The sequence below is a fragment of the Triticum aestivum genome, chromosome 3A, assembly GCF_018294505.1.
Source record: "Triticum aestivum cultivar Chinese Spring chromosome 3A, IWGSC CS RefSeq v2.1, whole genome shotgun sequence".
Classification (NCBI taxonomy): Eukaryota; Viridiplantae; Streptophyta; class Magnoliopsida; order Poales; family Poaceae; genus Triticum; species Triticum aestivum.
This window is the reverse complement of record NC_057800.1, coordinates 154,353,277-154,424,944: the sequence shown is the minus strand read 5'-3', so window position 1 is coordinate 154,424,944 and position 71,668 is coordinate 154,353,277. Positions and strand designations below refer to the sequence as shown.

At 45.9% G+C, this 71,668-nt stretch overlaps 4 protein-coding genes across 4 annotated transcripts; all 4 read right to left on the bottom strand.

Moving 5' to 3' along the window:
- Positions 1-19,003: 19,003 nt before the first annotated feature.
- LOC123060777 (cytochrome P450 71A1) lies at positions 19,004-21,055 on the bottom strand. The gene is made up of 2 exons (XM_044483610.1): positions 20,042-21,055; positions 19,004-19,938 (listed from the first exon to the last, which is right to left on the bottom strand). Exons 1-2 carry the CDS (start codon positions 21,011-21,013, stop codon positions 19,261-19,263), a joined length of 1,650 nt encoding a protein of 549 aa, XP_044339545.1. The 5' UTR covers positions 21,014-21,055; the 3' UTR covers positions 19,004-19,260.
- A 22,707-nt stretch (positions 21,056-43,762) lies between these two features.
- Positions 43,763-47,433, bottom strand: LOC123060776 (ras-related protein Rab7). The gene is made up of 6 exons (XM_044483609.1): positions 47,205-47,433; positions 47,056-47,082; positions 46,858-46,957; positions 44,521-44,667; positions 44,353-44,433; positions 43,763-44,262 (listed from the first exon to the last, which is right to left on the bottom strand). The coding sequence occupies exons 1-6, from the start codon at positions 47,255-47,257 to the stop codon at positions 44,113-44,115; spliced, it is 558 nt and encodes a 185-aa protein (XP_044339544.1). The 5' UTR covers positions 47,258-47,433; the 3' UTR covers positions 43,763-44,112.
- Positions 47,434-48,898: 1,465 nt separating this feature from the next.
- On the bottom strand, positions 48,899-53,773 carry LOC123060775 (proline-rich receptor-like protein kinase PERK1). The gene is made up of 8 exons (XM_044483608.1): positions 52,822-53,773; positions 51,660-52,160; positions 50,939-51,025; positions 50,763-50,833; positions 50,428-50,504; positions 50,097-50,244; positions 49,526-49,687; positions 48,899-49,388 (listed from the first exon to the last, which is right to left on the bottom strand). Exons 1-8 carry the CDS (start codon positions 53,336-53,338, stop codon positions 49,059-49,061), a joined length of 1,893 nt encoding a protein of 630 aa, XP_044339543.1. The 5' UTR covers positions 53,339-53,773; the 3' UTR covers positions 48,899-49,058.
- An 8,833-nt stretch (positions 53,774-62,606) lies between these two features.
- Positions 62,607-65,283, bottom strand: LOC123058162 (dolabradiene monooxygenase). Its single transcript, XM_044480978.1, has 2 exons — positions 64,324-65,283; positions 62,607-63,381 (listed from the first exon to the last, which is right to left on the bottom strand). The coding sequence occupies exons 1-2, from the start codon at positions 65,215-65,217 to the stop codon at positions 62,734-62,736; spliced, it is 1,542 nt and encodes a 513-aa protein (XP_044336913.1). The 5' UTR covers positions 65,218-65,283; the 3' UTR covers positions 62,607-62,733.
- Between the last annotated feature and the right edge of the window lie 6,385 nt (positions 65,284-71,668).

Below are 71,668 nucleotides of genomic sequence, written 5' to 3'. Positions count from 1 at the left end.
ATCGCCGCTGCCGTTTGAGCTCGTGGACGTCAAAAGGGCGCTCGCGCTGCGATTCCGGATCTCGAAGGGTGCAGTCAAGGTCTCGCTTCGCGCCCTTGGCGAGCTGCTGCTCATCTTCGACGACGCGACAGTGCCGGACAAGGTGGTGGGAGGCCAAGGCCCCCTAGTCCTGGGAAGGGTCATCTTCATGGTGGCGCCTTGGTCTCGCTTCCGTCGTGCCTCGCCGGCCAGGCTGCGCTTCAAGGCAAGGGTCTGTTTGGAGGGTGTCCCGGAGCACGCGTGGGACGTCAACAGCGTCGCCACCCTGTTTGACCCCTCCATGCTTATTGAAGGGGTGGATTCGGAGGTGTGTTCTGAGGAGGATACTGGATGCTTCCGCCTTTGGGTTTGGATGGATGAGGTAGAGAAGCTCAAGACTAGGGGAGTGTAACAGCTTGAAGAACCAAGAGAGTTTGGCTCGCCGGTGATGCATTACCCGGAGTTGAATCTAATGGAGGAGGTGCTGCCGTGCTGGGGTCAGATTGGTTTGCTCAGCCACCCAGTGCTCATTCACTTGGATCACATCATCGATTTCTCCAATCCGCCAGACTTGAGTCCTGAAAGAGGGGTCAGCAGTAGCAGTGGGATCAGTGGGATTCCATCTGAGGATGGCACGGTGGCGGAGTGGCCAGGGAGATGGGGATACCGATGGTATCTCAGCTATGAAGATGGTGATTTCCCGCCACCGGCGCCGCGGGCAGTTGCCCATTCGCGGCTGTGTTTCACGGACAACGGCGGAGCTGGAGGAGGAGGAGGAAACGGGGGCAGGAGATCTTATGCCACCGGGGAGAACCATCGACTTGCCATAACCGGTCTCTCGCAGGCCGGAGGGAGACAACAGCGTGGTGCCGCGAGAAGGGAGGGAGGTCAAGGGAGTGATGGTGGTAGAAGGCATGAAGGGGTGCCGGCGACGCAGGAGCCACCGCTCATTGAGACCGAACTGGTGACTACTTCCTCGCCAGAGCAGGATCCGTTCGTTGGCTCCGAGAAAGCACCGATCATCGGCGGGCTGCTGCTGTCAGTACAAGAGGGGACGGAGGGGACCGTGAGCCAAGAGAGGAAGGGTGGAAGCGCAGCAGGCATGCTGTCCTCCGACGGGGGTGCCCTCTTCCATGAAAGGGGGAGCGATCCCTCGACTGACTGCATGGCACAGCCGGCTGGAGAGGAGCAGAGGGAGAACATGCTGGCGAGGCAAGAAGAGGAAAGAAGGACGAGCACCAGCCGAGCTTCAGGGGACGTGCATGCCCTCGCTCATGCAAGACTAAATAGTGGTGCATGCGAGTGAAGGAAATATGCCCTAGAGGCAATAATAAAGTTATTATTTATTTCCTTATATCATGATAAATGTTTATTATTCATGCTAGAATTGTATTAACCGGAAACATAATACATGTGTGAATACATAGACAAACAGAGTGTCACTAGTATGCCTCTACTTGACTAGCTCGTTAATCAAAGATGGTTATGTTTCCTAACCATGAACAATGTGTTGTTATTTGATTAACGGGATCACATCATTAGGTGAATGATCTGATTGACATGACCCATTGCATTAGCTTAGCACCCGATCGTTTAGTATGTTGCTATTGCTTTCTTCATGACTTATACATGTTCCTATGACTATGAGATTATGCAACTCCCGTTTGCCGGAGGAACACTTTGTGTGCTACCAAACGTCACAACGTAAATGGGTGATTATAAAGGTGCTCTATAGGTGTCTCCAAAGGTACATGTTGGGTTGGCGTATTTCGAGATTAGAATTTGTCACTCCGATTGTCGGAGAGGTATCTCTGGGCCCTCTCGGTAATACACATCACATAAGCCTTGCAAGCATTGCAACTAATGAGTTAGTTGCGAGATGATGTATTACGGAACGAGTAAAGAGACTTGCCGGTAACGAGATTGAACTAGGTATGGGATACCGACGATCGAATCTCGGGCAAGTAACATACCGATGACAAAGGGAACAACGTATGTTGTTATGCGGTCTGAATGATAAAGATCTTCGTAGAATACGTAGGAGCCAATATGAGCATCTAGGTTCCGCTATTGGTTATTGACCGGAGACGTGTCTCGGTCATGTCTACATTGTTCTCGAACCCGTAGGGTCCGCACACTTAAGGTTTCGATGACAGTTATATTATGAGTTTATGAGTTTTGATGTACCAAAGTTAGTTCGGAGTCCCGGATGTGATCACGGACATGACGAGGAGTCTCGAAATGGTCGAGACATAAAGATTGATATATTGGACGGCTATATTCGGACACCAGAAGTGTTTCGGGTGATTTCGGAGAAAACCGGAGAGCCGGAGGGTTATCGGAACCCCCCCGGGAGAAGTAATGGGCCATATGGGCCTTAGTGGAAAGAGAGAGGGGCAGCCAAAGGTGGGCCGCGCGCCTCCTCCCCCCTGGTCCGAATTGGACTAGGAGGGGGCGGCGCCCCCCTTTCCCTCTCCCTCCCCACTTCCTTCCCCCTCCTAGTAGGAGTCCTACTCCTACTAGGAGGAGGACTCCTCCTTGGCGCGCCTATAGGGCCGGCCGGCCTCCTCCCCTTGCTCCTTTATATACGGGGGCAGGGGGCACCCCTAGACACACAAGTTGATCCACGTGATCATATTCTTAGCCGTGTGCGGTGCCCCCTTCCACCATAGTCCTCGATAATATTGTAGCAGTGCTTAGGCGAAGCCCTGCGACGGTAGTACATCAAGATCGTCACCACACCGTCGTGCTGACGGAACTCTTCCCTGACACTTTGCTGGATCGGAGTCCGGGGATCGTCATCGAGCTGAACGTGTGCTAGAACTCGGAGGTGCCGTAGTTTCGGTGCTTGATTGGTCGGGCCGTGGAGACGTACGACTAAATCAACCAAGTTAATGCTTCCGTTGTCGATCTACAAGGGTACGTAGATCACACTCTCCCCCTCTCGTTGCTGTGCATCACCATGATCTTGCGTGTGCGTAGGAAATTTTTTGAAATTACTACGTTCCCCAATAATGGCATCCGAGCCTAGGTTTTATATGTTGATGTTATATGCACGAGTAGAACACAAGTGAGTTGTGGGCGATATAAGTCATACTGCTTACCAGCATGTCATACTTTGGTTCGGCGGTATTGTTGGACGAAGCGGCCCGGACCGACATTACGCGTACGCTTACGCGAGACCGGTTCTCCCGACGTGCTTTGCACATAGGTGGCTTGCGGGTGACAGTGTCTCCAACTTTAGTTGAACTGAGTGTGGCTACGCTCGGTCCTTGCGAAGGTTAAAACAACACCAACTTGACAAACTATCATTGTGGTTTTGATGCGTAGGTAAGATTGGTTCTTGCTTAAGCCCGTAGCAGCCACGTAAAACTTGCAACAACAAAGTAGAGGACGTCTAACTTGTTTTTGCAGGGCATGTTGTGATGTGATATGGTCAAGACATGATGCTAAACTTTATTGTATGAGATGATCATGTTTTGTAACCGAGTTATCGGCAACTGGCAGGAGCCATATGGTTGTCGCTTCACTGTATGCAATGCAATCACGATGTAATGCTTTACTTTATCACTAAGCGGTAGCGATAGTCGTGGAAGCATAATATTGGTGAGACGACAACGATGCTACGATGGAGATCAAGGTGTCACGCCGGTGACGATGGTGATCACGACGGTGCTTCGAAGATGGAGATCACAAGCACAAGATGATGATGGCCATATCATATCACTTATATTGATTGCATGTGATGTTTATCTTTTATGCATCTTATCTTGCTGTGATTGACGGTAGCATTATAAGATGATCTCTCACTAATTATCAAGAAGTGTTCTCCCTGAGTATGCACCGTTGCGAAAGTTCTTCGTGCTGAGACACCACGTGATGATCGGGTGTGATAGGCTCTACATTCAAATACAACGGGTGCAAAACAGTTGCACACGCGGAATACTCAGGTTATACTTGACGAGCCAAGCATATACAGATATGGCCTCAGAACACGGAGACCGAAAGGTCGAGCGTGAATCATATAGTAGATATGATCAACATAGTGATGTTCACCAATGAAACTACTCCATCTCACGTGATGATCGGACATGGTTTAGTTGATTTGGATCACGTAATCACTTAGAGGATTAGAGGGATGTCTATCTAAGTGGGAGTTCTTTAAGTAAATTAATTGAACCTAAATTTATCATGAAACTTAGTACCTGATAGTATCTTGCTTGTTTATGCTTGATTGTAGATAGATGGCTCGTGCTGTTGTTCCGTTGAATTTTAATGCGTTCCTTGAGAAAGCAAAGTTGAAAGATGATGGTAGCAATTACACAGACTGGGTCCATAACTTGAGGATTATCCTCATTGCTGCACAGAAGAATTACGTCCTGGAAGCACCGCTGGGTGCCAGGCCTGCTGCTGGAGCAACACCAGATGTTATGAACGTCTGGCAGAGCAAAGCTGATGACTACTCGATAGTTCAGTGTGCCATGCTTTACGGCTTAGAATCGGGACTTCAACGACGTTTTGAACGTCATGGAGCATATGAGATGTTCCAGGAGTTGAAGTTAATATTTCAAGCAAATGCCCGGATTGAGAGATATGAAGTCTCCAATAAGTTCTATAGCTGCAAGATGGAGGAGAACAGTTCTGTCAGTGAGCATATACTCAAAATGTCTGGGTATAATAATCACTTGATTCAATTGGGAGTTAATCTTCCAGATGATTGCGTCATTGACAGAATTCTCCAATCACTGCCACCAAGCTACAAGAGCTTCGTGATGAACTATAATATGCAAGGGATGAATAAGACTATTCCCGAGCTCTTCGCAATGCTGAAAGCTGTGGAGGTAGAAATCAAGAAGGAGCATCAAGTGTTGATGGTCAACAAGACCACTAGTTTCAAGAAAAAGGGCAAAGGGAAGAAGAAGGGAAACTTCAAAAAGAACAACAAGCAAGTTGCTACTCAAGAGAAGAAACCCAAACCTGGACCTAAGCCTAAAACTGAGTGCTTCTACTGCAAGCAGACTGGTCACTGGAAGCGGAACTGCCCCAAGTATTTGGCGGATAAGAAGGATGGCAAGGTGAACAAAGGTATATGTGATATACATGTTATTGATGTGTACCTTACTAATTCTCGCAGTAGCACCTGGGTATTTGATACTGGTTCTGTTGCTAATATTTGCAACTCGAAACAGGGACTACTAAGGATGAGGTGACCATGCGCGTGGGAAACGGTTCCAAAGTCGATGTGATTGCAGTCGGCACACTACCTCTACATCTACCTTCGGGATTAATATTAGACCTAAATAATTGTTATTTGGTGCCAGCGTTAAGCATGAACATTATATCTGGATCTTGTTTGATGCGAGACGGTTATTCATTTAAATCTGAGAATAATGGTTGTTCTATTTATATGAGTAATATCTTTTATGGTCATGCACCCTTAAAGAGTGGTCTATTCTTGTTGAATCTCGATAGTAGTGACACACATATTCATAGTGTTGAAGCCAAAAGATACAGAGTTGATAATGATAGTGCAACTTATTTGTGGCACTGCCGTTTAGGTCATATCGGTGTAAAGTGCATGAAGAAACTCCATACTGATGGACTTTTGGAACCACTTGATTATGAATCACTTGGTACTTGCGAAACCGTGCCTCATGGGCAAGATGACTAAAACACTGTTCTCCGGTACTATGGAGAGAGCAATAGATTTGTTGGAAATCATACATACAGATGTATGTGGTCCGATGAATATTGAGGCTCGTGGCGGATATCGTTATTTTCTCACCTTCACAGATGACTTAAGCAGATATGGGTATATCTACTTAATGAAACACAAGTCTGAAACATTTGAAAAGTTCAAAGAATTTCAGAGTGAAGTAGAAAATCATCGTAACAAGAAAATAAAATTCCTACGATCTGATCGTGGAGGAGAATATTTGAGTTACGAGTTTGGTGTACATTTGAAAAATTGTGGAATAGTTTCACAACTCACGCCACCCGAAACACCACAGCGTAATGGTGTGTCCGAACATCGTAATCGTACTTTACTAGATATGTTGCGATCTATGATGTCTCTTACTGATTTACCGCTATCGTTTTGGGGATACGCTCTAGAGACGGCCGCATTCACGTTAAATAGGGCACCATCAAAATCCGTTGAGACGACGCCTTATGAACTGTGGTTTGGCAAGAAACCAAAGTTGTCGTTTCTGAAAGTTTGGGGCTGCGATGCTTATGTGAAAAAGTTTCAACCTGATAAGCTCGAACCCAAATCGGAGAAATGTGTCTTCATAGGATATCCAAAGGAGACTATTGGATACACCTTCTATCACAGATCCGAAGGCAAGACTTTTGTTGCTAAATTTGGAAACTTTCTGGAGAAGGAGTTTCTCTCGAAAGAAGTGAGTGGGAGGAAAGTAGAACTTGAGAGATAACTGTACCTGCTCCCTTATTGGAAAGTAGTGCATCACAGAAAATTGTTTCTGTGACACCTACACCAGTTAGTGAGGAAGCTAATGATGATGATCATGAAACTTCAGAACAAGATACTACTGAACCTCGTAGATCAACCAGAGTGAGATCCACGCCAGAGTGGTACGGTAATCCTGTTCTGGAAGTCATGCTACTAGATCATGATGAACCTACGAACTATGAAGAAGCGATGGTGAGCCCAGATTCCGCAAAATGGCTTGAAGCCATGAAATCTGAGATGGGATCCATGTATGAGAACAAAGTATGGACTTTGGTTGACTTGCCCGATGATCGGCAAGCAATTGAGAATAAATGGATCTTCAAGAAGAAGACTGACGCTGACGGTAATATTACTGTCTACAAAGCTCGACTTGTCGCAAAAGGTTTTCGGCAAGTTCAAGGGATTGACTACGATGAGACCTTCTCACCCATAGCGATGCTTAAGTCTGTCCGAATCATGTTAGCAATTGCCGCATATTATGATTATGAAATTTGGCAGATGGATGTCAAAACTGCATTCCTGAATGGATTTCTGGAAGAAGAGTTGTATATGATGCAACCAGAAGGTTTTATCGATCCAAAGGGAGCTAACAAAGTGTGCAAGCTCCAGCGATCCATTTATGGACTAGTGCAAGCCTCTCGGAGTTGGAATAAACGCTTTGATAGTGTGATCAAAGCATTTGGTTTTATACAGACTTTTGGAGAAGCCTGTATTTACAATAAAGTGAGTGGGAGCTCTGAAGCATTTCTGATATTATATGTGGATGACATATTACTAATTGGAAATGATATAGAATTTCTGGATAGCATAAAGGGATACTTGAATAAGAGTTTTTCAATGAAAGACCTCGGTGAAGCTGCTTACTTATTAGGCATTAAGATCTATAGAGATAGATCAAGACGCTTAATTGGACTTTCACAAAGCACATACCTTGACAAAATTTTGAATAAGTTCAAAATGGATCAAGCAAAGAAAGGGTTCTTGCCTGTGTTACAAGGTGTGAAGTTGAGTAAGACTGAATGCCCGACCACTGCAGAAGATAGAGAAAAAATAAAAGATGTTCCCTATGCTTCAGCCATAGGCTCTATCATATATGCAATGCTGTGTACCAGACCTGATGTGTGCCTTGCTATAAGTCTAGCAGGAAGGTACCAAAATAATCCAGGAGTGGATCGACAGCGGTCAAGAACATCCTGAAATACCTGAAAAGGACTAAGGATATGTTTCTCATATATGGAGGTGACAAAGAGCTCATCGTAAAAGGTTACGTTGATGCAAGCTTTGACACTGATCCGGACAATTCTAAATCGTAAACCGGATACGTGTTTACATTAAATGGTGGAGCTGTCAGTTGGTGCAGTTCTAAACAAAGCGTTGTAGCGGGATCTACATGTGAAGCGGAGTACATAGCTGCTTCGGAAGCAGCAAATGAAGGAGTCTGGATGAAGGAGTTCATATCCGATCTAGGTGTCATACCTAGTGCATCGGGTCCAATGAAAATCTTTTGTGACAATACTGGTGCAATTGCCTTGGCAAAGGAATCCAGATTTCACAAGAGAACCAAGCACATCAAGAGACGCTTCAATTCCATCCGGGATCTAGTCTAGGTGGGAGACATAGAGATTTGCAAGATACATACGGATCTGAATATTGCAGACCCGTTGACTAAGCCTCTTCCACGAGCAAAACATGATCAGCACCAAGGCTCCATGGGTGTTAGAATCATTACTGTGTAATCTAGATTATTGACTCTAGTGCAAGTGGGAGACTGAAAGAAATATGCCCTAAAGGCAATAATAAAGTTATTATTTATTTCCTTATATCATGATAAATGTTTATTATTCATGCTAGAATTGTATTAACCGGAAACATAATACATGTGTGAATACATAGACAAACAGAGTGTCACTAGTATGCCTCTACTTGACTAGCTCGTTAATCAAAGATGGTTATGTTTCCTAACCATGAACAATGAGTTGTTATTTGATTAACGGGATCACATCATTAGGTGAATGATCTGATTGACATGACCCATTGCACTAGCTTAGCACCCGATCATTTAGTATGTTGCTATTGCTTTCTTCATGACTTATACATGTTCCTATGACTATGAGATTATGCAACTCCCATTTGCCGGAGGAACACTTTGTGTGCTACCAAACGTCACAACGTAAATGGGTGATTATAAAGGTGCTCTATAGGTGTCTCCAAAGGTACATGTTGGGTTGGCGTATTTCGAGATTAGGATTTGTCACTCCGATTGTCGGAGAGGTATCTCTGGGCCCTCTCGGTAATACACATCACATAAGCCTTGCAAGCATTGCAACTAATGAGTTAGTTGCGAGATGATGTATTACGGAACGAGTAAAGAGACTTGCCGGTAACGAGATTGAACTAGGTATGGGATACCGACGATCGAATCTCGGGCAAGTAACATACCGATGACAAAGGGAACAACGTATGTTGTTATGTGGTCTGACCGATAAAGATCTTCGTAGAATATGTAGAAGCCAATATGAGCATCCAGGTTCCTCTATTGGTTATTGACCGGAGACGTGTCTCGGTCATGTCTACATTGTTCTCGAACCCGTAGGGTCCGCACACTTAAGGTTTCGATGACAGTTATATTATGAGTTTATGAGTTTTGATGTACCGAAGTTAGTTCGGAGTCCCGGATGTGATCACGGACATGACGAGGAGTCTCGAAATGGTCGAGACATAAAGATTGATATATTGGACGGCTATATTCGGACACCGGAAGTGTTCCGGGTGATTTCGGAGAAAACCGGAGAGCCGGAGGGTTACCAGAACCCCCCCGGGAGAAGTAATGGGCCATATGGGCCTTAGTGGAAAGAGAGAGGGGTAGCCAAAGGTGGGCCGCGCGCCTCCTCCCCCCCTGGTCTGAATTGGACGAGGAGAGGGGGGGCGGCGCCTCCCTTTCCCTCTCCCTCCCCACTTTCTTCCCCCTCCTAGTAGGAGTCCTACTCCTACTAGGAGGAGGACTCCTCCTTGGCGCGCCTATAGGGCCGGCCGGCCTCCTCCCCTTGCTCCTTTATATACGGGGGCAGGGGGCACCCCTAGACACACAAGTTGATCCACGTGATCATATTCTTAGCCGTGTGCGGTGCCCCCTTCCACCATAGTCCTCGATAATATTGTAGCGATGCTTAGGCGAAGCCCTGCGATGGTACTACATCAAGATCGTCACCACGCCGTCGTGCTGACGGAACTCTTCCCCAACACTTTGCTGGATCAGAGTCCGAGGATCATCATCGAGCTGAACGTGTGCTAGAACTCGGAGGTGCCGTAGTTTCGGTGCTTGATCGGTCGGGCGGTGGAGACGTACGACTACATCAACCAAGTTAACGCTTCCGTTGTCGATCTACAAGGGTACGTAGATCACACTCTCCCCCTCTCGTTGCTGTGCATCACCATGATCTTGCGTGTGCGTAGGAATTTTTTTGAAATTACTACGTTCCCCAACAACGAGATGTGGGGTTTCGTGCAACAGTGGGGCCCGCAGAGGCAGAAGAACGGGGCGCTGACAGGCGTGAGCTCTTTGACCAGGAGGATGCACTGGTGGCTTGCAGTGGGGATGGTGTGGCGGGCGTCGGTGTGTATAGGCCGCATTCGCCACGCAAAAGCCCAGGAAGAAGGATGGGAGAGCCGGATGTTGGAGATGGTCAAGTTGGGCCGTCTTTTGCGGCCCAGGCCTTGTCGACCACTGATGGAGCTGGGGCTGACAAGGCTGGGACTGGAACACAGATTGAGGACCGACCTGACCCGCTGAGCCGCTTTCTCATTAGCTGTGTCTCCCCTCTCCCACACCTCTCCTTCCCACCCCGATGGCCGGCGGCGACTTGGGGCCTGGCCTGGCGGGGCTCGCCGCGAAGCGAAGCAGCGGCAGGCTGGCATCCAAGCCAACGGCGAGGTTGTCGGCTATGGACAAGGTGCAGTTCGTCCTCCTCAAGAAGAGTGGCGTATGGGATGGAGAGGGGCTGCCTGCAACCCCGGCGCCGGCAGATCTAGAAAGGTATAGGGAGATGTTCAAGAAGCCGCTCCCTGGCAGCTTCATCGCAGCGGTGGAGGCCATGCTTGAGGCAACGGGGCCAGAAAAGCAGAGGAAAGGGGGCAAGAAGGGACTGGCGCAGGGTGTGCCGGTCTGATTGGTGCGTTGTTTGCAGCAAAATCGGTCAAGTGGTGTTCCTCCTAGTTTGCCAATGTTAGTGTTTTTCCTTCCCTCGCCTGTTAGTGCTGGCTGTGTGAGTTGTATTGTGGTTGTGGTGTGGTGGTGCTGCTCAGCTGTAATCCCCTTTGGGAGGAGTGGTAGAAGTCTAAATGTTCTGTTGGAATATGATGGTTGCCATGAAAGGAAGCTGCTTGAGAGGAGTCAAACTGTTTTATGGATCTCTCCATATTGAGCTGGAATGTGAGGGGTTTAAACAATCCCGCGAAGAGAAGGGCTGTGCAGATTTTTGTGTCTGACCTCAAATGCAACATAGTATGTTTGCAAGAAACGAAGCTCAACGATCCTTCAAATGGGCTGGTTGTGGAGGCACTAGGACCGAGATTCAAGGATAATTTCATCTCCCTCCGTGCGAACGGCCCTAGGAGAGGTGTGCTCATTGCTTGCAATGAGGATTTCGAGATAAAAAATGATCCATCTGCGGCTGGGGAGTTTTCAGTCTCGGGGATGATCAGGTGCAGAGCCAATGGGGAGAGCTGGTCCATCTCCGGCGTTTACGGACCGCAATTGGAAGAGGAGAAGATCCAGTTCATTGATGAACTGCGAAGGATCAAGATGCAAATGCTGCCGCGGTGGTTGATCCTCGGTGATTTTAATATGATCAGTAGGGCAAGTGATAAGAGCAATAACAATTTAAATCTGAGAATGATGGGGCGGTTTCGGGCTGCCATTGAGGAGATGGAGCTGATTGATTTCCCGTTGCTGGGAAGGAGATTCACATGGTCAAATGAACGGGAGAATGTTACTCACTCGAAGATTGATAGAATCATGGTGACAAATGACTAGGAGGCCAGCTTCCCTCAGTATCAACTATCGGCAGCCTCCACTAATATTTCTGATCACTGTCCCATTGTGCTAAAGAAGATGGAGTGCTCGCATTATAAGGCCTTCCGCTTTGAGAACCATTGGCGTAAGTGTTCTGATTTTCAGGGAGTGGTTCAGATGGCATGGAACAGAGAGGTGAAATCTACTGATCCTATTCGGGTTTTGCACACCAAGCTTTCCAGAACCGCGCAGGCTCTGCGTCTTTGGAACAAGAAAAAGGTACGATGGGCTAGTTTCATGTCGAGCCTGGCGAGTGAGGTGATCTTCAGGCTTGATTTGGCGCAAGAGGAGAGGGATCTATCCGCTGAGGAGAGGAGGCTGCGTGCTATGCTGAAAGCCAAGTTGTTGGGCCTGGCGGCTATTGACAGAGCTAAATGGAGGCAGAAATCGAGGCTAACTGATATAAGAGAAGGAGATGCCAACACTAGGTTCTTTCAAATCAGAGCTAGTGGAAGGCGCCGCAAGAATCACATACCAAGTTTGAACGGAAGGAGTGGAAGAGTGACTGATCATGAGGGGAAGGCTCAGATCCTATTCGATAGATTCAAAAGCATTATGGGCACACCGTTCTCGAGGACCACAAAAATGAATTGGGAGGCCATGGGATTGCCAAGGCGAGATCTGCAGCACTTAGACAACCCCTTCACCGAGCATGAGCTGCACGCGGCCGTAACTGAGATGCACGGTGAGAAAGCACCTGGGCCGGATGGGTTCACGGGGATGTTTTTCAAGCATTGTTGGCAACTGATTAAAGAGGACCTCCTTGCTGCGGTGAATTGTGTTCACTCGCTCCATGGACACAACTGGAAGCTGCTAAATACCGCAAATATTGTGCTGCTGCCCAAGAAGGACGATGCTCAGGAGGCAAGTGACTTTAGGCCGGTGAGTCTAATGCACAGTGTTCCAAAAATTGTCAGCAAGATGTTGGCTTCCCGCTGATTCCTGAGATCAAGGGGCTTGTCACAAATAATCAGAGTGCCTTCATAAGAGGAAGGGCTATTCAAGACAACTTCCTGTACGTCAAGAACGTGATCAAGGCTGCTCATTCCACAAAGTCGCCCTTGATATTCCTGAAGCTTGACATCGCCAAGGCTTTTGATTCGGTAAGCTGGGCATACCTGATGGAGGTCCTGGAGGCGATGGGGTTTGGTCAGAGATGGCGCGATATGATTTCACTGATTTTGTCCTCCACATCATCAAGGGTGCTTTTAAACGGAATACCTGGCTCACCTTTTGTTCACTTGCGAGGGCTTCGGCAGGGAGACCCTTTGTCCCCGCTGCTTTTCATCATTGCCATGGAACCATTGCAGCGGCTCCTATCGATGGCTGCAGAGCGAGACATTCTATCCCCACTGAGATCTCAGATTACCCGCTTCCGCTCCAGCTTCTATGCTGACGACGCGGCTCTGTTCATCAACCCCACCATGGATGATTTTCTTGCAGTTCAGGCCATTCTCAAGATCTTTGGTAATGCTTCTGGTCTGTCCACTAATATCAGCAAAACGGTGGCGTATCCCATTGCCTGTGATGAAATTGAGCTGGACCCCATGCTGGCTGTGTTTGGTGGGATTCAAGGGGCTCTCCCATGTAAATATTTGGGATTGCCTCTAGGTGTCAGGAAGCCCAGGAGGGCCGAGGTGCAGCCGGTTCTGGACAAGATGGCGGGAAAGCTATCGCCTAGGAAGGGTAGATTGCTAAACAGGATGGGGAGACTGGTTTACATCAACTCGGTGGTCACCAGCACGGCCATTTACTTCTTAACAGCCTTCCAACCGGATAAATGGTTCATTAGAAAGGTGGACAAACTCAGGACAAATTTCCTATGGGAAATTGAAGAAAGAGCGGCTGGAGGCAAGTGTCTTGTAAACTGGAAGCGGGCCTGCTCCCCCAAGATTGTTGGTGGGTTAGGTATCAAGAACATCGAGTGTTTCAGTCGGGCCTTGCGCTTGAGATGGGAATGGTTCAGATGGGATGACGTCGATCGACCGTGGAAAGGATCTCCTACTCCGTGCGACGCCATTGATAGACAGTTGTTCTCGAGCTGCTCCTCTATTCAGTTGGGTGATGGTCAGCTTGCGCTGTTCTGGATGGATAGATGGATGCATGGGGAGGCCCCTTATGTGATTGCACCGAAGATCTTCAAGCTGGCGCGTTTTAAAAGAATTACTGTCAAAGAGGCTTTGACAAACGGCCGGTGGATGCAAGGTTTACAAAGAATGAACAACGAGGAGCAGCTAGCACAATTTGTCAGAATTTGGGAGGAGGTTCAGCAGGTGAGCCTTTCGGAGGCAAAGGATGTGATCAGGTGGTCACTCACGGCAAACGGCTCCTACTCTGCATGCTCTGCCTATGCCATCCAGTTTGCGGCCGGGATCGAGCAGCTGGATCTGGAGAGAATATGGAGATGCAAGATGGAGGGGAAGGTCAAATTCTACCTTCGGCTACTCCTGCAGAACAGAAATTGGACGGCGGATAGACTACTAGCGCGGAATTGGCCACATAATGATCGATGCAAGTTGTGTGATTAAGAGGCTGAATCTACAATGCATTTGACGCGGGGGTGTTCTTTTGCAAAGGAAATATGGTTCCACTTCCACGGATCTAACAGTAGGGTGTGGCGTATTGCGTCTTCGGCTAGCTCGATTATAGACTGGTGGAGAAGGCTATGCTCCGCACGCGGTCCGAAGAACAAGGTACAGGAGGATATCACGTTGGCGGCCTACATCGCCTGGCACCTGTGGAAGGAACGCAACAAGAGGATCTTTCAGCAGAAGGAATTGACTGTGTTCATGTTGGCTGATTTAATCAGCGATGATGTAAAATTATACGTTGAGGCAACTGGTCAGGATCAGGTTATTGCATAAAATCTGCCCTGTGAGAAACATTGTGTGTTCTTGAGCAGTCCCTATCCTATCCGGGGACATGTCCCAGAAGGATGTTGTACTGCTTGATTTTTCCTCTCTTCCATTACAATGCAAAAGCAGAGCTCCTGCTATTCCCGTCAAAAGATCCTCCCAAAGCCAAAAATCACATGGTCCGTGGTTCTGCACGTCCCAAACGAAAATGACATGTGCATGTTAAATCAACAAGCTAGTTACTTACTGATTGACTCGGGCACTTGTAGAAATGGATGCCAGGGAGCACAAAGTTGTACAGGTGCGTGCTCTTCTATATAGCTGGTAAAAAGAAATTACGTCCTACACTATCGCAATGGCACACAACAATGGTATCTGCGTTCATACTGCCAGAATCACGAAGGCCCACGCCTGGGGCAACTGTCGGCTCCATACTGACATTTGCAGCATGCACTTGCTTTTGTGTCAGGTTATACTGCCTATAATACATACTCCCTCCATTCCAAAATATAGCGCGTCCTCGATTTCCGTGTTTCAACTTTGACCATTAATTTAATCAACAAGACCGACTGCGGCAGGCGAAAAAATTATACCAATGAATTCGTATTCAAAAAAAGTTTTTAATTATATAATTTTTGATCCCGCCGCAGTCGGTCTCGTAGGTTAAATTTATGGTCAAAGTTGAACCTCGAAAAGCGTGGGCGCGCTATATTTTGAAACGGAGGGAGTATATATATACGCTACAAAACGATGTCTGACACCCATATACCCTAGCAGCCTACTCTGATCCGAATCACGAAGGCCTGCGCGCCGTCGATGGCGTGGGATCAGATGCCGCTGCGTCCAGTGCTGCACTTCCCACTACATATGGATGTATAACGATATGTTTTAGAGTGTAGAATCACTTATTTTACTTTGTATGTAGTTCATGTTCGAACCAAGGTATTTAGGAACAGAAGGAGTAGAACCAAGGTATTTAGACGCTCTGTGAGGGCTATCAAATTTCTTAGATGTATGTCCTTTTAACCTTTTATTTTCCATGTTGCATATGAATTATGATACTATTTCCAAGAAAAAAATTGTAGTACTATATTTAATTCATATAGTTGTATATGTATTTCATTTTGCAGAATGTGTCACTAATAGATATGAATATTGTTAATTCATGTCGAGTTATCTTTTTACATCATATTTTGTATTCCCGTGACAATGCACAGGCATTCAACTAGTTATATATGGATGTTTCATTAGATGGTCACTGTGGCATTTGGCACTTGCACCACCCTGACGCTGACGCTGACAATGACGGTACAAGCGCGTCGGTCCAAACAAAGGCCTTTTTTTTTTCCTTACGAAGATATATCTCCAAACTTCGATTTGCCCGTTGGTCATTGGATTGCGAATGATAGGTTATGTTCAGTGTGCATCAGTTTTAACAAATCCAGTGAAAATATGCCAGTGAATCCGGTAAAAAAATGATGCTATCCCATGTAGCTTCACCACCATCTTGCCATCATCTAAAACTCTAAGCTCCCTCGATGGGAGCTCTCATGGTGAATCGTGGGTGTGGAGAGTGTATAGGACCCTGTTTACAGTGGGTTATAGTTTTGTGTGGGCAGCTGGGTTTCTTGTGCGTCCATTTTGCTTTCGTACGTCTCCTTCATGTAGCGTGGAAGATTGTTGATGGCCGGGGTTAATCAGATTAGCTAGGCGCTGCATGCCTTCGTGGGCCGCTGAGTTTGCTCTGTTGTGCCTCCAGGAGAGGTCGGCTGTAGCGGCATGTCGGGATGACGGGTTGAATTGACAATGTTATAAATTAAATTGCTAAGAGTGCTATGAAGATATTTTAAGCCTATGGGCTTTATTTCAAATTAGTAAATGTTTTTAAAACTATGAATACTCTCTAAATTCCCACGCATTTAAAAAAATCATGGTTCTTTAATTTACAACATTTTTTAAAATCCAAGATTTTTTTAAATATGCGAACATCTTTTTATTTGACAAAAAATAGCCGGCTTTTATAAGATAACAGTGGAGTGAGAGCAAACACAATCTCTACTCCTAATGGAGCAGTTGGTAGTCTCGCTTTCAGGTTTTTTTTCGTCCCACCACTTTCGTCCGGGTTTTTTCGTAGGTTAACCATCATAGATTTTTTTCGTCGCCTCCCCCACTTCATCGGTTTATTTTCACTTCACCCTCTCACACAACGAAAAAAACTGAACGGATCAGAACTTTCCATACGGACGTAAATTATTTAGTAATGTCTTTATGTAAAAGAATCAATCACAATCAATTTTTAAAGATCAAATCTAAATTAATTAATCTTCATAACGTTTATTTTCTTCCGAATCACGTCCATAACTTTCCTTTCTTGTTTGGGCAGAAACTGTTTGGTAGCAGAGATTAGGAAGCTTCCTATGAGTGTAGTAATAGGAAGTATTCTTTTTCTTGATGATTCGTTTCCATGCATGATGATAGTAAATTAGGCCAACATTCACCACTATTTATCAACGTCATCAATCGTATCCATTCCTACCAGTTTTAAGGGAATCTGCTCGCTATGTCTTTTTTAAGGGGATCCGCTCGCTAAGTCGTCGTCGCACGTTATTTTCACAAGCAATTTCCCTAAAAAAGGCGTGGGTATTGGTAGTTGAACGCCCGCTAGGTTTTCCGCCTGTCCCATCCTCGCGTTGTGCCGCCGCCACCCGCCGAATTTCCAGCCGCCCGAGCCCGTTAACTTCGCCAGCCATCGGGTCGACTGCCCCCGCTCCAAACCCCCATCCCCGAGCACTAGCTATCGCCGCGTTGCCGCCCCAAGCTCCACGCCACCGGTAACGAATCAAGCGCCGTCCCGACACCGCCGTCGCCGGCCCAGCACCTCCAGCCTTGCATGGACAGCTTCAATGTACAGTCTCCCTTGCTGCCTCACCTTCTGCCAGCGCATGCAGCGGCGGGGTTGGACGCGTGCGTGCTTGCTAGCTTGCTCTCCGTGCGTACGTACTTGCTCTGCGTGCGTCGCACCGGCCAATGCGCATAATGCGTGTGTGCCTGCTTTTCTGTATGTGTATGGCAGCGTGATGCGTGTGTGCGTTGCTGTGTGTGTATGATATAGATGGCCCGAGTGTGTGCATGTTGTGCTCTGCTCTCTGCTGATCTATGTGTTGGTGCTTCTGCTATATGCTCATGTCATACAAATGAAATTTCTGTTAATCTTCTGACACGTTGAGTTGGTTCTCTCTGTCTTCTGAGAGGGTGAATGCAAAGCAGTCTATTAAGTCAGGCACTATTGCTGAGCTAAATTGACAAAAAAATATTGGTAGCCATAGTTGTAGTTTAAGTAGTAGCGAGTTGTCTGATATGTATAAAGAACCCGTTGCAATTGAGTCCATTGCTAAATTGACAAAAAAGGCCGCCAGTATCACTTGATATATATGAGAATATTAAATGTATTATTAACATGATTAATATTAAACTCTTAAAGTTAATGTGACCCCGTTGCAACGCACGCACGTTCTTCTAATATTACTAAGCATGCGAGTGGAGTAGAGAGCTGAGCTGGGCTAGCGTGAGATTTGTGGGCCAACCCATGTGAACTTTATATCAGCAATTCTACCGTTTCACCTTGAAATATGAGTTCAGCTCCCAAGGGGCTAACACAATGGCCACCGTCTTACATCATGGTCAAAATATGTAAAGACACCACACCCATTCATCCAACAACTTCATTTTTCTCTCAACACAAATATTGTCTTTATGGGCACTCTAGCACGATATGTGAATGCAAAAAAACACCATCGTAATATAATTAAAAATCAGGTGCACACGGGTAAAATCAAAACAAAATAATCAACCACAGCAACTTGCTAGAGAGAAATATTCCACGAGTGAAAGTGGCGCGGCAAAGCGCACGTTAGCCTCTAGTGCATATCTGAAATTGGAAGAGCTTGGAGCTTAACAAGCTGGAGACGTGTGCTCATGTTTCACAAGATGACAAGTCTCGTATTGGCACAATATTCTTCACATCAAGCTTGTCATAGGGCTAGTAAAAGGATCGCTGAGGCATTCATAAAAAAAATGAGACCAACCCAAAAGCTAATCCTCGTTTGCTTTTCTTTATAGAAGAAACTTCGTGAGCATCGCGCGTCCATGCCGGGACTCAGAGCGTGTTTGTTTTCAGGGACTTGTTGGTTTAGGGACTTAAAAAAGTCCCTATAAGTCCCATCTAAACCGAACAGGAGGGACTTATAGAGACTTAAAGTGGGCATTTGAGACTTATGAAATAGGACTCTCAAGGAGGGACTTATACGGACTTATAATTATAGTATGGTCTTTTAATCCTTGTTAAGTCCCAGGAACCAAACAGTTAGAGACTTTTTAAAGACTTGGGACTTATAAGTTGGGACTAAAAAAAGTCCTAGGACTTACCAAACAGGGCCTCAAGCTCGGGTGAGCTGACAGCAACCTCAGCTGCTCAGCCAACAGGTCGACGCTCCATCCTCACTTGAGGCATTCATAAGTTGCATGAATTGCGGAGTACAAATTATATAATAGCAATTTGGTGCACGAGCGATGCTATGCACACGATGGTGTCCGAACGATTTGTGAGCGATCATATATATCAGTCCGTCCATGTACATGAATGAAGTGCATTCGACGGCTGGATTCGGCGTTGTTCCACTGTCGTGCATGGCGTGTCGTCCGCAACACTGGGCACTTTCGTTTGGTGCACAGTCTAGTGTTCTGTGCCACCTAGACTCGACCGCAACACTGGGCACAAATCTTTAATCTGTAAGCACCAATAGACGATGGATACATGCACAATATATCTCGTGCATGATAGAAAATCATTTCTGTTTCTTCAAGCAATCCCAAAGTCGTGTCCACAGTGGCAGGTGCAGCTCAAGGAGACCACGGGTCCACGGCTTAGCAACCAGATGCAGCGTGGCCTTGAGCCGGACGGACAACCCATACAGCTCGCTCATGTCCAGCTTCGCCCCGGCCGCCGCCGCCGGCAGCTCCCAGTCGAAATGGTACAGCAGGCTGGCGAGCGCCAGGTCGATCGACGGCACGGCGAAGCCGACGCCGGGGCAGCCCCTCCTTCCGGCGCCGAAGGGCACGAACCTGAAGTCCTGCCCCAGGACGTACTCCGCCGGGCCATCCGCGAACCTCGCCGGGACGAACTCCTCGGCGCGCTCCCACGTCGCCGGGTCGCGGCCGATGGCCCACGCGTTGATCACCACGCGCGTCCGCGCCGGGACGCGGTAGCCCAGCAGCTCCGTGTCCTCCAGCGTCTCCCGGGGCAGGAGGAGCGGCAGGGGCGCGTGCAGCCGGAGCGTCTCCCTGATCACGGCCCTCAGGTAGCTCATCTTCTCGAGGTGGTCCTCGGTGACGTGGCCGGCGCCATTGACGGCCGCGCAAACCTCGTCCTGGAGCTTGTGCATCTCGGATGGGTTGTTGATGAGCTCCGCCACGGCCCATGTCAGAGTCGTGTAGGTCGTGTCGGTGGCCGCGGCGAACATGTCCTGTTTCATCAACCGTGTAGAAAGGCATAGGGTTACATTTCATTTCATTGATTTGATGATGGTGATGGTGAAGCTAAATAGTTGTAGCGCCAACGTTGCGTACCAGGATAATGGCCTTGATGCCGACCGTGTCGAACCGGACACCCCCGGAGTCTTCTCCATCGTCCTCGCTGACGTCCAGCAGCACGTCCACGAAGTCCCGGTGATCGTCCTCCCCGTCGCCAACGAGCCGCCGTCCTCTGCCGAGACGCCGCTGGCGGTGGTCGGAGATGACCCGCTCGAGGAGCCCGTCCATCACCTTGCGCGCCCGTGCCACCTTGGCGTCCAGCCCCATGAGCGTATCCACCCACGCCAGCCACGGGACGAACTCCCCCACCGTGGCCGAGCCCAGCAGCTCCTCGAACTCGGCGAACACCTCCGTCAGGTCGTCGTCGATCCCGTACCCGCCATCGTCGCCGAACGCGGCCCGCGAGATGACGGCGCTGGTGTAGGATATGAGCTCGTCGGTCAGGTTCACGACGTTATCCTCGGGCCGCGAGCAGCAGGCGGCAGCGCGCTGGACGCGGTCGACCAGGGCGCCGGCCTCCTGCTCCCGGACGCGGCGGAAGGAGGCCACGCGGCGGGCGCTGAGGAGGTGGAGCACGCACACGCGGCGCGCCTGCCGCCAGTACTGCCCGTAGGGGGCGAAGGCCATGTCGCGGCCGTACAGGAGGCGCTCCGCCATGCGCACCGCGGGGCGGCTGGCGAAGGCCAGGTCGTGGGTCTTCATGACCTCCAGCGCCGCGTCCGCCGAGGAGGCCACGACGGTGGGCACGCCGCCGAGGCGCAGGAGCATGACGGGGCCGTGCGCCTCGGCCAGGGACCGGAGCTTCCGGTGCGGCAGGGAACCGAGAAGAGGGAGGTGGCCAAGGACGGGAATGCCCCATGGCGACGGAGGCAGGCGCGCGCCGCCATTGCTGCGGGATGGACCAGGCTTCTCGGTGAGGAAGAGGAGGAAAGAGACGAAGATCGGCACGAGCAGGGTGAGGAGGAGCAGGGGTGAATGCAACAATGCAAAAGGCGACGAGGCGTCCATGTATATGTCGCACTGCGACGCGGGTACAGTGCACTCTGCTCATGTTTATATTAGTTGATGTGCGTGTCTTTCTTTCTTCCCTTGCCACGTCTTGTGTGTGTTCTTTCGCATCTTTTCAACTTAGGTGATGTGCATGTGTTCTAATTGGATGTGCAATCACAGTAGGGTTCATTCTTCGGTGGCCGTCCATTTGTGCGTGTCCACTGAGTTCACTCTAACCTTATCGCTTCAGACGATCCATCCCTTTCATAATTTCTATCCAAAATACAGAAAATGAAGAAAGAAGTCCACATCACCCCCTGTGGTTTCAGAAACCGGCTAACCCACCCCCCAACTCTGAAACCAGTTAACTAATCCCCTGAGATATCTAATACCAGCCAAGGCACCCCCTAATCCCAATTAAAGTGGTATCTGCCGATGGTTTTGCTTGCGTGGCTGTACAGGATGGCCACGTCGGCTTGGTAGGGTGGGTCTGAGACTTAACTGCTCCTCCGGTTTGTTTGGGCATCGTCTCCCTTATTTCCTTTCGACGAGACGGCGGCGGGGCAAGACGGGATGATCGCCGCTTGAAGGTAGCAGCGCGACGACTCCAGGAGTCCAGGTTAGGCGCTCATCTCTTTCATGCCCAGCACACACGTATTTCTCTGTGTTGACTACACATTGAAACTTGCACACATGCAAGGCTGCAACGACCCTTTCTGAATTTAGATGTCAGACGCCAACTATATAGTCCTCGATCAGTCCGGTGATTAGTACTAACGCACCATAGTTTCACCCGAGTAGTGTTTGCTGAGTTAATGTATGTACACCAAAATTATCTCTATGCACTTGAACAGTCTAGGTTCTGAAGATTTTAAAGGACTTTTTTCAAATTCAGAAAATACGATTTGGGTCCCTTCAGACCACTGCCATTTTACTAGTTTTGTTATTTTTTCTCTATGAGTAATCTCGACCGACGTCTTAGTATTTTCTCAATGGTACTTGTGTGATCACAATTAAACAACTAGTCGGCCGTCGAGCTACAGTACACATTGAAATAGCTACTCTGCAATCAGCAGTTTTCTTTCAGAAACCTGCTGGACTTAACAGTCCATAACCCAGGTTGATGCCTGTCTGCATGTACTTTAGAAGTAATCAACTTTTGCAAAATGCCTTGTGTATTCCAGGATGCATGCATACCTTTAGCATGAGCATGACAGGGGCATCATAAATTTTGAAATACACTAAACTCATATAAACTCTGGTACGTATGTGTCGGAGTAAATAGCCATGGGTAGCCTAGCCGGCTCCCCTTGGCCCTTCTGAAAAAAGTTACGAGCCCGCCCGGCTCTCAAGAATCAAAGACATGGGTCCGCCTTCCCCTCGCTGGCTGCCACCCAGGCCGGTTCATGAGAAGGCCGACTCCAAGAAACCGGCCATGAGAAGGCCGACTCCAAAAAGCCGGCTCCCCATAAAGCGGTCCAGACCGTACTCACAAAAGTTTGCACCCACCTAATGGCGGTGCGAAGGGGCGTGGCTACAGAAGAGCCTGCCACCCCCGAATCCCGGAGCACGCCTGGAACAGTGCGCCGTACGGGGTAGGCATGACCCGTCCGGCGCAGCACTGTTGCCATGTTGACCCTGGCATCACCCACGACGGGCTGCCAGCATGGCCCACAGGCGGTGGGCCCCTTTGAGCAGAGAGACGCACGAAGGCGGCCACGCCTCCAACCAGTCGGCCCAAGACAGAGCCGGCTCCCCGCAGCCGGCTTGCCGCCTCCCTCGAAGAAGACGCCCCATTAAGGAGACAAGACGCGGTAAGGCTACAGCGATCGCCTGACAGGCGGCGGTACTGTAGCCACGCTTACCACGATGAAGCTCACGTCAACAAGATGAAGCCACAGTAACCAGCCGCCGACCAGGCCCTGGACAGTGGGGCCTTCCTGTCGACCAAGGGGCCGGCAGCCGGCGGGACCCACCAGTCGGCGGGCCCCAGCAGCCGGCGCAGAAGCCGGCGAGCGCAGTCACAGACGGCTGGGCCCCGCGCCCAGTCGGATTACCATTGTACCCCCGGAGGGTAGGCCTATATAAACCCCCGGAGCACCCATGCAAAGGGTTCGACCCCCCCCCCCCCCCCGCTAGTTCTAGACACCACACAGGGAGTAGAAGCAGGCTAGCCGTGCCCTTCTTCCTCCTCCCCCCAAACAGCTCAAGGAGCGTTGTGTAGCTACTTGATTCATCTAGTGAGCATGCGGAGACCCCGCAGAGCAGCAGTAGGGGTGTTATCTCCACGGAGAGCCCCGAAGCTGGGTAAGATCCGCCGGCGTGCATGTCTTCGCCTTATCCCGCTTCCAGGCACCGGCGATGTCTTACTGGTTCTCACAATGATAAGCCACCCGTTGGCATATGTCGCACCTACCACCCGACAGTATGTTTTAGAAATTTGTAAGTATTCAGAAGCAATAATAATTTGTGTTGCTACACTCATTTTAACAGGATGGTTTTATGCTTGATTGTACATTAAGTTAGAGGTTTGACTATTGAAACAGTTTATATCTGGAGGGCCTATGTATGTGCGATTTGTCACTGGTTTGATTGCATAGGGATTCGATCTTATATATGTGCAGAGCGCTTATATATGTGTTGTATTTTGTTGTTATTTCGCAGATATGAAACCACTCGGTTACCTATCTGTTCGGCAGGCAGAACAAGGAGAGGGACAATGAGAGGAACAATGTTCAGAAGAGAAGAGAAATTCAGAGGAATGTAGAGGAGATGCATGAGGTAGCTGAAGATGCACATGTATGTTGGGTTTCGTAGTAATTTCAAAAAAATTCCTACGCACACGCAAGATCATGGTGATGCATAGCAACGAGAGGGGGAGTATGATCTACATACCTAGTAGATCGACAACGGAAGCGTTTGGTTGATGTAGTCATACGTCTTCACGATCCAACCGATCAAGCACCGAAACTACGGCACCTCCGAGTTCTAGCACACGTTCAGCTCGATGACGATCCCCGGACTCCGATCCAGCAAAGTGTCGGGGAAGAGTTCCGTCAGCACGACGGCGTGGTGACGATCTTGACGTACTACTGCTGCAGGGCTTCGCCTAAGCACCGCTACAATATTATCGAGGACTATGGTGGCTCGGGGCGCCGCACACGGCTAAGGAATAGATCACGTGGATCAACTTGTGTGTCTCAGGGGTGCCCCTGCCTCCGTATATAAAGGACTAAAGGGGGGAGGCGGCCGGCCAAGGAGGGCGCGCCAGGAGAGCCTACTCCCTCTGGGAGTAGGATTCCCCCCCCCCCCAATCCTAGTTGGAATAGGATTCGCGGAGGGGGGAAAAGAGAGAGAGGGGCCGGCCCCCTCTCCTTGTCCTATTCGGACCAAGGGAGGGGAGGGGCGCGCGGCCCATGTAGGGCTGCCTCTTCTCTTTTCCACTAAGGCCCATCATGGCCCATTTAGCTCCCGGGGGGTTCCGGTAACCTCCCTGTACTTCGGTAAAATCCCGATTTCACCCGGAACACTTCAGGTATCCAAACATAGGCTTCCAATATATCAATCTTTATGTCTCGACCATTTCGAGACTCCTCGTCATGTCCGTGATCACATCCGGGACTCTGAACAAACTTCGCTACATCAAAATGTATAAACTCATAATATAACTGTCATCGTGACCTTAAGCGTGCGGACCCTACGGGTTCGAGAACAATGTAGACATGACCGAGACATGTCTCTGGTCAATAACCAATAGCGGAACCTGGATGCTCATATTAGCTCCTACATATTCTACGAAGATCTTTATCGGTCAGACCGCATAACAACATACGTTGTTCCCTTTGTCATCGGTATGTTACTTGCCCGAGATTCGATCGTCGGTATTCCAAATACCTAGTTCAATCTCGTTACCGGCAAGTCTCTTTACTCGTTCTGTAATACATCATCCCGCAACTAATTCATTGGTTGCAGTACTTGCAAGGCTTAAGTGATGTGCATTACCGAGAGGGCCCAGAGATACCTCTCCGACAATCGGAGTGACAAATTCTAATCTCGAAATACGCCAACCCAACATGTACCTTTGGAGACACCTGTAGAGCTCCTTTATAATCACCCAGTTACGTTGTGACGTTTGGTAGCACACAAAGTGTTCCTCTGGTAAACGGGAGTTGCATAATCTCATAGTCATAGGAACATGTATAAGTCATGAAGAAAGCAATAGCAACATACTAAACGATCGGGTGCTAAGCTAGTGGAATGGGTCATGTCAATCAGATCATTCACTTAATGATGTGATCCCGTTAATCAAATAACAACTACTTGTTTATGGTTAGGAAACATAACCATCTTTGATTAACGAGCTAGTCAAGTAGAGGCATACTAGTGACACTTTGTTTGTCTATGTATTCACACATGTATTATGTTTCCGGTTAATACAATTCTAGCATGAATAATAAACATTTATCATGATATAAGGAAATAAATAATAACTTTATTATTGCCTCTAGGGCATATTTCCTTCAGTCTTCCACTTGCACTAGAGTCAATAATCTAGATTACACAGTAATGATTCTAACACCCATGGAGCCTTGGTGCTCATCATGTTTTGCTCGTGGAAGAGGCTTAGTCAACGGGTCTGCAACATTCAGATCCGTATGTATCTTGCAAATCTCTATGTCTCCCACCTGGACTAGATCCCGGATGGAATTGAAGCGTCTCTTGATGTACTTGGTTCTCTTGTGAAATCTGGATTCCTTTGCCAAGGCAATTGCACCAGTATTGTCACAAAAGATTTTCATTGGACCCGATGCACTAGGTATGACACCTAGATCGGATATGAACTCCTTCATCCAGACTCCTTCATTTGCTGCTTCCGAAGCAGCTATGTACTCCGCTTCACATGTAGATCCCGCTACAACGCTTTGTTTAGAACTGCACCAACTGACAGCTCCACCGTTTAATGTAAACACGTATCCGGTTTGCGATTTAGAATCGTCCGGATCAGTGTCAAAGCTTGCATCAACGTAACCTTTTACGATGAGCTCTTTGTCACCTCCATATATGAGAAACATATCCTTAGTCCTTTTTTAGGTATTTCAGGATGTTCTTGACCGCTGTCCAGTGATCCACTCCTGGATTACTTTGGTACCTCCCTGCTAGACTTATAGCAAGGCACACATCAGGTATGGTACACATCATTGCATACATGATAGATCCTATGGCTGATGCATAGGGAACATCTTTCATATTCTCTCTATCTTCTGCAGTGGTCGGGCATTGAGTCTTACTCAACTTCACACCTTGTAACACAGGCAAGAACCTTTTCTTTGCTTGATCCATTTTGAACTTCTTCAAAACTTTGTCAAGGTATGTGGTTTGTGAAAGTCCAATTAAGCGCTTTGATCTATCTCTATAGATCTAGATGCCTAATATGTAAGCAGCTTCACCGAGGTCTTTCATTGAAAAACTGTTATTCAAGTATCCCTTTATGCTATCCAGAAATTCTATATCATTTCCAATTAGTAATATGTCATCTACATATAATATCATAAATGCTACAGAGCTCCCACTCACTTTCTTGTAAATACATGCTTCTCCAAAAGTCTGTATAAAACCAAATGCTTTGATCACACTATCAAAGCGTTTATTCCAACTCCGAGAGGGTTGTACCAGTCCATAAATGGATCGCTGGAGCTTGCACACTTTGTTAGCTCCCTTTGGATCGACAAAACCTTCTGGTTGCGTCATATACAACTCTTCTTTCAGAAATCCATTCAGGAATGCAGTTTTGACATCCATCTGCCAAATTTCATAATCATAAAATGCGGCAATTGCTAACATGATTCGGACAGACTTAAGCATCGCTACGGGTGAGAAGGTCTCATCACAGTCAATCCCTTGAACTTGCCGAAAACCTTTTGCGACAAGTCGAGCTTTGTAGACAGTAATATTACCGTCAGCGTCAGTCTTCTTCTTGAAGATCCATTTATTCTCAATTGCTTGCCGATCATCGGGAAGTCAACCAAAGTCCATACTTTGTTCTCATACATGGATCCCATCTCAGATTTCATGGCTTCAAGCCACTTTGCGGAATCTGGGCTCACCATCGCTTCTTCATAGTTCGTAGGTTCATCATGATCTAGTAGCATGACTTCCAGAACGGGATTACAGTACCACTCTGGTGCGGATCTTACTCTGGTTGATCTACGAGGTTCAGTAGTATCTTGTTCTGAAGTTTCATGATCATCATCATTAGCTTCCTCACTAACTGGTGTAGGTGTCACAGAAACAGTTTTCTGTGATGCACTACTTTCCAATAAGGGAGTAGGTACAGTTACCTCGTCAAGTTCTGCTTTCCTTCCACTCACTTCTTTCGAGAGAAACTCCTTCTCCAGAAAGTTTCTGAATTTAGCAACAAAAGTCTTGCCTTCGGATCTGTGATAGAAGGTGTATCCAATAGTCTCCTTTGGATATCCTATGAAGACACATTTCTCCGATTTGGGTTCGAGCTTATCAGGTTGAAGCTTTTTCACATAAGCATCGCAGCCCCAAACTTTCAGAAACGACAACTTTGGTTTCTTGCCAAACCACAGTTCATAAGGCGTCGTCTCAACAGATTTTGATGGTGCCCTATTTAACGTGAATGCGGCCGTCTCTAGAGCGTATCCCCAAAGCGATAGCGGTAAATCAGTAAGAGACATCATAGATCGCACCATATCCAGTAAAGTACGATTATGACGTTCGGACACACCATTACGTTGTGGTGTTCCGGGTGGCGTGAGTTGCGAAACTATTCCACAATTTTTCAAATGTACACCAAACTCGTAACTCAAATATTCTCCTCCACGATCAGATCTTAGAAACTTTATTTTCTTGTTACGATGATTTTCAACTTCACTCTGAAATTCCTTGAACTTTTCAAACGTTTCAGACTTATGTTTCATTAAGTAGATATACCCATATCTGCTTAAATCATCTGTGAAGGTGAGAAAATAACGATATCCGCCATGAGCCTCAATATTCATCGGACCACATACATCTGTATGTATGCTTTCCAACAAATCTGTTGCTCTCTCCATAGTACCGGAGAACGGCGTTTTAGTCATCTTGCCCATGAGGCACGGTTCGCAAGTACCGTGTGATTCATAATCAAGTGGTTCCAAAAGTCCATCAGAATGGAGTTTCTTCATGCGCTTTACACCGATATGACCTAAACGGCAGTGCCACAAATAAGTTGCGCTATCATTATCAACTCTGCATCTTTTGGCTTCAACATTATGAATATGTGTATTACTACTATCGAGATTTAACAAGAATAGACCACTCTTCAAGGGTGCATGACCATAAAAGATATTACTCATATAAATAGAACAACCATTATTCTCTGATTTAAATGAATAACCATCTCGCATCAAACAAGATCCAGATATAATGTTCATGCTTAACGTTGGCACCAAATAACAATTATTTAGGTCTAACATTAATCCCGAAGGTAGATGTAGAGGTAGCGTGCCGACTGCGATCACATCGACTTTGGAACCGTTTCCCACGCGCATCGTCACCTCGTCCTTAGCCAATCTTCGCTTAATCCGTAGTCCCTGTTTCGAGTTGCAAATATTAGCAACAGAACTAGTATCAAATACCCAGGTGCTACTGTGAGCATTAGTAAGGTACACCTTAATAACATGTATATCACATATACCTTTGTTCACCTTGCCATCCTTCTTATCCGCCAAATACTTGGGGCAGTTCCGCTTCCAGTGACCAGTCTGCTTGCAATAGAAGCACTCAGTTTCAGGCTTAGGTCCAGGTTTGGGTTTCTTATCTTGAGTAGCAACTTGCTTGCCGTTCTTTTTGAAGTTCCCCTTCTTCTTCCCTTTGCCCTTTTTCTTGAAACTAGTGGTCTTGTTGACCATCAACACTTGATGCTCCTTCTTCATTTCTACCTCCGCAGCTTTCAGCATCGCGAAGAGCTCGGGAATAGTCTTATTCATCCCTTGCATATTATAGTTCATCACGAAGCTCTTGTAGCTTGGTGGCAGTGATTGGAGAATTCTGTCAATGACGCAGTCATCTGGAAGATTAACTCCCAACTGAATCAAGTGATTATTATACCCACACATTTTGAGTATATGCTCACTGACAGAACTGTTCTCCTCCATCTTGCAGCTATAGAACTTATTGGAGACTTCGTATCTCTCAATCCGGGCATTTGCTTGAAATATTAACTTCAACTCCTGGAACATCTCATATGCTCCATGACGTTCAAAACGTCGTTGAAGTCCCGATTCTAAGCCGTAAAGCATGGCACATTGAACTATTGAGTAGTCATCAGCTTTGCTCTGTCAGACGTTCATAACATCCGGCGTTGCTCCTGCAGCAGGCCTGGCACCCAGCGGTGCTTCCAGGATGTAATTCTTCTGTGCAGCAATGAGGATAATCCTCAAGTTACGGACCCAGTCCGTGTAATTGCTACCATCATCTTTCAACTTTGCTTTCTCAAGGAACGCATTAAAATTCAACGGAACAACAACACGAGCCATCTATCTACAATCAAACATAAACAAGCAAGATACTAATCAGGTACTAAGTTTCATGATAAATTTAAGTTCAGTTAATTTACTTAAAGAACTCCCACTTAGATAGACATCCCTCTAATCCGCTAAGTGATTACGTGATCCAAATCAACTAAACCATGTCCGATCATCACGCGAGATGGAGTAGTTTTATTGGTGAACATCTTTATGTTGATCATATCTACTATATGATTCACGCTCGACCTTTCGGTCTCCGTGTTCCGAGGCCATATCTGTATATGCTTGGCTCGTCAAGTTTAACCTGAGTATTCTGCGTGTGCAACTGTTTTGCACCCGTTGTATTTGAACGTAGAGCCTATCACACCCGATCATCACGTGGTGTCTCAGCACGAAGAACTTTCACAACGGTGCATACTCAGGGAGAACACTACTTGATAATTTAGTGAGAGATCATCTTATAATACTACCGTCAAACAAAGCAAGATAAGATGCATAAAAGATAAACATCACATGCAATCAATATAAGTGATATGATATGGCCATCATTATCTTGTGCTTGTGATCTCCATCTCCGAAGCACCGTCGTGATGACCATCGTCACCGGCGCGACACCTTGATCTCCATCGTAGCATCGTTGTCGTCTCGCCGAGCTTGTGCTTCCACGACTATCGCTACCGTTTAGTGATAAAGTAAAGCATTACAGCGCGATTGCATTGCATACAATAAAGAGACAACCATATGGCTCCTGCCAGTTGCCGATAACTTAGTTACAAAACATGATCATCTCATACAATAAAATTTAGCATCATGTCTTAACCATATCACATCACAACATGCCCTGCAAAAACAAGTTAGACGTCCTCTACTTTGTTGTTGCAAGTTTTTATGTGGCTGCTACGGGCTTAAGCAAGAACCAATCTTACCTACGCATCAAAACCACAACGATAGTTTGTCAAGTTGGTGCTGTTTTAACCTTCGCAAGGACCGGGCATAGCCACACTCGATTCAACTAACGTTGGAGAAACTGTCACCCACAAGCCACCTATGTGCAAAGCACGTCGGGAGAACCGGTCTCGCGTAAGCGTACGCGTAATGTCGGTCCGGGCCGCTTCGTCCAACAATACCGCCGAACCAAAGTATGACATGCTGGTAAGCAGTATGACTTATATCGCCCACAACTCACTTGTGTTCTACTCGTGCATATAACATCAACATATAAAACCAAGGCTCGGATGCCACTGTTTGGGTTTCGTAGTAATTTCAAAAAATTTCCTACGCACACGCAAGATCATGGTGATGCATAGCAACGAGAGGGGGAGTATGATCTACATACCTAGTAGATCGACAACGGAAGCGTTTGGTTGATGTAGTCGTACGTCTTCACGATCCGACCGATCAAGCACCGAAACTACGACACCTCCGAGTTCTAGCACACGTTCAGCTCGATGACGATCCCCGGACTCCGATCCAGCAAAGTGTCGGGGAAGAGTTCCGTCAGCATGACGGCATGGTGACGATCTTGACGTACTACTGCTGCAGGGCTTCGCCTAAGCACCGCTACAATATTATCGAGGACTATGGTGGCTGGGGGCGCCGCACACGGCTAAGGAATAGATCACGTGGATCAACTTGTGTGTCTTAGGGGTGCCCCTGCCTCCGTATATAAAGGACTAAAGGGGGGAGGCGGCCGGCCAAGGAGGGCGCGCCAGGAGAGCCTACTCCCTCTGGGAGTAGGATTCCCCCCCCCCCCAATCCTAGTTGGAATAGGATTCGCGGAGGGGGGAAAAGAGAGAGAGGGGCCGGCCCCCTCTCCTTGTCCTATTCGGACCAAGGGAGGGGAGGGGTGCACGGCCCATGTAGGGCTTCCTCTTCTCTTTTCCACTAAGGCCCATCATGGCCCATTTAGTTCCCGGGGGGTTCCGGTAACCTCCCGGTACTCCGGTAAAATCCCGATTTCACCCGGAACACTTCCGGTATCCAAACATAGGCTTCCAATATATCAATCTGTATGTCTCAACCATTTCGAGACTCCTCGTCATGTCCGTGATCACATTCGGGACTCCGAACAAACTTCGGTACATCAAAATGTATAAACTCATAATATAACTGTCATCGTAACCTTAAGCGTGCGGACCCTACGGGTTCGAGAACAATGTAGACATGACCGAGACATGTCTCCGGTCAATAACCAATAGCGGAACCTGGATGCTCATATTGGCTCCTACATATTCTACGAAGATCTTTATCGGTCATACCGCATAACAACGTACGTTGTTCCCTTTGTCATCGGTATGTTACTTGCCCGAGATTCGATCGTCGGTATTCCAAATACCTAGTTCAATCTCGTTACCGGCAAGTCTCTTTACTCGTTCTGTAATACATCATCCCGCAACTAATTCATTGGTTGCAGTGCTTGCAAGGCTTAAGTGATGTGCATTACCGAGAGGGCCCAGAGATACCTCTCCGACAATCGGAGTGACAAATTCTAATCTCGAAATACGCCAACCCAACATGTACCTTTGGAGACACCTGTAGAGCTCCTTTGTAATCACCCAGTTACGTTGTGACGTTTGGTAGCACACAAAGTGTTCCTCTGGTAAACGGGAGTTGCATAATCTCATAGTCATAGGAACATGTATAAGTCATGAAGAAAGCAATAGCAACATACTAAACGATCGGGTGCTAAGCTAGTGGAATGTGTCATGTCAATCAGATCATTCACTTAATGATGTGATCCCGTTAATCAAATAACAACTACTTGTTTATGGTTAGGAAACATAACCATCTTTGATTAACGAGCTAGTCAAGTAGAGGCATACTAGTGACACTTTGTTTGTCTATGTATTCACACATGTATTATGTTTCCGGTTAATACAATTCTAGCATGAATAATAAACATTTATCATGATATAAGGAAATAAATAATAACTTTATTATTGCCTCTAGGGCATATTTCCTTCAATGTATTCCATCGACCCCAGAAGTTGCCAGTTTCTAGGAAGGTTGTGAAGGGAAGTGGCTCCATAGCAGGAAAATCAAAGGGGGCTGAAGGAAAAAGAAACAAAGGGGGTGAAGATGAATCCACAAGCAGTGATAGTGATTATGAGGTTGATTTAGAAGAAGAAGAAAATAGTTCTGCCGATGACGAAGAAGCAATTGAATTCAAAAAATATGCAAGGGAACTCAAGAACAAGGTCAGGAACAAAATGCTTGGAGAAGAGGATGAGAAAGTAGTTGATGTGCCAGAGGATTTCCTTGTCCCAGAGGATTGCAAGCTTGGTGATGGTGATGTGACACCCTATTTTGACAGCGCAGACGATTTATCTTATGATGAAGCAAGTGACAGGGATGACATGCCTAAGAGGAAGAAGACAGAGCACAAAGTTTATGATAGCACTTCTGAAATTCCTTTAGTCTCTGTTGGTATGGCCTTCCATGACAGTAGGGAGTTCAAGAATGCATTGGTCAAGTATGGACTGAAAACATATCACCACTTGTTATTTCCAAAAGATGAGAAAAGGAGAGTAAGTGCAAAATGCAGTTGGCCTGGCTGTCCTTGGAGTATTTATGGGTCCATTACTAGTAGGTCTGATTGGTTTCTAGTATGGAGGTACAATAATGAGCACACTTGCATTCCAAGAAGGGACAACAAGCTGGTCACATGTGGTGTCATTGCAAAGAAGTATTTTAGGCAAATTAGGGACAATCCATCATGGAAGGCAGAGCACATTCAACAAGCTGTTCTTCAGGATCTAGTAGCTGATGTGTCCATCTCCAAATGCAAACGAGCAAAGAAACTTGTTATGGAGAAGATAATTGATCTATCTGATGGTGAGTATGCTCGGGTTTATGATTATCAGCTTGAGTTGCTTAGAAGCAACCCCGGTAGCACTATCGCAGTGACATTAAATCCAGAAATTCTTAATAGTAATGTGTTTGAAAGAATGTATATGTGTTTAGATGGTTGCAAGAAAGGATTTCTTGCAGGATGTAGAAGAGTGGTGGGGCTAGATGGATGTTTTTTGAAGGGCGCATTCAAGGGGCAGTTGCTTTGTGCAATTGGTAGAGATGCAAATAACCAGATGTATCCAATAGCTTGGGCAATAGTAGAGGTTGAGAGCTATGAGTCCTGGTACTGGTTCATTGGGTTTCTTCAAAAAGATCTCCAGATAAACAACAATGGTGAAGGATGGGTTCTCATCTCTGATCAACAGAAAGTGAGCTAAATTTTGTTACTCATATTTTTGTTATTACATATATGATACATAATTAATTATCTTACTCTCCTATTGTCCTTATGGATGTGAGATTATTTGCTTATGTCAGTTTTTTCTTCCCTTATGTAGGGTCTCGTCAGGGTAGTCAATGAGCTTGTGCCTCAAGCAGAGCATAGGATGTGTGCGATACACATTTATGCTAACTGGAGAAAAGAACACAGGGACAAGGTCTTTCAGAAAATGTTCTGGGCATGTGCGAAGTCATCAGATAGAAGCCAATTCAATTACAACAGGTCTAAGCTTGCACAAAACACAGTAGAAGGAGCGAGAGACATGATGAAAACCGCGTCGGAGCATTGGTGTAGGGCCTACTTTAGGATTGGCTCTTTCTGTGACTCAGTTGAGAACAACATGTGTGAGTCATTTAATAATGCCATCATGAGATCAAGGTTCTACTCTGTAATAGCGGCAATGGAAATCATTAGAAAGAAGGTGACTGTGAGGATCCAACAAAACAGAGCAAAGTCTCAGAAGTGGCATGGAACCATTTGCCCAGTCACAATCATCTCAACCTCCATCTGCATCATCTTCTTATCAACCAACACCTGGGTCGAGATCTCAGCCAATGTCAAACCAATCAGGATTCCAATGGTGGTTATATGGCAATAATTGACTGCTAGTTACCTACCTACATTGAAATAAATATGAACTTGTGGTACATCATTCACTGTTATGCATGCTCTGGTTCATGCTATATTATGTAAAACTGGTACTAGTAGCACTTGTTCCCTGTTATGTGACACATATACTGTTTTGCGATGTGGGCATGACTTGTTCTTATGTGATTTCACTGCTGTGTTTAGAAAAATTTGTTCTTCCGAAGTAAAGCTGAAACAGTACAGATAATTGTCGTCATGTCTTGTTTATTAATTCTGCTATTGCCAATTTGCAATAATGATGGCGAATGTAAATAAGATGCTGCCAATTTGCAACCATGATAATTACAACAACAGAGTACTTCCAATTCACAAAAGTTTTCATTCATGTTAGAAGAAAATATTGCATTCAGATTACATATATTGGTGCATATGCAACAGTTTGTAGACTCAGAAGTACATTCCCTAAATAAAATGCTTTCTCTGAAGTCTCTTTTTTCAACTAGACTGGGACAACAAGACCAGCAAGAGAAGATAACACTTTTTGCATGTACTGATTCTCAATCTCAACTAAACTGAATTCTCTCTTCTCATAGCATTAGTACATGCCTACAAAGAGTATAATGTACACCATTTGGGCCCCTAAGATGATTTTGGGTGTAGTTTTCCTGCAAGAATGGATGCTCTGAGCAGCTTTCAGTTTGGGCTCTGCCAAATCAAGGTCTATTTGGGTCATCTAGGAGAACAACTTGGTGAAATTGTTGACCTTCTCGCCCCCTCCAACGGCAAGGTGTGACCTGCGTCCCTGATGATCTCTAGCCTGGATTCCTTGCCAAGATGTTCACACTAACCAACAAAAAACGCAACCACTGTTATTCTCTTCTCCATTTGAAGAAAAGCTATGTTGTTAGTATCATACAGGATTCATGTAAGCTAAAGTACTACTCGCATTTTACCTTTCAGTTTGTAGCAAAAATTCGATGGGGAACACCCAGCCCTTGTCTCCCTTGAGAAGTAATATAGACAACAAATTGAACCAACGACGCATTCTACTCGTAAAAAATTCCAACGAAAGCAAAACAGGGCATTGACTTCAAAAAAGTTTAAAGTTCAGTATATCTGCATCTGTACTGTCCCAATTAAAACTCACGATGTACATTGAACATAAACTCCAAGATGAGATTGTGCTGCTCCGTTCAGCCATGGCAAGGGCGCTCCTTGTTCAAGGTGCTTCCAGGTCATGGGAGAATAATGGATCAAGGGATGAGAGGGGCGGCCATGGCAGCGAAAACGGGAGGAGAAGAACCAGAGAACAAACAAACATCTAGCTTTAGCCCGCAGCTGGCGACGGACAGGAGAGGAGGAAGAGATGAACTATGGGGTTGGGGATTGGGGATTGGATGAATTAGGAACAGCCGGCGGCCCGTGCTCATATCTCCTGCGCCTCCTACCAAGCCGACGTGGCCATCCTGTACAGCCACACAAGCAAAACCATCGGCAGATACCACTTTAATTGGGATTAGGGGGTGCCTTGGCTGGTATTAGATATCTCAGGGGATTAGTTAACTGGTTTCAGAGTTGGGGGGTGGGTTAGCCGGTTTCTGAAACCACAGGGGGTGATGTGGACTTCTTTCGAAAATGAATCACAAAGAAAAACTCTCAAAAGGCCAAGAATGGAAAGAGAACAGTGAGTTTGCATAAATGTAAGAAAATCATCTCTACCCGTACGTAGATAGTAGGAAAGAAAATATTGCTAAAAACACCGTGGCTCTGTTTTCATCATATGTACCGTCGCGGTCATCATGTTAGGTCCTGTTTGGTTCATAAGTACTAGGACTTTTTTTAGTCCCAAGTCCCTAAAAAATCCCTACCTGTTTGATTTCTGGGACTTAACATGGACTAAAAGACCATATTACAACTATAAGTCCCTATAATTCCCTCCTTGACAGTCTTATTTCATAAGTCCCAAATGCCCATTTTAAGTCCCTATAAGTCCCTTCTGTTTGGTTTAGATGGGACTTATAGGGACTTTTTTAAGTCCCTAAACCAATAAGTCCCTGTAAACAAACACCCTCTTAGTGTCTATGGTGTTTTGGACCCATAGATTGATGGCATCACATATTGTTAGAATAAATTCGAGGCATACCGTTGATCATCCAAGGATCAAGCAATCACACGAGTACGATACCGAGATTTATTAACGAGGTTCACCAATATGGCTACATCCCCGGGGCCTGACTATGGGCGCTCCTCTCCATGACACCGCTACAATGCCGCATACGGTTATCCTGGACGCCGGCACGTGCCGCTGGCTTCCCCTGCGTTTCTGTGCTATTATGTTGGCATAGGTTACAACGTGTGTCTAGCCCCGCTATATATGAGAGACCTAGGATACAAGTGTCCTATTAGGACACGACTCCATATCTTATCTAAACACAATACAACTACAAGTCCAATTGTAACCTACCTCACACACTATATTCGACACAACTCCAACAAACTCCACCTTGACGAATATACTCCACCACCCTGGATTTGTCTATGCGTCAAATTTCCATGTACATTGGACTTGAGCTTATCCCATTAGTACCGCTGCTACTCCAAAGACTCCATGCGACTCCACCTATAACTTGTAGTCTCTTCTTTTCTTGACCACAGTCAACACTCGAGCAAAATTAAGTTCCTTGTTACTCAATTTGTCCTCCCAACTTTCAGAGTATCCGTCCAACGCCATCACACACTGATCACTGACCTATGTGAAAGTGAACAACTCACATATTGGGTGTCACACGTAAGAGTTATCTGAACTCAACATCACCGCTCCTTTCTTGACCGTCTGTCTGAAACTTGAAAGAATTTCACCATTGCTTGTAGTCATCCCGAGTCAAATTCGCAATTGTCTCACCACATGTATGACCACCAGAGTGACCACCAGAGCACTGACACGTCTCCATGTCCCCAGGACCGGCCCTGGGGAGGGGCAGGGGGGCGGCCGCCCCGGGCCCCCAAAATCGAGGGGGCCCTCCCCGGTATACACGTAGGCTATGGCCAACAAAACGTACGCACCCAGCAAGTCACGGAGGATGAGCCAGTGCAAAACCATTCGATCCATTCAGTACATGCACATAGGAAAAAAAGGAACTAATTGATCCCTTCCGATTCTTTTCTTAGGTTAGTACATGCACATAGAAAGAAAAGGGGCTGATTGATCGCTTTCCATTCCATCACGCATGCATTCACGCAGCGCTTTCCAATTTCCCAGCGGTCGCCGACGCTTGTCTCTTGGCTAATCGCCACTGTGCGTATGGCGCTTCTTTTTTCCTTTCCCCCTAAATCCGTTTTTCATTCCTAAATCAGTGAGGTCGTCGGCCAATTTCAATTCCCCGGCGGCCGGTGCAACCTCGCTTTGCTCTCCATCCATCAATAATTCGACCCTCCAAGGTATATCTTATATTCATATTGTGGTTCCTACTTCCTAGTATCCTGGATGAATAGCCCCCAAAATCTCAGGACCGACCCTGTTTATTAGTAGAATAAAAGTGGTAGTTATGTTCGACTGAAATCCTAACTGCGGTAGTTTTTATTTAAATGCTCAGATTTGAGGCCCTGGTTTTGACTAAAATCTTGTGCTTATTTTTGTTATTTGTTTTACATTTGGTTTTTCTTTTGAAATTCATCCATGGTTATCAATATGATGCCCAAGCACGATCTTGGCCCTGATTGCATTATGGAAAAATGCATCCAAATATTCATATTATTATTGAGCTCGGACACCCTGAAGTCATTGCATGATATTGAACTTGAAGAGTCTTGCACGAACATTCTCTCTTAATGGTTCATGAGATGTTCAGGTATATGATCTTATTTTTGAATTGAAGGTTATAATATTAACTTTGCCAGATGGTGTAATGTTTGCAATGGATATTTTGGAGCATGTCCAAAAAGTTGATTGTTATCCTAATATCTTCATTGCCTACCATGTTTTATTTACTATGAGTGCGACTGGCTTACAAAGTTGAAATTACTGAAGAACTATCTGAGATAAACAATGGTTCAGAGCGGTTAAATGATTTGGCAACATTATGCATCGAGAAGAAATTATTGGATGATATTGACATTGATCCCATCATAGTTGACTTTGCATCGAGGATTGTTAGAAGAAATTTTAAAGGTAATATGTATAAATTATTTTATATGCATACTGATTTAGATGCATTTGAGTGTTATCAATAAATATTATATATATATATATATATATATATATATATTCATTTTTGTTGTTATGGCATCCATATTAAGGGCCCCGAGTTTTTAGTCTCGCCCCGGGCCCCCAAAATTTCAGGACCGACCCTGCATGTCCCAGTGCATACCGCACGCCTCGCCGCTATTACCGCGTCGAGACTCCGCTGTCCTGATCGAGTCTCAAGGGTCGCCAACCCACACCACTCAACCCCCACTGCAGAGTATCACCGATCATCACCGACCGATGACGAGTTTCACGCTTTCATCAGACCACTGAGCTCCAGTCTGAACTGCATGTCACTCGCTTTTTCCCGCCTGCTGAATAGGCTTCGACCCCGTCGACTTACGCCGTAGCCCCTCAATCCAGCTCCACCTTCAACATGACTCCATGGTAGATGATCAGTCCACCCCTGCGCCTCATCGACTTCAAGCTCCGTGTATACACCACCTTGAATCAATCCCACGCCATAGTCTTGTCGAAACCGCACAAGCCTCGGGCATGTGCACCACGTGTTTCCACGCCTAGAAGTCGGTCACCATTAGATCACGCTCCTACGTCGTCTTCACTAATTCCACCACCGTCTTCTGTGCCAACCGACTTGCGTCGATCCGTCAGACTGTTCAGCCCAACCTAGCCGAACTAGTCTGGCTGCATGACACGCTCGAGGCTCCCAAATCGTCTTTCGTGAATTTTCATCCATCACATGATAATTCCATCACCGCTGACATGACTTTCCGCAACGCCTTCAAACATCTCTGTTGTGTCAACAAATTTTTCACCCATATCTGCCATAACCCAAGGTTTTCAATTTCGTTGAACTTCTCCACCTCAAACCTGATGCCCGATGATATCATGATTCTTTATATGACTGACGCCGTGAAAAATTATTCGAGCTTTTCTCTCACGTGATGCCCAAGTACACAACAAATCTGTACTAATAGCAAATTGCAACCAAAAACAACCTTCTGGTCTTCATATGTGTAGCTCCCTGGCTCAACAGCTGATGCAAACGAAGTACTACTTGGCTGCCAAAGCTCCTTGCTTTCCAACAGACGCGTATCGCTGGATGGACTTTTTTCACCTGCCGATTGATCTGCCTTCCTATATCCGTGTCACATGAAGACTCGGTCGAGAGAGGATTTTCTACCATGCACGGGACCTCCGGTGCATGCATCCCTCATTTATTGTTGTGTGGGACCACTAACATCATTACAGTTTTGTATACACACTAAGTTTCATCCAAATAAATAGACACCTAATGTATGTTGAAGTAAAAGTTTGATTTACACTATGTTAGCACAATTGTATTTTTTGACAAGATTTTAAAAAACAAGACTAATATTGAATATATTTTTAGAATAGACAACTAAATCATCATGCTTCAAACTTGCTTGGTATAAATTTTCTAATTCCGTGTGAAAAAATTAAAAATATTTCATTCTATTTCGTAAAGAAAATCTTACAGTTTCATTATGGCTCTTTTTTGCGTATTATATTACATTGTGTGATTCTTATTAATTTTACACTGTTTCACCATGTTTCAGAGCTTGAATTCTAAAATTGTTGAAATATATTCAAAAGTGATCTCGTATCAAAGTTCTCGTTGTCATATATGCAAATATGCCAACAGGTCCTAAATTTTAACTTGGAAATAAAATAAAAAAGTATGGGGGTGGAACCTAGCCAGAACATAACAGAGTGCTGCCATGTGGCCAGAGAAAGATGTAACCAACTACCAGCGGTATCACGCTGTCAATGCATTGCATGACATCGAATCTCTAAATTAAATCAACTGCTCTCCCATGCGCCGGACATCCCGTGCATGGGAGAATTGCTTTTCTCAGACTCGGTCTCCCTTTTTTGGTCCAAACAAATCTCTTGTGTCGACGTTGCCACACGCACCAGCTAGCCCCGCCGGGCCAGCCCACACCGCGGGTCGCTTGCCTTGGCTTCAGCCGCGCCGCCTGTATGTTCGCCCGATGGATCAACATGATCAATCGCCGCACGTCTGCCGCTGTCGATGCTTTCGCCTCATATCCGTATCTCGTTGCGAATCAATATGTGGTTGAAATATTTAGATGGACAGTGGTATCCCCAACCATCAGGGTTTAAATTCTGGTGCTCGCATTATTCTTGTATTTATTTCAGGATTACCGGCGATGTGCTTTCAGTGGGAGGAGACGTTTCCGTCGACGACGAGGCGTCTACGGTGACTTCGTAAATCTCAAGATGATATGCCGGCTCAGTCTCTCAGAGGTGCTCATAGGGGTAGGGTGTGCGTGTGTGCGTTCATAGGGATGAGTGTATGCGCGTATATATGAGCGCTTATGTCTGTATTGATGCTAAACAAAAAAATATCCGTATCTCGTTCAGATTACTGCTCGAAGATCACAGCACGACCAATCTTGCCTCGACGGTAACTCGCTGATGATATTCATCTCGATCGCTTCCCGCAGATTTATGTTGATGCATCTTCTTCCTCTAGATCAACTTTCCTATTTCTTTAAAACAGCCTAGCAATGATACCACTTGTTAGAATAAATTTAAGGCATACTATTAATCATCCAAGGACCAAGCAATTACACGAGCATGACATCGAGATTTGTTAATGAGGTTCACCAATATGGCTACATCCCGGGGGCCTGACTATGGGCGCTCCTCCCCATGACACCACTACAATGCCGCACGCGGTCACCCTGGACGCCAGCAAATGCCGCCGACTTCCCCTGCGTTTCTGTGCTATTATGTTGGCATAGGTTACAACGTGTGTCTAGCCCCGTTATATATGATAGACCTAGAATACAAATGTCCTAGTAAGACACGACTCCATATCGTATCTAAATACAATACAACTACAAGTCCAATTATAACCTACCTCGCATACTATATTCAACACAACTCTAATACATATTGCATGTCTTGGACCCATAGCTTTCGATTTCGATTTCGACACATCGTGCAGATGAGGCACGTCACCACGGCCACATCTAGGCGGCATTTGGATGGTACTGCCTAACAACAAGGACACAACTTCTTCCTTGACTCCGATCATCGTCCACCAAAACACCCACTAAAATGTTGGCGCGCCATGACAACATTTGAGCGAAGCCACACCCACAACCCCAAGGGTCAGCCTCCCTACAAACAGGCTACTCGCTATCCCACAAACTATCCACCCTAGATGGTAGCAATCCATCCGTGCAGAGGAGGCTTCCTATCCTCTGGCTTAGCTTTTCCTCAGTCACTTTAAATGAGAACCTTGCTAACCTAGTGAGATGCCCCATTCAAGACAACGTCATAGCGGTGCTTCCATACCGTCCACGCCACAAGGACCATGACTATCCAAGTATCTGTCGAGTGCCTCTGACCCGAATCAATCAAAGTACACCGGTCACTAGCTCAGAATCATGGTTGGGTATCCATTGAGGCCTTCCCCTGTGGCCAAGAATGTCCGCCCACACCTATCTTGCAAGCACGCATTCAAAGCATGTGATGGACTTGTGTCCGGTGCATGTTCACAAAAAGGGCATTCCGCCAGATGAGCCAGGCCTCGCCATTCTAATCTATCAACCGTCCAACACCGGTTTCTCATCACAAGCCGTGAGAACATCATGCACGAGGAGTGCTTGGGAACGCCAAATCTGAACCATGCCAGTGTTCTCCACCCGACAAGCAAAGGGTGCCCGGTAAGCGGAGAGAGAGTAGAGAAGTGGGCGTCGCTCTCCTATGCTCAGACTAGAGCGTCCATAACGCCCTGAAGAAGCTACACCTCGGTCAAGCTGATCCACCAGCCAAATGAATTCACTGAGCACCTCTCGTACATATTAGGCGTCACATCCGCCCACCACCTTCCGTTCAATACCTTGCACACAATGCGCTTTCGGATGGCCTTCTTCTTAACAAAAGCGAAGAGGTTGTGCACGATGTCTTCTAGCCTCCCCTTGCTCAACCACTAGTCCGTCCAGAAGAGCGCCGAGGCATCGTTCCCCAACCTACACCTAGTACCGGACTTGTAGACACTGTCGGAGCTACATGTGCTCCTGCAGCAGCGTTCCCCAACTTTGACAAAATATCTGAAGAAATTTTATTAAGAGGTGCTTAATTAGAAAAAAAATAGTGTATGGCCCCCTCAGAGATTGCTAGGGTTGCCTTTTGCCCCTCCAGCATTTCTTATCTAGCTCCGTCACTGCTGTAGACCATGGCAGTTTGCATGATTTCCTCAAAACCAAGATGCGCCACTTCAATAAATGGCATTCTCGCGTTGTTTTCTTTCGATGATTGTCCTTGTCCCTCAAAACCCCGTCCCACTTACAGAAACCTCTCGAAACATGGAAATTTCTCGACACTGGTGACTAGAAGTTGCCCATACCTGTCGGCTTAAAATTGCACAAACTGAAGCTTTCCAAAATCTGACACTGGTTGAAACCTGCTAATGCAATCTCCGATTTGTTTTCCCCCCTCCCAACTTCTGAAACTAAACTAAACCGCTCCAGTTTGGAATGCATTTCAACGGTGCAGCGGCTACCACAACTTTTGGTTTGTGGTTTCTAATTCTGATCGATGCGGACAAACTGTAGATTTGGCAGTTTATTTTTGGGAGCTCTCAGCATGGCCACAACTTTCAGAAGTTCACGAGCACCGCACGCAGTATAGACCAGATGTTGCTGCTCTGTAGTAGGAAATGAAAATGAGTTCGTTTTGCATTTGGGCACATGCATGGCGCTGACAGGAAAGGCGAATCCAATAGTTCAAATGGCACAGCGTGTAGTCGACTATGTTCTCGCTGGAGATGTCAACAACAGAAATCAAGACAAACTGTAGCAATCATTGAAAGTGAGCATGGTCCTTCCATAAATTTGATAAATGAACACCATTAGGGACCTACACATGACATAAGAGTGGAATCTGCAAAGTCCAATCTTGTGTCACATCATTGCAGCAAACAACAGCATGAATACACGGAAATGAAAATCTTAGTGGCTGATCTATATATACCATGGAAGAGAGGAATGGAAATGAAAATAGATGGGTAAAAGATGAACCATGTAGATGTAGATCTGGATCTACCATCAAAATGGTTAGAAGAGGAAAGCACGAATATTGGGCCGTTCTCCTGTCCATTTACAATCTTCATAAATATATATATTTGATCTTTCTGGGATATGTACGCACCACGACAACCAAAACCTCGCAAAAACTAAAAAGAATGCCAACTCTATACCATCTAACGCTCATACAAAGAATCAGAAGTTATGAATGAAATTTCTCCCATCTCGCTAGAAGGGAGCGAATACTAGACAACCATATGTAGCAACCGATACAAGATAGCAGCTTTCAAACTAAATATATATATCAAACTCGGGAAGAGCGAGCACCACCAAGCCAATCCAAACTGAGGGGGATCCTTATCTTCTAGAAGAATTATCCCTTTGTGTAAACAACGCATCTACTGCAAGAAGTAAACTTACATATCTTCTTCAGGTTCATTCTTGATAGCATTCCTTGCTATACACTCGAAAGCTGCTTCCACATTGAAGCCTTCTTTAGCAGACGTCTCAAAATAAGGGATGTTTCCCTTGGAAGCACACCAAGCTTTAGCCTTTTTCTCAGAAACCTGAAAGACAAGTGGTCTCAAAAATATCATAAAGTATATATATCAAGTGAAAGCAAGAAAAATAGGCACTTTGTCGCGAAGAATACTCACAGTCCTGCTGTTACCACCATCAACATCAATCTTGTTTCCAAGTAAAACAAAAGGGAAATTCTCTGGATCTGATGGGCTAGCCTGCAACAGGAATGACGGGCCAAACTTTCAATATACCATACATATTGCAGTACATTTGATCGACCGGCAACTAAGCAAGCTACTTACTTGAATTAGAAATTCCTCACGCCAGTTGTTGAGTTTTTCAAACGACTTGGTAACATTGACATCATATACAAGAACACAACAGTCAGCTCCCCGGTAAAACGCCACACCGAGACTCTGAAAACGTTCCTGTCCAGCCGTGTCCCATATCTAGGTTCCAGGAAAAACAAAAATGTGGTAAGATTAAATGAGAGTGGAACTATTGTTTCACAAGGAACAAAGTAGACAGATGTACATTCTAGTGTTCTCATAAAAATAATCAGGCTATAGATATACGTAATGATTAACTAGCTAGGGCAGTGAAGATTTGGGGTTAGTTCGCTTTTTTTGTCCCAATAACGCACGCAATCCACGCTTCTTTGCAATAGAAGAAGAAAGACACACAGCAGCAAGCACAACAAAAATGAAGGCTTCACAGCAACCAAAAACAAAATACACGCAAAAGCAGAACAGAAAAAAAAACTATAAGCAGCTAGGCCATTTGCACTAGCAAAATAACATCAACCATATTAAGCGTCCGGTGAATGCACACAGAGTTACTTCACTGAATTGTGCAAAATACATAATTTAAGTAATAAAATCATTGGACCGATATTAACGAAAACGTAACAGAATGTTCTTCGTATTTGTTTCCATCTTTTTTAAAGAGAGTACAATTATTTTCACTTGCAGTCAAGATTATTTAAGAATGTTGTTCATACTTCAGTTCATTTCATCTTAGAAAAGTATCTAATGTTATCAACTAGTAATCACAGCCATCAGAAAATTTGTAAATCAAGTAAAATAGCTAAAATCAAATAAAGCAGCATACCAAATACAAAGTTTGCTATTGTAAAAAAGTATCTAATGTTATCAAGTAATCACAGCCATCGGAAAATTTGTAAATCAAGTAAAATAGCTAGAATCAAATCAAGCAGCATACCAAATACAAAGTTTGCTATTGTATAACTAAAAAGACAGTGGACTCCAAAAAAAAAATCATTTGTTTATGCTTATTCAAATAAACTACCCGGCGGGGATAAAAAGACAAATGTCTGAACCTCAGGTATAGGTATAAATGAATTGTTTGGCTATCCCATATGGTCATATCCTTGATTTAAATATGATGAATGAGAGATGGGCCATAGAGAACGCAGCTGAACAGGCTGTTTCATTGCTGTCCTGTTAAATAGAAAAGATGGCAGGGTCTCTGAACGTTCAATACTCTAGTCCAGATTTAAGAAAGTTGAGTGCCAGCGGATAACAGCTCAACAAAGTAGTTCATTCCCAGTCATAAAAATCTGGAAATTTCTTATTCTTAACCAAAGCAAGCAAGTCGGTACATGGTCCATAAAGTTCGAGTAATGGTACCTATGTGTTAATCAATTTATGACAATCAGAGTACTGCAGTATTGGGACGCATCAATTATACTATATGTAACAGAGTAACAGAAAGAGACCCCAGAGTAAGATAAAAAAGGATAGGACCGATGGCTACAATATAAGTAATATTGCATAGCTTTTTAATAGTAACTCACATTAGTGAAGCCATAACTTAGCAAAAGTCATGTTTCCTCTGGACTTCGCCAGATTTTATTTTTCTTTGTTCATGCACATAGTGTTGGGCCACTGGAAGGTGTAAGACAGCTTTCTCTCTGTCTTAATGCACAGACATGCAATTCCCCTGCATTGTTTCTAATTATTATTTTTCCCTCTGAACTACGGTCTCAGTCCTCTAATCCTTGAGAAATTGTAATATAGAGGCAGTGCAAACCAAGTGGACAACTGAACTAGAGCTGAACTGATGTAATTTCTTATGACATAATGTGCCTTTCGATTGGGTAAGGTAAATCTACCCTAAAAACAATCCAACCATCTGTAACCGCATTAACCTATCCGATAAGCACCTACCAGCAGAACGTTTGCAAAAGTATATTCTTTCGAATTGGGTAAAGGTAAATCTACCCTAAAAACAATCCAACCATCTGTAATTGCATTAACCTATCCGATAATCACCCACCAGCAGAACGTTTGCAAAAGTACATAACTCTATAATAAACCAAAAATGTCGCTTATGTTGACCTGAATAACTCAGGAACCAACCTTCTCAACCTGTCATAAACAAACTGCAGAGTACAAGGGTCCTAGTTTAGTAGTACTACCACTAAACTTGATCATCATCGGACCTACTCAAGAATTCAGAACAGTAACCAGAGAATGGGAACTTTTCGGTTTCACGCAAGTGTCACATACTCACATCTCTAACAGCATAGAATCTGTTAGTGTTCTAATACACCCAGAGCTAATTGCCCAACAATAAAACTAGCACCAAGCACGTCAGTAGTAGATTGAATGAAGAACCTGTAGAGTGAAGAGGCGGTCGTCGATCTTGACCTCCTTGGTGAGGAAATCGGCGCCGATGGTGGCCTTGTACTGGTTGCTGAACTTGTTGTTGACGTACCTGCACAGGAACCAACCACCCAGATCGTTCAAACCCCCCGCACAGAAATAACCCGAATCAGACGAATCGGACAGGGAGAGATTGCCGTTCGGCCTTACTGGTTCATCAGCGACGTCTTCCCGACCCTGACGACGAACAAAAACAAAAGCGCAGGCAAGGGTGATCAGACAAGAGCGAAACATCACACCCGAAAGGAAATCCAAAACAAAAGTGGGGTGGAAGGCGTGAGTGATTGCCGCGCACGCACCCGCTGTCGCCGAGGATGATGACCTTGAGGAGCATTCGCCTGCGCGACGCCATGGCCGCGGATCTGGGGCGGAGGGCGGGGCTACGCGCGGGGCGGGGGGTAAGGGGGGAGCGGGTGCTGAGGAGGAGGAGGAGGTCGGAAGATTTTGCGCCGTGTGTTGGTCTGGTTTGCTTGGCTTTGCTTTGGGATTGGTGTGTGCGCGCCGTTGTAGCGGGAAAGGAGAAAGATCGGTTTTGTTGGAAGGCTTCGCCGCTCCGCCTCCACCTGTTTCGTTTGGGTGGACGCGTTGCCGGGCGGGCGAATTATTACTCCGTCAATTTTTTAGAGTAGCGACAGACAGACAGACAGCAGTATTGTTTTCATTATTTATTAATCGTCGATGATAATAAAAAATAAGATTGATTGGGACAGGCAGATTTTGTCCAACTGATGGCTCTGTGCTACCTACAAGTATGATAATTAAAAATTATTATTGTACACGGTTCATCCGCGTCTGAGTGGCACATATATGCATGTGCACACGGTGTCTTCAGTGCTGGAAAGAAGGGACTAATGTACTGCCGACTAGTAACTGTTGTCTCTTTCATACTGCACCTGCTACAGATTTTACGAAGAAAGTTAAGCCAGAATGAACGCAGGCAGGGGTCGTCTGGTCTGTGGCTAAGATTTTATTATTTTTATTTTTTTGAAACAAGGAAAATGGCTTGAATAAGAAGGTTTAAGAATCTTGGCCAAAGGCCAGGTAACAAGCATCACTCTCGCGGCATTATATTACATAAATATTTCGCCTCGACAAGGCACCACAATGAAGTTTTCGCTTTGATGTGAGTTGCAATCACCCCGACCGGAATCACGGTGCTGCGGAACACATGTGCATTTCGCTCGTTTCAGATTTCCCAAGAGATAAGAAGCATAAGGGAAAGAAGCGCCCTTCGAGATTGTGACCTCCCAGAAGCAATGTTGTGCCACCACTCCTTGATAGGAACCATGCCTCCCCAATTCGTAGGATGGACATCATGTAAACCAAGCCATGTTTTGATCATTATCCAGACTCTAACTGGGTAACGACATTGGAAGAGAAGGTGAGTTATTGATTCCGACGTTTGTTTGCATAGCGGGCAAAGGTTACAGTTTGGCCAGCCCATGCGCTGAAGCCGGTCAGCCATCCATATCCTATTTGTTGATGGCCAACCAAGCAAAAAAATTGTATTTGGGAGGAGCCCAATTGTTCCACGCCAAAAGAGGCATATCCGAGGCTAAGATGGACACACCTAATGTTTGTTAGCTCAATAAGAACACCATTGAAACTCAACGGTCTTGCATAAACCGACCGGCACCTTTTGTCAACAGATTCTGAATGCTACTTGGTTTTATCTTGGAAAAAGTTTATCATGTTCATATCATATACGCTAGCTAACTGGAACGCAACCGCAGCTGCATGACTGCAGCAGACGTTGGGATGCTTCGGCTGCACCAAAAACAAATGAGAGGGGAAGCATACAGCCTGGTCCAACGAATCCATGCCTGCTGTATCTCCCTGGCTCTTCCCCTGAACTCAACAGCATCTCGTTAGCCAGTTAGCTTTCTTCCAAGCATGACACCAAAGTTCAGACGGCTGACAGCCAATGTATGATCATGCATCTACGGAAAGATGCAGTGCAAACGGAAGTAAAATTGCAGAGGAAGCACGTAAATGCGTCTAACAAAAGAACTATATATATATATATCTCAAGAACAAAATATCATTTTTGTTCGTTGCAACCAAGTCAGCTGGCAGCTTATGTGAATTCAGCTATGCTGTGGATTTACAAATGATGTCCTGAGGTTAACTCTCTCCAAGGAAAGGGAAAGTGGTCATCTCATGGAAGCCTGGCTCTCGACGTCGCCGTCGTCTCGCTTCGTACTAGTCCCCAACTCCACCTCCTGCGTCTGCTGATGGCCGTCGCTGCTCGGGACGGACGGGTTCTGGTGCTCCTGCTCGTGCTCGCCGCTGGACGGTGTTAGCTGGCTGCTCTGGAAGCTGCTGGTGCCGAGCGCCATCTTCCTGAACTTCTTCAGGTCCTCGTTGTACTGGCTGGTGTCATACTCGGAGCTGGCGTGCGATCCCATGAACCGGCTGTGGCCAGGCCGGACGCCTTCGTGCAGATCATCCAGCGACACGTCGCCTTCCAGGGCCCGAACAACCTGTTCGTCACAGAGGATCGAGGTTAGCTTAACTCCATCTAGCACACAATGGGGATGAGGTCGAAGTAAAGAGTGATGAATTTGTGTCGACGAGATAAGGATACAAGGGAAGAAGAGAAACAGGTGTAGAAATGTACCTGGCTCATGCGTGGGCGTCGCCGTGCAGAATGGCGTACACATGCGGCTGCGCAGGCGATCATCCTTGCCATCTCGTTATCATTGAAATCGATTCCCATGTGGGGATCCACTAAAGCATCGTGATTACCATCCTCGAGTGCTTGTGTCATCAAAGGCCTTGCCTGCAAGGAGAAAGAAAGGAAGAGGATCCAACTCAAATATAGATGTTACTAGAAAGGTACTCCGTATCGAAAACTTGAAGATGGTAAACTCTCTGACAAGAATAAATACAAAGGTCAAGGCAGCCCATTTTGTCGACGAATAGCAAGTAAAATATGAAGGAATAGATCCTATGGTTGTTACTTCAGAAGCCCAAGGCAGCCCTCAAGGATGATTGGAATTTAGTGACAAGATTAACTACAGTAAATCTTATCTAGGAATAGATCCCTTGCAGTATTTTTTAAGTTAAAACACCAAAAATTTACCACCAAGAAATACTCCTCTTCCAAAAAGACCCATAAATGAAAATGAGTAGAAAAAATACAACAATGACTAATTTGACCAGCACGGTGGACAACAAATTTAACTTACCCAGTCAACCAAGCTGTCATCCATATGCGCTTGCTTTGAACTTACAGGCCGGCGTCCAGTTATTAATTCAAGAAGCATTACTCCAAAAGAAAAGACATCTGATTTCTCAGTGAGCTTGCCAGAAGAAGCATACTCTGGTGCAAGGTACCTAAGGGGAAAACAAGACTATCAAGGAAGTAATTATCATACAGCAGATTGCACATTATGAGCTAGAACAATGTCGATCTCTTGCTATATATATCATCATGATTGATCTCATTTCAAGCATTTGAGATACTCTTTCACTGTCCCAGAAAGCAAAAGGATAGTTTCACTGGAAGATCGAACTTACCCAAATGTGCCCATTACTCTGGTGGAAACATGGGTGTTATTATCAGAGGTTAACTTTGCAAGTCCAAAATCTGCCACCTGTTAAAAAAAGGTTTACTTAGTGAATTACACATCTAACAGTTTGTATTAGTAGGCTGATATTAACTCTGTTTATGATGATTGGCTACACATCAATTTATCACAACTCTCAACCTTAGTTTCTAAATTTACTCATATCAACCAATGACATTCAGGATTTTACACTACACTAGCAACTAAACTTAGTTGGGACCAGGGGAAGAAAGACTCTCAGAATTCTCAGTAGAAATGAAACACAAAGGAAAATGGGTATCATGCCTTAGCTTCACATCTGTAATCCAGAAGAATATTTGATGCCTTTATGTCACGATGAATGATCTTTGGATGGCCTGCGAAGTACAGAAATAAAATCATGACAGAACAGCCACATATCTTTTTCAATGTGAAAAAGCAAAAGAAAAGCATAACAAGTAGGTATGTGTGTGTGAGCTCACAGTCTTCGTGAAGATAGGCCAATCCCTTCGCAGAACCCAAAGCAATACGTAGTCTTGAAGGCCAGTCCATAGTTGGTCCACGCCTTCCTGAAAAAGAGGTGAGAAATAACCTGAAGGCAATAACAAATGCTCAAGAGAATACAGACCAAATGAAGATAGCAGCTTTTTTGCATGACACGAGCTTCAGAGCAATGTTTTCTGAATCTTCAAGAAAAAGGTAACCAATAAACCTAGAAAGCGTTGCCCCTTTCGGGTGGTAGCAAAAACAAAGTTGTATCTTCCCAGTTTGACAAAATCAGGGAAAGTTATTAAAGACTAAAGAAAAGGTGGCGATAAAGCTGATATCTTCTGGAATGGATTTGGTTGTGATTATTATTACCATTAATGAAACTCTCTTGCAGTCATGGTATTTCATTTTCTGAACAATGCAACTGCTCAAATTGTCAATTTACTCGAACAAGGTCTCTTTTTCATAGCCAAGATAATAATTTAAATCATGTAGTACCACAGAATTAACTTTGTAAATCACCCCGATAATTACTAACCGACAACTCATACGGCAACTGATAACGATAAACTGGCAATAGCTAGGATATTCATGGGTACAAAATATGGAACCAAAAAATACAAAAGATGGCATAGTTCACTTTCTCGGACAAGATTAAAGAGCATTCTGAGAGAGAAGAAACAATCATGATTGAAACATAGTGAGAAAACATACCATGTAAATGGAATTCTAATGTGTTATTGGGAACAAACTCATAGACAAGCAACCTCTTGTCTTCAGAAATGCAATAACCAACCAACGTCACGAGATGTTTATGATGTACTCGGCTGATAATCTCAACCTCTGCCTGGAACTCACGCTCTCCCTGCCCACTTCCATCTCTCAATTGCTTAACGGCAACTTCTGTGCCATCTGGCAGCACTCCTTTGTGAACAAATCCAAAGCCACCTTGCCCGAGAAGATTAGCATCGGCGAATTCATTGGTCGCCACAGCCAACTCTTCATAAGTAAAAGTGCATTTCGAGAAGCTGAGGGCGTTGCCAAACGGTGATTGCAGGGGTCGATTCTCACCGCCGCCTGAGAAATGTGAACCCGAACCACTGCTGTTTACATTGACCGGAGGCGGCGGCTGTTTAGTGGAAGGATGTGAATTCATCTTCACAACATGATCAGGGGGTGGCGGAGGGGCATTATGCTGCCACCCATATTGATCCCCTGCAGAAGAACAAGAATCATAATTAAAGATGAGAGTGACTCGTGTTGAAAAATAATAATTACAAATGGATTCCCCTGTTACAAAATCTAATAAACAAGAAATGATTGCACGAAGTTTAAGAATAAAGTAGACACATTTACATTTCTGATACTAAGTTACTAACACACTTTGAAAAGGAGAACATACTTTCCCTCACAGATTTGCCTTGTACAAATCAGATTCCATGAAGAAGAATGAAAAAATATGCAGACCTAGTGGTTATTTTATCCTTTTCTCGAAATTGCCCGTTTGGATTATATCAAACAAAGATGAAGCTTCCTGTGATGACTACCCCATACTAAAATTAGCCATGCTAATATATTAATAAACATATAGGTTAAGACGTACTAATATATTTCTGACGGAAATTTTGATATTTTTATGTCCATAACGCCATAATAGCATGATTAAAAGAGGACCCATCTTGAAGGCACCAAAAAACTGGAACGTAAGTCATACTTGTACGTCACAAGCCAACGCACATTTGCCAAGAACAGCGGGATAATTGCAAGCGACAGCCATGTGCCTTGCTAGTGAGACAAAGAACGCACATGAGATCTGTATGGTACTGTATCTGCTCCGAGACAAAGAGTCATGGAGGGTGCACAGCTGCCATCTCACCTTTGAACGGCGGCGGGGGCGGCGGCGGCGGCGGGTGCCCGTAGTAGTGCAGGTGGTGGGGCGGCGGGGGAGGCGGAGGGTGGTGCGGGTGGTGCCGCCTCTTCTTCTTGAACATGCAGAAGCAGAGCAGGCTGGCGAGCAGCAGCGCGATCAGCCCGCCCACCGCGATCCCCGCCACCGTGGCCGTGTTGAGCGCTGAGCTCGTCGGCGGCGGCGGCGAGGCCTGGGCGGACGGCGTCGGACGATCGGTCGGCGGAGAAGGCGTGGTCGACGGGGGAGACGGCGCGGCGGGCACCCCGGGCGCCGTGGGAGGCGGGAGGGAGGGCGTCGCGGGGGTGGCACCCGGCGACGGGGGCGTCGCGGCGGGCGTCGACGGCGGTGGGAGTGGAGAAGAGGGCGGTGGCGCAGGCGGCGAAGGGGGCGTCGAGTTGGTAGCGGGCGGCGCGGAGGCCGGGGGCGGCGCTGTGCGGTTTCCCGGCGGCGAGGCCGGGCCCGGCGCGGCGGGCGGCGACGACATCAGAAGCCCGCCGCGTTAGACCAACTTCGCCGCTGGCTTACCCGCGTTGCTTCCTTGCGACGTACTACTGCTACTGCAGTAGCACTGCTCCTAGTGCTTGAGCGAGAAACGGAGGGAGCGGGGCGAAAGATAAGCGAAAAGGGAGGAAAGGTGCCGCTTTCCGCTCCGCCCGCGGTGGCGGTGGCGGTGGTGGTGGTGGTGGGGAATTCCGAGCGGGGATTGCGACCGGTGGCAGTACGTCGTACGTACGTAGCAGCACTAGTTGGCGGCGAGTGGAGTCTCTAATGGTGGGTGGGTGCGTGGAGGTGGAGGTGGAGCCCGGCGCGACGCGACGACGGCGGGAGGAAGGAGAGGGCCGGGGTGGGAGTGGAATAAAAGCGCGACGACAGCGCGGCCGTGGCCGGCACGTGCGACTACCTTCACGTCACGCGGCACGGCCCGCCCGCGCTTTCCGGTTCGCCCGCGAATGAGTTCACGAGAATCGCATTCCCCCCGTCGTGTCGAGCCCGCCGGTCGCTGGCCGGCGGGGCCAGGGCTCGGATGACCCCGCGTGTCGGTGAGGTAAGGAGTCCGGGTGGACCCCGCCTCGTCGGGCTTCCCTTGCCGCTCAAGATACTGATCGCGATTACGCGGCGGGATCACACGCGACGGTTACGCTGATGGCGAAGGCCGTTTGCTGGGATATGTGGGGCCGCTTTGTCAGTGGCCGGTTGGAGTGGGGGTTTCCTCCTTCCGGGCGACAGGTGTGCCTCGTGGCTCGAGGGAGAAGCCTCTGCAGCTGCATGTTAGCAGCATGACACGGTGGGCCGTGCAGCTCCCTGACGATGTCAAGTAGGAGAGCTGCAATGTCAAGTAGTGTCCTGAAAAATGGCAGCTTTCCCGCGAGAAAAAAATGGCAGCTTTCCTAAAGCAGTGCACGAATTGATTCGTATAAATGCTTGCAGTCAGATCCACGATAAAGCGTACCGTGCTTACCGCTTCTCTGAATTGCTGATCGATGATTCCACTGCACTCTTCTTAAGTAAGAAAATTGGTTGTGTCACCTTCCTTTCAGGTATTCCACGGAAGAAAAAAAAACACGTGACATGCGTGTAGCATGAATGCAGAAAACACGAGGTGGGTGTGAGCGAGGCGGGGTCGCTTCGCCGGTGGCAGACTCCGAGTCAACCAACCGTCAACGGCGGTGGTATGCGTGTTATTTTGGATTCGTCTGAAATAATCTGTTTCCCTAGGGTTGTACTAGTAAATAAGTACTGTAACGAGGGTGGAGATAATGCGCGGATCGACGGCCTTGTCTCTCACATCGACCATATCTAAAAAGCGTGACATGTCAACTTTTATCGACCCATACACACCTCGCATTTACTACGTTTCATTGCAATCGCTAGCCATCCACACCTCCTAATCTCTAGTTATATCGACTACGACCACAATCTGTTCCGTACATTTTTCGTTTGCGGCAAAACGCAAGTATACCTTTAGCAGACGTATAACCAATTTTTGAATAGCTCATTCCTCAAAAGAAAAATGGATGACTTTGATCTCAAAAGGAAACCTTTGGGTCTTCGAGGCTATGATTTTTTTCTAAATTTTTGACACATTCTTTGCTACAGATTGCTAAAGATTATTCTTTCAAGAATTTCCCATTTTAGTTTAGAAAAAAAAAATAAACATTGGAGCACAGCTTCACTCAACACTAGCCCAATGAATGCCTATGTCTAATCTTTTTTTTTTTTGAAAAGGAGGTCATCCCCGGCCTCTGCATCGGAGAGATGCATGCAGCCACTTTAGCCTATGCTAATCTAGATGGAGGGGCGCTTAGCAATCTCTTCCAACTTTGATAGGCGGAGAGGACGCCATCGCGGGATGTAGGTGGAGCTCCTCTCGAGTCTGGAGCTCCCGGGAGTAGCCCCCTTAACATCCAGACAACATGGATCGGTGTGGGCTGAAAGATTTCATTAAACAGTACATTGGTCGTCTCTTCAACTTGAGATCTTCTGGTTCTGATGACATATTAAGAATGGCAGACAATATATTTTAACACATGGACATCATTTTTAGCCTCTGGGAGCATCTGGAGACACCACAACGACATTGCCTTCAATATTGTCTTAGTCTCGATATATGTGATCAACGATGAAATCAGGACTTAAGAAGATCGGTGGAGTCCGGCAAGGCGGCATTTTGTCCAGTGTGTTGCAGTGGCGGTGCCGAAGTCAATTCTTGTAGATGTAGGGGTCGACCTTTTGTCTATGAAATTAATGTATATCTCAATGACGCGTATTATAAACAATATTGGAGAGGGAAAGGTGATTAAATCATGTAAATTATGATAAAGTGATACGCAGGCACACTCACCCTATTCATATGAGCATCTTTAAGAGATTGGGCGAGTAAATCTTGAGATTAATTAACTGATCACTGCGGGTGCCTCGTAGTCAAAAAACATCATAAGCCTAGAAAAATGCAAGCATTAGAGCAAAATCTAAGACTTGAACCCAAATGGGTTGATTCCACCACAAGGATTCTCGCTATCTTAACACTTAGTTAGCCCACATGTGTAACCTTTTGTGATATATAAATATACACGTGCCAGTCGAAGCTATGCCGATAAACCCTAATTGATCCAATCTAACATTTGATCAAACTGTGGGATGCGAGAACAAATGTCGGGTAAAGGGAGAGAAAGAACAAAAAAGAAAAACTTGAACTCGATGGGCCAGCACTCCCTAGCATGCTTTCTCATTTCTTCCTTTTTTCTTAATCCAAAGTGGCCTAAAGTAGGGGCGCATGATTGGTACATGATCGGTCATTCAAAGATGATGCCGATGGAGCTTGACTTTCACATTGCGAGTGATTTAACCGATCTTGATATTTTTCTGCATTGATGCCTTGATCTTTACTCATGATCTCGATCGAGCTGAAGCCGATGGGTGTGCAAGCAAGGCCATGCATTCCATTCCATCGCACCAGTCAGGATACGTTGCATGACGTGCACTAAACTGCAAACATGCATGTATAGATCGGGTGGCTAATCGACCAACAACAAGTGCGCAGGTCTGGTCCTTTGCTTTCAAAGCACCGTACACACAAGACCATCTACGCTCCATAATGTAGTGGCTATAAACTTTTTTGAAAAGTCAGATTTTACCAAATTTTAACGAAATTTATAGAGAAAAATATTTTCATTAACAATACCAAATATATACTCCCTATGTTCCTTTTTACTCCGCGTATTAGATTTATGTCAAGTCAAACATTACAAAGTTTGACCAAATATATATTAAAAAATATCAACATATAAAATACTAAATATATATTCCATGAAACTACATTTCGTGATGAATCTAAAAATATTGATTTGGCATTGTTCTTTGACTTTGGACAAAACTTATATGGAGACTAAAAAGGACCGGACGGAGTACAATGTGTAAGTGTCTCACGGCGTACCTAATGATATCTACTCCCTCTGTTCCACAATACTTGTCATGGTTTTAGTTTAGTATAAGACGTTTTTATAGGCTGTAAAAATGTCTTATATTTTGATACAAAGGGAGTATTTGGTATTTTTCAATATAGATATTTTCCTCTAAAATTTTGATCAAAGTTTATTAAATTTGACTCTTCTATACATACATGTCTGTTAGTGTCCTACGAGACAGAAGAATAAGGTGAATGTTACAAAAATGAGTAGTAAAATTATATATGATCTGTTTTTTAGATAAATATATGTTTTGCTGTGATTTACGAATGCCCCAGATTTGCATCCGGCCTCTCGGAAAGAACCGTGCCAAGGCACAAGGCCCATTCTGGAGTTGTTACCCTGGCTTCATATGTTTTAGAGAAAAAGGTCTCAGTTAAGATCGTCAAAACAATTATAGCTAATCATAATTTAAATGGTTAGGTTTTTTACGCTAAAACCAGTATAAACGTGATCAAATCCTAGACTTGTCACTTGTCGGGCCAGCCTCTCGGAATAATCATAGAGATAGAGTGAGTATGCATGCGTGTTGACTTTGGTGGCGAAAGGATAACGAAACCATAATCAGAAAACAATTCATTAATCTTTTTGCGAAGGATTATTCTCATTTACTTCCCAAGAATAATGGCCTCACCAGGCAATATGACACCTAATCCACAATCGTAACCTCGTTGGTAGCATCATTACCCCCGCTGTTGTGCAAGTTGTTCGATTCCCTACAACGATTCGTGATTCTTTTGAAACATGCCTTTTTTTTATTTTCTTTTAGAAGCAGCTAGTATCTGTTAGAACAGGCGAATTCTGATGACTCCTATCCTTTTGCGAAAACTCTTTTCGACAAAGGACAATAAAAAAGAATTGAAAGAGAAGGCAAATCATGATCTGCCTTATGCATTCACAAAGGACAATATATATTAGCATCATCGATTACATCCGGTATTTGCAACGACATAATATCAACAACTAGCCGCATGAGCCCTGCCCTTAAACGCGGTTCGCCGAAGGGAGAGAAAACAAACATTGCAAAGAGCAACTCGATCTACATTCCACAACCAATTATGTGAAGGTGATATACATAAAGTAAGAGTAATGCTACATGTACAAACGAGTTACAAGCTTTTATAAAGAGGCCCCCATGAAAATCAGGAGGGGACAAGTTTGTGATTGGTTAGTAGATGGAAAAAATTCTAGTCAGCGTGTAATTGCGTGTAGCTCTTTGTATGTTTAGCATTATTGCATAAAGTAGAGAGGCAGAGGAGGTGCTAGGATTTTGTTCGCCTTCCTTCCTGTCGTCTGATGTATGGTGGCCGTTGCTTTCGCGATGCCCACATGATCCACCGATGCACAATTGCACATGCACGCGAGTGGCCGCTAGTGGCCCATCCCCGTCGCACAACCACGCAACGCAAACCTTTTCGGATTTTTGTGCGTATCTCGTCCCGGCCGGTTCTCATGCCTGCACATGTCCATATCCTCGCCTGCCGCCCGCCCGCGCATATTCCTCATGCCCACGTTGCTTTCCGATCAGAGGCTTGGAGTAGCCGCCGGTAGGGAGAAGAGCGATCAGATCGTGTGCTCGTAGCCTCTCGTCGGAAGAAGAAAAAACAGTGAGCACAGCGGCATCTTTTTCTCAACCAGTGAACACAGTGAAAGAAGAAAAAACAGTGAACACAGTGGGATTTTTCCTCAAGACATGCACATCATTCTGCAATAATGTTCTACTCGGGGCTTAGTGCGCCGATGTTACGACAGTTCTCCGTGAATGAAACATCCACGGCTCCGACGGACGTGGACTGGGCGGTGGAGTTGAGTCCCGATGCTGGTGTGGTGCGCTCTGTTGTTTGGTCATCCTTCCAACCCTAAAGCCAAAAGAGAGAAGAAAAGAAATCCATTGACCTAAGGCTCGACGGCCACTGTTGAGGATAAAGGGCAGCGGGGCTGGCTGTCCTGCCCTTGTCTTCCACCAGTGGCGTGTCGATTTAGTGGCAATGTCGACTCCCGAAGGGAATTACCACAACGGGGAAAAGCAAAGCAAAAGTGCAGAACTAGCCGAAATATTCGCAGGCCTTCGGTTTTGAGTTTTGTTTCTATATGTAGTGTGTGCTTTTAGATGGGTCATTTGAAACATACGGATTGGACTTGCTGTTAAACTCCACTAATCATCACATAGTTCCTAGTAATTTGGTGATGACGGCCTGTTATTTTGCACAGGGGCGGAAAGGGGGAGGCGATGATGGCGGAAGTATGCCAAACTGCATGGATAAAATATCAGTTCAGATCAACTGCATTTCTCCTGGTGTTACTGCAATACTATCTTGTTACTAGCAGGCACAAGGCGCGGCATGGCCGCGCCCATCGTTGAACCAATGCGTTTGTGTGCGTTGTTTTTTGATATTGAGGTCGAGCGGGTTGCAAAGAGGCAGCATCGGTAGAGTATTACAGGAGCATAGTAGCGGTGACAGCCCTGTGTACTATGCATAGTGATCAGTGCATAATGCTCATGCTAAAGTAGGAAGCGTCGCTTGAGTGCTAGCTTGTTCAAGGGTTGTTGTGCCTGATGAAAACTGTTATGCTTGTCTCCACTGATGAAAACACTCGTGGATTGCATAGCTCAAGAGGTAGCTTGCTGATTCTGAGATGGAGGAGAACTCTGAACTGATGAGCATGGTATTACTGCTATAGCTAATTCAGCTGACTGAGTTATGGTGTAGCAGATGGAGGAGAACTCTGAACTGAGGAGCATGTTAACAGTTCCATATGAGCTGGGTGACGACGGCTCGGGATTGTTGACAGCAAAAAGCTGGAGTCAGTCAGTTTCTGAACTTCAACCCGCAGGAAACCTATGTTTGTAAGAAGTTTTTTTGGCATTCTTTTGAACCATCAGAGAAGATCCTGGCCGTGGAAGGAGTATTGCCATGTTTGAGAGCCCGTTGATAAGGACGTCATTCAAAATGGCATGAGAGATGAAGCATTCAGCGGGCTCCTCTCCTCGTGCTGTTGCATCATACTGTAGGTTTTTGAGTGTCAAAATCACTGCACTGCACTTATACTGTATATCCACTGAAGAATGCGGCTGCCTCTTGGCCATCATATATATAAAGGCCATCATATATATAAAGGCATTGGCAGCCTTGTCGCGTGCTTTCACAATTATATCAGCTGGAAGAAGAATGTTGCGTTAGGTGTGAGCTATGCAAGTAAAAGTTGTCAAGTCCTCCATTCAACATATATATATTGAAAGGGTGCTAAAAGTATGCAGGAAACATGTATGGGAAAGTCTATTAGAGCATTTTTGGGTCTATATATTCAGTAGTGCAGTATAGTTTGATCAAGCCAGAATGATGACATGGATGCTATTGTTGCAAAGAAGAAGAAAATAAAAAAGGAAAGGGTTAAGAACTTTCTATTGCCTTGTAGATATGTGCGTGGTCTTTCTTATCTGGTCCGAAGATTGTATATTGTTGCTCACAATCTTAGAACTGTATGGAAAAAAAGGCATACGCAGTGTCGGTATGAGCTAATTATCTACAGCCATCGACATGAAAGGGGAACAACAAGTATGAGGAAAGATGAAAGAAAATGCGGAAGCAAAGAAGATCTGCAGCAAGCAGCTTGAAAGTTCAGGACCAAATAAAGTAGACAGGCAAATTATGCTCACAGTTAACAAATGCATGCAGTCAAAAATCTGAGAAATTGATACCTTTGATCCGTTGCAGTGTCGATGACGCCTGGTTCATAGTAGGTACCGATGGAAGTGTTAAAAAGATCTGACCTTCTTTTTACAAATATTGCTATTTTGTTGAAGAGTGCATAATTGAATAAAAGCTGATTATTTATATTTCATAGAGAAGAAAAGAAAATAATAAGAAATTTTAATTATAGGCGGCGCCTTGTGATTCTTCTCTCAATAGTTTCTACAGATAAGCTGAAATTTTAATTATAATTTGAGGAACTAAAATCATGGTATATGTATGAATAGTAGCTGAGTAGAATGTTGCCCGGTTAACAATTTTATAAGCCCAAGGAATCAGAAAATTTAGCAGTAGGTACCTTCGCTATAGCAGAGATTACATGGTGTTGCCGGAAGGTATGCATATCACATCTTCTGCATCTTGTCCCTACATTTACATATACGAAATATGTAAATCCTTCTATAAACTTTAAAGTGAATCTGGCTCGCCCATGTCTGATTTGTTCATGTAGCAGCTGCTACAGGGATATCATACTGCAGCAGGAGTTGCAGACCAAACCATGGGGATTGCAGTTAAATTGTCGGACCTTTAGACAGTCATAGGCGGTGAGCACGAGGGCCGGTGCAGTCCGGTTTTGGGTGAGCTTCCTGTGAGAAGGGCTCGCCATACTGCTAAGAGCAATGTAAAACTTTCTGTAAGATTCACAACCATTATTGTGGTTAATTTGTAGGGGTAAAATACGGACTTTATGGAAAGGAAACAATTGGATATGCCATTTTTGTCGTGAGATATTTCAGTGATTACGATATTTATAGTAAAATAACTCTCTGCATGTCCTTTCTCCCCCTTTCCCATAGTTTTAATCATGCCACGTGCTTCCTTGAGTGACAAGATGAAGTTTACATTACGGTCGAGACATGTGCCTATTTTAATGCTTATTAGGATCTGTTTTCGCCCTACACCTTTTTGTTAGGTTGATTAAGGTCAGTTTCCATCGTACGATGTTGTGGTATGCATTGGAGTGGTATGTGCGTAATGCTGCACTTTTTTTTTTCTAGGAATGCCCATCATAGCTCTCTTTATTGATATCAAATAATAATTACATTCTTATGAAACTACATCAAAGAAAGTTGGGGTTCATCAATCCAATCATAATGATTTTACATTATAAATATAAAATATAGCCAACTCTTGCATCATACATTCGCTTCTCTTCAATAGGTGCTTCAATTTGACGTTCCCATTTGATCTTCAAAACTTAAGCCCACTTGGAATCACAGTGGTAGATGAAAAGGTGGAATGCGGGAAGAGAAATTTTAGTGCTTGTTGTGCTCGAGGCCTGTTTTGCCTTTTGCCGGTAGCAACGCATAGGCATTGTCCTAATAAAAATTAGTGTGATAGATATAAGCACCACATGCATTTTTTGTTAGTAATCATTTTGTGATGTGCACCACATTGTAAACAGTGTGTAACAATACAACATGTGTGATAGGACTTTCAACACACACATTTTTTTCATCCAAACTGTCTGTAACATTGGACGCATCACAAACATGGTGCCACAGTGTAGGCTGTGTGATAGGCCCGCCATCCTAAACATTCAGTCCGAATGAATCGTGTCAAACCTTTGACAGGTCGCATATGATTTCTTCTCTCGTCGCATGTGGGATAGATTAGCTAAATGCAAATGATTCGTTCCCTCATCGTAAACGTTTGCTTTCGAAAAACTGTCTACGGCCTAGCAAGCTATCACACACATTTTTATCTATATCGTGTGCGATAAACACCCCTATCGCACACCATCACAAGGCGCCGGTTCGTGGCTGTGTGTGCGATGAGGTCTTTTTACCTTATGCAATACCCTTAACTGCACTAGTGTCACTTGCAAACATAACAAGGCAGAGTTTGACCAAGTCTATAGACTACAAGCAAGGCCAATATAAATCGCAAGCTCGGTCACGGATGAAATTTCAAACAATACCCACCCACCCATGCATGCGCATAGATACACCATGATTTGCAAGGATTTTCTGTTAATTAATAGAATACCATTAATCATGTATGTGCAATGCATGTTAATATTAGGGAATATGTTAGTTACATTACACACTAATCTAGATGATGAACAGTCTGTTTTGCTAGTATTTGTTTAAGCACGTGCATGTCGGCGCAATGCACCCTCACAATGTCGTGTCAGGGCCATCACATACAAGGAAAATAAGCTAATGATCTTTGTTGCCTTCTGACAAGACTCCGAGAACAGGCACCCAGAGGATAGGGCGCAGCAGGAGGTCGGCCTTCCGCCGCACAGTGATGCCTAACACCTCGGCCATATCTAACTCATCCTGTGGTGGACCCTCCCAGTCAAAGTGGAATAGTAGACTCGCCAGGGCGAGCTCAATGTTGCCGAGGCCAAACGCTATCCCCGGGCACATCCTCCGGCCAGCGCCAAATGGAAGAAATGAGAAGTCGGTACCCATAAAGTCATCTGTGCCTGCCTTGCCTAGGAAGCGCTCAGGGCGGAACATCTCCGGCTCATCTGGCCAGTAGCGCTCGTCACGGCCCAACGCCCAGGCATTGATCAGCACCTGTGTTCCCCGCGGCACGTCGTACCCGAGCACTTGGCATGACTCCCGACACTCTCGTGGGATGAGTAGCGGCAAGGGCGTGTGCAACCTCAACGTTTCCCGGATGACTAGGTGCATGTACGGTAGTTCCCCGAGGGCATGCTCCGCTACGGTGCCGTGAGCCTCAAATGTTCGCCGGACCTCGGCCGTCACCTTCTGCATCACCATTGGGTTCCTGATCAACTCTGCGATCGCCCAGCCCAATGTCGTCGACGCTGTCTCACTGCCGCCGGCGAACACGTCCTGCGCTCATGCAAAACATTGTGAAGTGAGTTTTGAGATTGAGATACACTTTCCATTTTCTAATAAAGTTTTTGCCAAGTTGTAATCCACAAGTATTTCTTAAGTCTCAACCGATGCTATTTCAAAAAAAAAAAAGTCTCAACCGATGCAGAATACTATAACTTTAGTTACTAAAATCTAGAAAAGCCCAAGCTGCATTTTTTTGTACAGTAATTGCACTTTTCTTCACCGACTAAGACATAAGAACATTCGGTTGTTGAGAGATAGACGTAAGAAAATGAGGAGAAGACTATTATGCTTGTATATAAAATGATAGTATTAATAAAATAAATAATGGTAGTATTAAGAAAATTAATCCAGGATGAAAATATCGTTTACTCTCAAACTTAATTGTAACAATATACTCCCTTCGTTTCTAAATATAGGTTTTTTAGAAATTTTAATGCGGACTAAATAGGATACATCCGTACGTAGTTGTTATTGAAATCTCTAGAAAGACTTATATTTAGGATCGGAGAGAGTACATTCTTCTCAACTTAATTATGCGGTGGTGCTTTATTGTCGATCGGTAACTAGATGCAAGGAAATGAAAATCTTTTTCTGATGCTTTTCTGTCCTTTTAAAGTAATACTACCTCCGTTTCAGTTTACAAGTCCTACGCGTATACGTAGGTTGCCAATTATATCACCTTAATATAAATTATATAACACAAAAATTATACAGTTTGAAAATAAAACATCTGAAGTTTATATTGATATATTTTTTGTAATATATGACTTGTATTAGGTTGGTCAAATTGACGACCTAGGGGCACGCGCACGTCCTGTAAACTGAGAGAGAGGTAATACTCGTATATATTGAGACATAATTAAGAAAATCTAAATCAATTGAGACATACTTCTACTAGCAAAACCCAGTTAATAAGTGTGGAGTGGTACTTACGAAGATGACGGATTTGACGGCGTCCATGTCCAGTGGGAACTGGAGACTGCCCTCATTCTCCTTTTGTATGCTTAGCAGCACGTGGAGCAAGTCCTCGTTCTCGCCTCCTCCTCCACCTTCCATTTTCTCCCGGATGATGTTGTCGAGGATGCCGTTCCCGACATGGCAGAAATCCTTGGCGCGGCGCAGGGTCCCACTGAGCCAACCCACCAGCCGGGACGACGGCCACAGGTCCGGGGGGTTGAACCCCGACGCGAACTTGGCACCGCGGTCGAGCGAGCGGAGGAACTCGTCGCGTTCCTTGAACCGGTCGCCCATGACAGAGCGGACCGTGATGTCGGTGACTAGCGCGGAGATGCGCCTGCTTAGCTCCACGGGGCGTCTGGCCGCCGCGGCCTGGGCGACGTCGCGGAGCATGGCGGCGACCTCCTCCTCCCTGATGGCGCGGAAAGACAGGACGCGCCGCGCCGAGAGGAGCTTCGAGACGACGATCTTCTTGATCTCACGCCAGTAGTCGCCATAGGGCGCGAACGCAATGCCCCGCCCGCCGTTGGTGAGCACGCGCATGGTGGCGTTCAGGGGCCGCGTCGCGAACGCCACATCGTGGGTCTTCATCACCTCGCGGGCGCCCTCCCGGGACGACACCACTAGCGTGGGCACCTCGCCGAGCCAGAGCAGCATAACCGGCCCGTGGCGCCGTGCCAGGTTTCGCATCGCGCGGTGGGGCAGCTGCCCGGCGAGGTGGTGCAGGCTGCCGAGCACCGGCAGCTGCCATGGCCCCGGTGGCTCGTTCCCTGCCGAGAGCCTCCGCCTGCGCCCTGAAAGAAGCACAATACATAAGGACACGAGAGCTAGGCCGAGGTAGACGACCTCCATTTGCATCATGTAGTACATGGCAGCTCTGCTTCTAATCAAGGAAGCTAGACATGTAAGATGGAGCAATTTGCTTGCTCCGTTTGTTTTATTGAGCGCGCCGAGTCAGTCAAGATCGATCTGAGATCAGTTTGTTGCAGCTAACTACTCCTGCTATATTAATTATATAAACTACTATTATTAACTCCGGCTGAGATCAACAATTGTTTACGGCGGCTGCTAATCCCGCGCGTGGATCAGCCGGGTCGACAGCCGTTTGATGCTCCCCTAGCATCTCCACTTGGCACTCCCAACAACCCCCGGCTCTTTTTTTTAGAGTTTTCTTTATTTAACACTGTCTTAAAATTTATTGCCCTATTTAACATCGAAAAACTTTTTCTTCCTTATTTAACACCGAGTCTAAATTTTATGCCATTTATAACATTTTTGTCCATTTTAAGCCATAACGATGTTAAATGACACATGAAAAGACCTATTTGCCCTTCATGCGATATTTGACCAAAATTTTATATGTATGTGTGTATGCGGCTGACTCGTTTTGCGTTGGCCTTGGTCCCAATCTCGACCTCGACACTGATGGCGTTATAGCCGAGTGTTTTCCAGCATACAGGCACACGAAGCTAGCTCGAATACTTTCCGAGGGTTCCGTCGAGACGTAGACGACACGTACACACCAAGAAACAAGTAGGCAGGCAAGTGGATCGATTCTAGTTGGACATGTACTGCTAATACGTAATAGATGAAGTTAGTTAGCAGCCGATCTCTCGCTTGATCATTTCTGCGTTCGCTGGCTAGCTAATCAAGCTAGCAATACCCGTAAAAAAGCAAGTTAGGGATACTATCTCGGCTACAACACGAACACACACGATGCGATTGATGGCCACGGGACCATGTCGGTCCTTTTTATATTCCTTTTTCAATCTCAACTCACAGCTGTTACAAAAGGACTGGGCATATGCACATATATACTAGGCTACACCTAGCAATAGTTGTGTAAGGCGTGTACAAGCACTGGCTTTTCACAAAAAATTACAAGCACCGACTACGATTTTAACATACTGACTTTGTTGTATACTATCGATCCAGTATGTAGTGTACCATGTACTATTGATGTACACCGGCTACCCTGCTGACCTGAAGCTAAATTACCACGTAAAATTTTGGTCACCTATCATATGAGGGGCAAATATGTCTTTTCAGATGTCATTTAATATCATTAAAGCTTAAAATGGACGAAAGTGTCATAAAGGATATAAAATTTAAAGACTGCGTTAGATAGGGAAGAAAAAGTTATTAAGTGTTAAATAGGGAAACAAAATTTAAAACAGTGTTATATAAGGAATTTTCTTTTTTTTTATGGTCGGCCGAAAAAACGGTTCAGTCACGACCAAATTTCACTGATTAGCGCAGAAATTGGTGCCGACGGACCCAGACCAAACCCGACACACTGGGGGTGCCCGGGGGCGCCGGAGAAAATGAATTTGGCACGAAAGCTGGTGGACCCGCCGAGTCAACGACACCGAGAACCTTTGTCCTCATCGCATTAGTTTCTCACGGGGAATCAATGTGAATGCCGCCGCCGGACAGCCTTCCATTAATTCACGGGCGGCGCAGTGAAGGCGCGCCGCCGCGCATCCCGCCCCCTCTCGCCACGTGTCCACACTGCTGCCGCCCACTCGCCGCTATAAAAGCTGCCCTCCCTCGCCGCTGGCCGCACACTCGCCTCCCCCACAGCCTCTCTCCTTCGCCGCAGACGCCCCTCTCTCCTTCACCGCCGACGCCTTCTCTCTCTTCCCGTCTCTATGGCCAAGCGTTTTCCCAGCGATGGTGCGGCAGCTAACGGCTTCGGCCGCCGCCACTTGCACGCGTGGGAGGCGCGCTTCCTCCACGAGGTGGACTACCCAGCGTCGCCCGACATGCGCGTGTCGGGCTCATGGAGGCTCAGCGCCGCCGGCGCCCCCGTGCCACCGCCGCGCCGAGATCGCGCGGATCCGGTCAGCGCCGCCGAAGGAAGCGCGACAGCAAGCCAGGTACGCCCCTAACAGCACCAACCTCTGGATGGCCTACTTCGAGCGTCGCCAGGCCGACCAGCTCGCGTCGACGATCGGTGCTCTGGCACAACTCGGACGGCCGCCGCCAGTGGTGGGGAGTCCCCAGGCGCACTCTCCACACGGTCCTCGAGCACATTGAGGGTGGCAAACGCGCCGCGAATGGAGTACCCGACGCCGTCCTTCTCACGCCGGAGCGGCGGCTCGTGGCTACCGAGGCGCATGGCGGGCGCGTCGTCTTCTTCCTCCAACTCTCACCTCCTCCGGTGCACCGACGCCGCTCGCGCCGTCAAGGGCGAGCCCCAAGAGACGCCGGAGCGCTGACGCAGCGGCAACCTCATCATAAACGAGGGCCGCCGCCACAAACCTTCCCCTCCTCCCCGCAGCCATCTTCGCCTAGTCAAGCCAAAGAAGGAGCCAGCGACGCCGCCAGTCGCCAAGCAGGAGCACCTCGACATGGCCGCCAACCTCGAGACCGGCCTGAAGTGGGCGCTGGACGACTACGTTCGAGAGGAGATGGAGCATCAGTGCCGCGCCCTTGAGGAGATTGCCTCTCGGCGCCGCGGCCGCGACGAGGAGGCGCCCGGGCCGTCCAACCCCGTCCGCCGTGGCTACCCTGGGCAGGGCTGCAGCAAGGACAGCGATGGTGTGCAGGATGACGGCGACTACAACGGCATGGACTACACCAACTTCAACAGGCTCCTCGACATGTAGAAGGCTCGGGGCGGCGGCGGCATAGTAGTTGTAGTTTTAGTTTAGTTTCTAAATTATATTTTAAGTTTGTACAAATATCAATGGAACGCCTAAATTTTCTTCAAATTTGTGTCATTTTGTACGAAGTTTAGCCAAATTTAGTTTTCAAAAATCGGCTTCTAGGGCCAGCTTGGGGCGGCGGTTGGAAATCCAACCGCCCCATGATGGAAAAAGCGCCGGCTGGCCCCCAGGAGACACTATTTCATTCCCTAGGGGCGCCGAACAGCTGAAATGCTCTCAGCCGTCAGATATGTTAGCAGTAGACGCGTTCCTCTCATAAAGAGCTGGCTTCGAGCATAGATGACTATCGTGCTCGATGCGTTGCTCGGAGACAGGGAGTAGATGGAGCCCACCACTACCCATCGATTCCTTCTTGTTTTTTATGCGACCGATCACTTTCTATATTCTCTTTTATGGGACACGTTCCTTTTTTTGCGGGATAATACTTGTACTACTCAACTCTCAAAGATTACAATCACGGCTGGCAATTTCGAGGAGTTCATCCGGACCCGAACCAAGCCACACAAACGGTTCAGCATTGTGATCGTCCAAAACTTGCCAGGAAGTGACTAGCATTGTTTTTTCTACGAGCAATATGTGTAATACAAGAATTACGCTCGATCAAACTATCTTTGATCTCCTTTATTAAAAAGACATATTTAGATCCATTATCATCTCCCCATCTTCACTGCTTCTAAACTGTCCGATTCAACATCAATAGGTAGATTGCTTCATTGCAAAGCGAGTAAGAGGCCCTCTCGAATGCCCAAAATCTCAGTTTCAAGCACGTCATCACAAGAAAAAAGATATCCACATGAGCTGAATATGATGTTGCCACTGTGCTCCCTAAGGATCATACCTGCTCCTGCAACTAAAGGAAATATACCCTAGAGGCAATAATAAAGTTGTTATTTTATATTTGGTTATTCATGATAAAGGTTTATTCTTCATGCTAGAATTGTATTGATAGGAAACCTAAATACATGTGTGGATACATAAACAAATACCATGTCTAGTGAGCATCTACTAGAATAGCTCGTTGATCAAAGATGGTTAAGGTTTCCTAACCATAGATATGTGTTGTCATTTGATAATGGGATCACAAAGATGTGATGGGCAAGACCCATCCGTTAGCTTAGCATAATGGTTGTTCAGTTTTATTGCTATTGCTTTCTTCATGTCAAATACATACTCCTTCGATTATGAGATTATGCAACTCCCGGATATCGAAGGAATGCCTTGTGTGCTATCAAACGTCACAATGTAATTGGGTGATTATAAAGATGCTCTATAGGCATCTCCGAAGGTGTTTGTTGAGTTGGCATAGATCGAGATTAAGATTTGTCACTTCGAGTATCGAAGATGTATCTCTGGGCCCTCTCGGTAATGCGCATCATAAGGTTGCAAACAAACGACTAAGGAGTTAGCCATGAGGTGATGTATTATGAAACGAGTAAAGAGACTTGCCGATAACGAGATTGAACTAGGTATTAAGATACCTGCGATCGAATCTCGGGTAAGTAACATACCGATAGACAAAGGGAATTACGTATGTTGTCATAACGGTTCGACCGATAAAGATCTTCGTAGAATATGTAGGATCTAATATGGGCATCCAGATTACGCTATTCGTTATTGACCGGAGAGGTGTCTCGGTCATGTCTACATAGTTCTCGAACCCCTAGGGTCCGCACGTTTAGCGTTCGTTGGTGGTATAGTATTATATGAGTTATGTATGTTGGTGACTGAATGTTGTTCGGAGTCCAGGATGAGATCATGGACATGACAAGGAGCTCCGGAATGGTCCAGAGATAAATATTGATATATAGGATGATATGGTTAGGCCAAGGGGTAAGTCCCAAGGGGTTTTAAGTCGGTGCAAAAGGAGTTTTGCGGAGGCCAGGGGGCCAAACGCCAGAGACCCTGGCGTCTGGATCTGAGCCAGACATCGAGGCCCATGGCATCTAGGCCAGACGCCAAGGACTATGGCGTTTGGTCCTGGAAGTCCAAGAATGACTCTTCCTTTCGGGTAAAACCGACTTTGAGGAGGCTCTTTCTCCAAGTTACGACCCCGGGGCTCAACATGTAAATAGAGGGGCAGGGCTAGCACCTGGGACACATCAAGATACACCAAGTAGTGTGCCGGCAACCCCTCCCCTCTAGTTTATCCCCCGTCATAGTCTCCGTTGTGCTTGGCGAAGCCCTGCGGAGATTATTCTTCACCAACACTATCAAGCTTTCATGCTACCGGAACTCATCTACTACTTTGACCCTCTTGCTGGATCAAGAAGGCGAGGACGTCATCGAGCTAAACGAGTGCTAAACACGGAGGTGTCGTATGTTCGGTACTTGATCGAGACGAATTGTGAAGGTGTACTACTACATCAACCGCGTTGATAAACGCTTCCGCTTAGCAATCTTCAAGGGTATGAAGATGATCTCCCCCTCTCGTAGCTATGCATCTCCATGGATATATCTTGCATGTGCGTAGAAATTTTTTGTTTTCCATGCAACGTTTCCCAACAGTGGTATCCGAGCTAGGTCTATGCGTAGATGATATGAACGAGTAGAACACAGAGAGTTGTGGGCAGTGATAGTCATACTGCTTACCATGAACGTCTTATTTCAATTCGGCGGTATTGTGGGATGAAGCGGCCCGGACCAACCTTACATGTCCACGCACATGAGACCGGTTCCACCGACAGACATGCAACTAGTTTTGCATAAAGGTGGCTAGCGGGTGTCTGTTTCTCCTACTTTAGTTGAATCGAATTTGACTACTGCCGGTCCTTGAAGAAGGTTAAAACAGCAAACTTGATGAATCACCGTTGTAGTTTTTTCGTAGTTAAGAATGGTTCTTGCTAGAAGTCCGTAGCAGCCACGTAAAACTTGCAACAACAAAGTGGAGGACGTCTAACTTGTTTTTGCAGGGCATGTTATGATGTGATATGGTCAAGACATGATGTGATAAACGTTATTGTATGAGATGATCATGTTTTGTAAGTTATCAGCAACCGGCAGGAGCCTTATGGTTGTCTCTTTATTGTATGAAGTGCAAGCGCCATATAATTGCTTTACTTTCCCACTATGCGTTAGCGATAGTTGTAGAAGCAATAGTTTGCGTGACGACCTCGACGCAACGACGCTACGATGGAGATCAAGGTGTCAAGCCGATGACGATAGAGATCATGACGATGCTTTTGATGGAAATATCCCGTAGAGGCAATAATAAAATGGTTATTATTATATTTTCTAAATCATGATAAAGATTTATTATCCATGCTAGAATTGTATTGACCGGAGACTTAAATACATGTGTGGATACATAAACAAATACCAGTCCCTAGTAAGCCTCTACTAGACTAGCTCGTTGATCAAAGATGGTTAAGGTTTCCAAACCATAGACATGGGTTGTCATTTCATAACGGGATCACATCATTCGGAGAATGATGTGATGGACAAGACCCATCCGCTAGCTTAGCATGTGATCGTTCAGTTTATTGCTAATGCTTTCTTAATGTCAAATACATGTTCCTTCGACCATGAGATCATGCAACTCACGGATACTGAAGGAATACCTTGTGTGATATCAAATGTCACAACGTAACTAGGTGATCATAAATATGCTCTACAGGTATCTCCGAAGGTGTCTGTTGAGTTGGCGTGAATCG

Coding starts and splice junctions, on each gene's coding strand:
- LOC123060777 (XM_044483610.1), bottom strand. CDS start 21,013: ATGGACGCCTCGTCGCCTTTTGCATTGTTGCATTCACCCCTGCTCCTC. Junction 19,939..20,041: donor GCATCAAGGCCATTATCCTG/GTACGCAACGTT, acceptor TTGATGAAACAG/GACATGTTCGCCGCGGCCAC.
- LOC123060776 (XM_044483609.1), bottom strand. CDS start 47,257: ATGGCGTCGCGCAGGCGAATGCTCCTCAAGGTCATCATCCTCGGCGAC. Junction 44,668..46,857: donor ACCGCCTCTTCACTCTACAG/GTTCTTCATTCA, acceptor CCTGGAACCTAG/ATATGGGACACGGCTGGACA. Junction 44,263..44,352: donor ATGGTGGTAACAGCAGGACT/GTGAGTATTCTT, acceptor CTTGTCTTTCAG/GTTTCTGAGAAAAAGGCTAA.
- LOC123060775 (XM_044483608.1), bottom strand. CDS start 53,338: ATGTCGTCGCCGCCCGCCGCGCCGGGCCCGGCCTCGCCGCCGGGAAAC. Junction 50,505..50,762: donor ATTACAGATGTGAAGCTAAG/GCATGATACCCA, acceptor TTTTTTTAACAG/GTGGCAGATTTTGGACTTGC. Junction 50,245..50,427: donor AGAGTAATGGGCACATTTGG/GTAAGTTCGATC, acceptor TTTTCCCCTTAG/GTACCTTGCACCAGAGTATG.
- LOC123058162 (XM_044480978.1), bottom strand. CDS start 65,217: ATGTACTACATGATGCAAATGGAGGTCGTCTACCTCGGCCTAGCTCTC. Junction 63,382..64,323: donor CCGTCAAATCCGTCATCTTC/GTAAGTACCACT, acceptor GCATGAGCGCAG/GACGTGTTCGCCGGCGGCAG.